The 68,386-nt window shown below is 50.0% G+C and overlaps 5 protein-coding genes and 1 pseudogene across 6 annotated transcripts in view; 1 reads left to right on the top strand and 5 right to left on the bottom strand.

Moving 5' to 3' along the window:
* The window catches only part of LOC103300802 (eukaryotic translation initiation factor 3 subunit C), a 19,138-nt gene extending 12,942 nt beyond the window's left edge, over positions 1-6,196 (bottom strand). The window contains exons 1-9 of the mRNA XM_008157710.3: positions 6,131-6,196; positions 5,854-5,992; positions 4,010-4,075; positions 3,730-3,919; positions 3,234-3,359; positions 2,996-3,050; positions 2,791-2,894; positions 2,317-2,444; positions 1-71 (exon numbers count right to left, since the gene is read on the bottom strand). The exon at positions 1-71 is cut by the window's left edge and continues 89 nt beyond it. Coding sequence (XP_008155932.1) covers positions 1-71; positions 2,317-2,444; positions 2,791-2,894; positions 2,996-3,050; positions 3,234-3,359; positions 3,730-3,919; positions 4,010-4,075; positions 5,854-5,954 — 841 coding nt within the window. The 5' untranslated portion in view covers positions 5,955-5,992; positions 6,131-6,196. The remainder of the gene's footprint in view (positions 72-2,316; positions 2,445-2,790; positions 2,895-2,995; positions 3,051-3,233; positions 3,360-3,729; positions 3,920-4,009; positions 4,076-5,853; positions 5,993-6,130) is intronic.
* Positions 6,197-23,820: 17,624 nt separating this feature from the next.
* LOC103300827 (T-complex protein 1 subunit zeta-like) lies at positions 23,821-25,261 on the bottom strand (annotated as a pseudogene).
* A 257-nt stretch (positions 25,262-25,518) lies between these two features.
* CLN3 (CLN3 lysosomal/endosomal transmembrane protein, battenin) lies at positions 25,519-36,020 on the bottom strand. Of its 2 annotated transcripts, none has more exons than XM_054714522.1 (16): positions 35,814-36,020; positions 35,505-35,625; positions 35,268-35,355; positions 33,349-33,478; positions 32,535-32,606; positions 32,094-32,173; positions 31,898-31,983; positions 31,329-31,401; positions 31,091-31,234; positions 30,031-30,152; positions 29,290-29,336; positions 29,133-29,201; positions 28,984-29,039; positions 28,771-28,864; positions 25,986-26,126; positions 25,519-25,878 (listed from the first exon to the last, which is right to left on the bottom strand). In XM_054714522.1, exons 2-16 carry the CDS (start codon positions 35,548-35,550, stop codon positions 25,759-25,761), a joined length of 1,368 nt encoding a protein of 455 aa, XP_054570497.1. In that variant the 5' UTR covers positions 35,551-35,625; positions 35,814-36,020; the 3' UTR covers positions 25,519-25,758. The 2 variants fall into 2 exon arrangements, with proteins under 2 accessions (XP_054570497.1, XP_054570498.1); XM_054714523.1 differs by having other exon boundaries at positions 33,349-33,445; positions 35,814-36,018.
* A 1,519-nt stretch (positions 36,021-37,539) lies between these two features.
* On the top strand, positions 37,540-42,295 carry APOBR (apolipoprotein B receptor). The gene is made up of 4 exons (XM_008157721.3): positions 37,540-37,618; positions 37,950-40,667; positions 40,751-41,016; positions 41,114-42,295. Exons 1-4 carry the CDS (start codon positions 37,562-37,564, stop codon positions 41,181-41,183), a joined length of 3,111 nt encoding a protein of 1,036 aa, XP_008155943.2. The 5' UTR covers positions 37,540-37,561; the 3' UTR covers positions 41,184-42,295.
* On the bottom strand, positions 42,164-46,390 carry IL27 (interleukin 27). The gene is made up of 5 exons (XM_028134228.2): positions 46,360-46,390; positions 44,326-44,489; positions 44,143-44,241; positions 43,156-43,314; positions 42,164-42,415 (listed from the first exon to the last, which is right to left on the bottom strand). The coding sequence occupies exons 1-5, from the start codon at positions 46,388-46,390 to the stop codon at positions 42,164-42,166; spliced, it is 705 nt and encodes a 234-aa protein (XP_027990029.2).
* Positions 46,391-62,080: 15,690 nt separating this feature from the next.
* NUPR1 (nuclear protein 1, transcriptional regulator) lies at positions 62,081-63,571 on the bottom strand. The gene is made up of 3 exons (XM_054714208.1): positions 63,343-63,571; positions 62,989-63,136; positions 62,081-62,365 (listed from the first exon to the last, which is right to left on the bottom strand). Exons 1-2 carry the CDS (start codon positions 63,455-63,457, stop codon positions 63,000-63,002), a joined length of 252 nt encoding a protein of 83 aa, XP_054570183.1. The 5' UTR covers positions 63,458-63,571; the 3' UTR covers positions 62,081-62,365; positions 62,989-62,999.
* Between the last annotated feature and the right edge of the window lie 4,815 nt (positions 63,572-68,386).

Below are 68,386 nucleotides of genomic sequence, written 5' to 3'. Positions count from 1 at the left end.
CGTGCTTCTTCTTGGCTTTGTCCTCCCGTTTCTTCTCAGCAGCCTTCTTGTCCTCCTCTGTGGCTGGGGCTCTGCCGGGAGACGAAGGAAATGAAAGACCAGTCCCCTTCTTCCTAAGGCTTCTTCCTCCCACGAAGATCCTTTCCTCTGCAGAGTCCTGCATCCAAGCTACACTCTACAAGAATGACCTAAAGTTAACCATAACCACAAGGACCACTAAGCACTGAATCTGCTGGATGACTTTCCAAGGTACGTCACCATTTTACACCAAGAAACTCATATGAAGGGAACAATATGGCCTGGTCTAATAAGGCAGAGGTACCAAGCCCCTGCAGACACAGAAATAAGCCTGTCATGTTGCTCCACTGCTAATCTCTAAGGTTTCCCAGAGAACCCATAAGAAATACAGTTGTTCTCTGATACTAACTGCTCTGTCCACACTGACCTGGGAACAAATCTTAGGCTGATTAGTTGGAGGCTAGTAAAAAGGCTTTCCTAAGTTTTATGAGTCTTTCTAGTATCTTTCTGAACCTGAGGAAGGGATTGTGGGAACTTTGAATTTATAGCTGGTTGGCCAGAAGTACAGGTGCCCAACTTGGGACTTGCAACTGGTGTCTGAGGTGGGCAGTCTTGTGGGACTGAGCCCTTAACTTGTGAGGTCTACACTAATTCTGGGTAGTTAGTGTCAGAACTGGATTGAATGGTTGAACACACCTAGTTGGTGTCCAGAGAGCTGGAGAACTGGGTGGTGTGAGACAGACCCACACACGGTGTTAGCAGTGTTCTGAGTAAAAGGAGATCAGATGTGCAACGCTTCCCAGACTGACCGGTGTTCCCTGAAGAACACAGTGAAAACAGCTTCTCCCCGTGAACACAGACAGCAGGTGATGGGCACGGCTGGGGAAGAGGTCAATGGGGAAAAGGGGAGATATGTAATCCTTTCAACAATAAAGAATAAAAAAAAAAGCTTCTTCCCATGAACACAGACAGCAGGTGATGGGCACGGCTGGGGAAGAGGTCAACGGGGGAAAGGAGAGATATGTAATCCTTTCAACAATAAAGAAAAAAAAAAAAAAGCTTCTCAACAAAATGCCTGTATCTAGCCGAAACCGGTTTGGCTCAGTGGATGGAGTGTCGGACTGCGGACTGAAGGGTCCCGGGTTTGATTCCGGTCAGGGGCATGTACCTTGGTTGTGGGTACATCCCCGGTGGGGGGTGTGCAGGAGGCAGCTGGTAGATGTTTCTCTCTCATCGATGTTTCTAGCTCTCTATCCCTCTCCCTTCCTCTCTGTAAAAAAATCAATAAAATATATTTAAAAAAAAATGCCTGTATCTAGGCCCCTCTAGTGTCAGGGAACTCCCTACTCACTGAAGCAGCATTAATGCCAACTTTTAAAAGCAGAAAAGCAACACAAAAAGCAGCAACAGTTCTGCGTACTAAAAGAGCATTGTTGCCCAGTCAGTGTTGCTCAGTGGTTGAGCCCTGAGGTCTTGGCTTGACTCCCGGTCAGGGCACATGCCAAGGATGCGGGCTCCATCCCCAGTAGAGAAAGTGCAGGAGCACTGATCGATGAGTGGAAGAGTGTTTCTTTCCCTCCCTCTCCCTTCCTTTCTCTAAAATCAATGAAAAATAAATAAATGAGCAGTGTTTACTAGAGCTTGGTATTTGACTCATTTGTAGTACAAAGGGGCAGGTACCACTCTGACTTCAAAGGAGCAAACTGAAACCTGAGGTTAAGTAACTTACCCCAAGTTGTATAGCTACTAAATAAAAGACTAACGGCTGAGACCAGAATCCAAATCAGAATCCTTTCCCAGTAAAATTCGGGAAGGCTTGCTCTATACTAAGTTCTAGGGTATACACTAAGAAGGTCTCTGAAATAAAGATAATAATAGCTACCATCACAAGAGCTCCCATTTCTCTGTATCACCTCTCTACTGCAGCTCTCCTTGAGACGGGGTTAAGTACCATCCCATTTTACAGATGAGGAAACTAGAGACTGAAAATGTTATATAGCTTGTCCAGCATTGCACAACTCATCGGTGCCCAACTGAGATTTACACTCAGTCCACGTGTAGTCAATAATGTCATCGTTAAATATCTGGACTCTGGAGCCTTCAAACCCAATCCTCAGGGCACATTAGCTCTGTGAGCTTAGCCAACTAGTGTACTTGACTCTAGTGTACTTGAGATCCCTTTGTGAAAAGGGAGCAGCTGGCATCTACAACCTGAAAGGACTCCATGGAAGAAGCAACCACCTTCAAGATGAAAGGTGTCCTCCTCTTCCCACTGTAGCGAGGTGCCACTTCTCTTACTTTTTAAGGAATCTTGAGGCCAGCACGGTCTGTTTCCCTTCTTCCTCCTCCGAGTCCGAGTCAGAAGATGTTGAACCTGTGTCCCACTCTTCATCCTCTTCTGAATCTTCTGAGTCCTCATCTTCATCCTTAGAGGAAAAAGCGTCAGCAGGGAGAAGATGGGGAGACTGACGAGTCTCTCTGCTCCCATAACACACGGTTCAGAGGCTTACAGGATCAGAACAAGTGGTTCTTCATGGAATCAGGGTATTAAGAGCTAGATCGGACCACCAGGACCAGGGAGTAGTGACTTGCCCCAGAATCTAGTTTTCCATATTCCAGTGCACTCAGTGCTCTAATCTAAGAGGAAGTCTGTTCTCAAACCAGACTCCACTAAACCAACCCCTCCTAACCCTAGGGTTCTATGAGCCTTTTCTTCTCCTAAGAATGGCCCATGGGAGGCAAAGCAACCCTCATTATAACCCTGGCTCTGACCTCCATCTTTTTGAGGAACTTGCGACTCTCCCCAGAAGGAGCTTCTGATTTCTTCTTCAAGAAAGCCGCAGCACTGACTCCGTCCTCATCCCCATCTGAAGAGCCTGGTGGGAAGAGCAAGGCTGAAGGACAACCAAGAAACCAGGCCAAGGGAACCGCTAACTTTAGACTTCCTAACCATCTGCAATAGGGTCTTCTCTCTCACCTTCTGAATCCTCCTCATTCTTCTCAGCATCTTCATCTGCAGACTGCTCAGGGTTCTTTAGAGAGGGAAATAAATGAGAAAGTAATTAAGGATGCCCACCAACCACCACACCACACTACCTCTCCACCCTAGTCTTGTCATGACTCCTTCTCCAGTCACATCTCCCATTTGCAAGTTTTGTCTCAGTCATGAGGTCACTGTCCCCACAGTTCACAGAGTCTGTGTCTAACACCCCCACCTGCTTATAATTTGTAATATGGGATTCAAAATCTCGGTTATATTTTCGGATCTTCTGGCGCAGAGTGCTCAAGGCCTTGGCGTTGTTCTTGTTCATCTTCTTCTTTCCTTCCTTATCTTCCCACAGCTAAAGGAAAGTAGAGAGAAGAAAGGAATCTGAGACTAAATATTATTTCCTAAATTTCAGGCTTTACCACCATTTTTTAGTCTATCTGCACACCATCCGTACTACTTATTACATGTTATTTTTAAAAGACCCTTTACATATCACCACTAAAAGTCCAAACCACAACCAAAAGATAATGTAAAAATAAATGCAATTAAAATTCTTGGCTAAAAAAGGTCCTTCTCCTTACTTTATCCCCCTAGTCCTTGTGTTCTGGGAAACACTGTGTACAGGGCAAACCACCAAGAGGAGATATGATCCCGGAAGTGGGTTAGAAGCAGGCCCCAGGTCCACAATCCCCTCTGGATCCCCTTACCCACAGGAGTCACACCTCATTAAGATAGTCCTCCAGATCAGCCAGGATGCGGATATAGAACCGGGGGACACCTTCCTTGTCCACAATGCTTTTAGCCTTCCCATATGCCTTTCCCAGGAGCTCAAATTCTTCCAGGCACTTGGTGACATCCCGAATTTTCATGGCATTACGGATGGTCCGGATAAGGTTGGTCAACTCCTCAAACCTGGGTTGAGAGACCAACTGCAAATTGCATACATTCACCATCACCAACCATCCAATTAGCCACTGCTCCAGAGGCTCCCCATGGCCTCACCTCTTGTCCTTGGCACTTCGAACCACTCTCTTGGTATCTTCTTCATCTTCACTCAGCAACAATGGCCTGAAGGAACAGAGACCATTAATCTCCCTTTCTATTTCCAGTCTTTCCAAGTGATCTCCATTTCTTTTCTCAGATGGGGAAGATAGAACTGAGTAACTTAGGCCAGTGGTCAGCAAACTCGTTAGTCAACAGAGCCAAATATCAACAGTACAACGATTGAAATTTCTTTTGAGAGCCGAAAACCGACTTCTGAGCATGGGCCACGAAGTTTCAATTGCACTGTAGGTGCGCGCCCGCACGTGGTATTTTGTGGAAGAGCCACACTCAAGGGGCCAAAGAGCCGCATGTGGCTCGTGAGCCACGGTTTGCCGACCACTGACTTGGGCCATTGGTACCACACTCACCCTACTTGATCCTTCCTCTTTATAGCCTCCTCATATACAACTCAATCTTTTAAGCCTTCTTCAAGTAAGGCCTTTTGTCAAATGTTGTGGAACACACAAAGATCTCCATCCTCTCAAAAGTAAACAAAGGTGCCTGTGTACTATGCCACAAAACTAATTACGTGAAGACAGCCACTTAGAAGTACTGAAAGAAGCTGAGAAAGGGGTACTCTAGCTAGAATGAATGGGCAAGTATTCAGGAAGGTGGTACCTGAACTAGGTCCTAGAAAACAATGTGTCCCAGAGTGTGAGAGGCCGAGGACAAAGAAAGTCTCAGCGGCTTTAACACCTCCACTGCCAGTTATTTTTTTCTTTATTTTTAAAATTGATTTCAGAGGGGAATGGAGAGGGAGACAGAAACACTGATGAGAGAGAATCATTGATCGGCTGCCTCCTGCACGCCCCCCCACTGGGGATCGAGCCCCAACCCAGGCATGTGCCCTAACTGGTAATCGAACTGTGATCTCGTGGTTCATAGGTCGATGCTCAACCGCCAGACCACACAGGGTGGGCAACCCATATTTTTCTTAGGTAATGAGAAAACAGACCACAGACAGCATTCAGCTATCAATATCTCTCTTCTATCTTACTAATTTCCCCCAAATCCCCTCCCCACCACATCATCCTTGTGCCAGACGCTATATCTATTTACCTATTTTTCTTGCTTATTGACTTGAGAGAAACATCGATTTGTTGTTCCACCTATTCATGCATTCATTGGTTCACCTGACCTGGGATCAAATCCGCAACCTTGGTGCATCAGGAGGAGGCTCTAACCAACTGAGCGATCCCACCAGAGCCTTCCAATATATATTTTTAAACAGTAGACAGGCATGTGGCAAAGATGATGATGGTGCCATGGTGTATGACAGAAAGTTGAGAAACAACATTCCACTGTTTCAAAGGCTGAAAAGAATTATTAATTTGCAGGGTGGGGAAGGACGTTTAAGCGGAGGTAAACACCAGGAATAAAACAGGTGTTTTAAGTCCCTGCCCGCAGCGCCACAGCAAGGAGCTTTTTTGGTGGCAAGAATAATTATGGCTTTTGGCGTCCGGTGCCGAACGGAGGAGGGGAGGTTGGGGTTGTACAAAGGCTGTGGACAAGGAGGCCAGTTGGGAAGCGGATGCAACAGGCCGGGCCAACGGGAAACCTCTCAGACATCCCTTGTATCCGGTGGGTTCCCAGTTCACAGCACCCTAAACATGAAGGCTGTCCCTCCAATACTGTTCCGCTCCCTTCAACTATCAACATCCTCAGAACCCGCTTTCGCCGCCTCCCAGAGAACCTCCCCGCTCCCACCTCCTGTCTCCCCCATCCCGCACACGCACGGCCTTCCCACGCCTGCGAACCCGCACTCCCCGAGTGGGCACCACGACGCAAGCCCTCCAACTCACTGTTTGCCGTAGTTGCCCCCGACAGGTTTGGTGACGAGCTCCTCCCCGGACAGGGACGACTCGGACTCGCTGTCCGAACCGGTGGTAAAAAACCGCGACATGGCGACGGCGCTGAGGGCTGCGGCGGGCGCGGCCGGACCTGCGGGAGAGCCGGAGTGAAGAAGCTCCGCGAGAAGGGGCCCGAGCCGCCGCCTCCCGGCCGTCACCCAGCACCGTCCCTTCGCGTACCCCGACCCAGGCCCTCCTTCTGGAAACACGCGGACCAAGAAATACCTACCGGCGGAGCCTGCGAGTCACACCGCGGAACAGCGGAAACGCGGAGAGGAAAGAAGGCGGCATTACGTCACTTCCGGGGCGCCGACCAACTATACCCGACAACTACAACTCCCAGTGGCCTTCGCGCCGCACAGGGGGCGGGGACAGGCCCGATGTGCCCTGGGAAGGAAGTACGGTACCTCTCCGTTCCCCGATCGGCCGGCGCGTGGTCATCCTTTATTACTCACACATTTCGAGCTCACTCCTCACCTGTGGAATCAGAGTCTCAGGGCCAAGAGTTTACTTTTTAAAAGCGTGCACGTTCCCGGCCGGCGTGGCTCAGTGGTTGAGCGTCAGCATAGGAACCAGGAGATCGCTGTTGGATTCCTGGCCTGGGCACAGTAGGGGGCGTGCAGGAGGCATGGATCAATGATTCTCTTTCATCTCTGAGGTTTCTCTCCCCCTCTCCCTTCCTCCCTCTGAAATCAATAAAAAAATATTTTTTAAAAAAGTGCACGTGATGCTGATGAGCTGCTGTGTTTTGAAACTAGAGCAAACTTCGTTGGTCAGACTTTGAATTCAAATACCAGCTTGGTCACTTGTTAATGTTTGAATTTAGGCAAATATCCTAATCTCTCTATGCTTCTGTCTACCCAAGCTGTAAAATGACAATAATGGCACTGACTTCATAGGGTGTTATGAGAATTAAATGACTTACTTAGTATATATGAAGCATTTAGGACAGTGCCTTGTACAAAATAAAAATGTAATAACTAATTCCACAAATACTTGTTTACTGAGCATTTGTTATGAACTAGCCGTGTCTTAGGCACTGGATGCAGTGATGAATAAAATAAAAAGGACCCTAATTTCACAAGGAATTTATATTATAGTGGACTGGTCAATTAACAAGTAAACAGATAATTTCAGATTGTAATAAGCACCATAAAGATATTAAAGTGACTGTTTAGAGTGATTGGTTAGGAAGATTATTTTGATTAGGAAGGTCAGGACCTTTCACAAAAGGTGACAATTCCGCTGAGATCCACATGATAGGAAGTAGGGAGCCATACAGAAGGTCATCTAGGGAAGGTTCTCAGCTCCTAGCCAAGGGGAGCCGCAAGTGTGAAGGCCCTCAAGGAGAAAAGAGCTGGGTCAGGTTCGAGAAATAAAAGAGAAGGCCTGTGTGCTATCAGCAAAGTGAGCAAGACATTAATAGTATAGAAGTAGACAATTCTTGTACAAGAAATCCTTGTAGGCCTGTGGATTTAAATCCAGGTGGGTTGGAGAAACCATCAGCAGGGGTTTTAGCAGCACAGAGACTGTTTTACATTTTTTAAGGTGGTTTCATTCATTCAGCATTTGCTGCGTGTTTGGGCCTGTGGTTAGCATTGGAGGCACACTGCTGCGCTGAAGGAAAAGTGGGAATTAGCAGGTTGAGGGGAAAGAAGGAGGCAACTTTAGGTTGAGAAAACAATATGAACAAAATCCTGGGGACAGGAAAACTCAGGGTATATTCAATGGCTGGTCTATTGGGGCTAGAATATGGCAGGGCCTTTATATACATCCTGGCCTATAAGCCCTGTTCTCATTCCTCCCTCCCTCTTTCTCCTCCCCCGCTTTCTTCCTCTCCTTTCCTCCCTCCCTCTCTCCCTAAAGATGCACTTGATTCTGAAATCAATCTCTTCACCTCCCAAAACAGAAACGAAATACACTGAAATTGCCAAGGGAGCCAGAAGTAAAGGGTAAAGCAGGATGAGTGAGACAAAAATCACCATCACGAAACATGAAGAAATGCAAATTCTTACTAAAGTAAAGCTACTGATTTTAGAGTGGTTTCCCCTTACTCTCAAGACCCTGATCACTTGCAAAGGAAAAATCATATCAAACTCTTTGTTTTTCACTAATCCTTTACTAAGTCATTATGAAAAACTCCAATTTAACGGAAAGGAGGCTTTTTTAGTAAACCTTTTATTAAAATGTAAGTGACAGATCATAAGTACACAGCTTGATGAGTTATAACAAAGCTAGCACACCTGTGTAACCAGTGCCGGTCAGGGCACATACAGGAATCAACCAATAAACGCATTAATAAGTGAAACAACAAAATTGACATCTCTCTCTCTCTCTCTCTCTCTCTCTCTCTCTCTCTCTCTTCTCTCTCTCCCTTCCTCCCTCCCTCCCTCTGAAATCAATCAATAAAAAAAATCTTTACAACAATCCTGTGATGCAGGTATTATTGTCCCAACTTTAGAGAAAAGGATGTTGAAATACTAAGAGGTCCAGTGACTTGCTCACGTTTACATTGCTGGCCTGTTTTCCGACTTGAACATGATCTTCCCGCCATGGAAGTCATTGAGAGCTTTGCTCTTTTAGAGCTAAACCCGAACAATTTTGGAGTTGCCACAACTTGGTCTTGTGAGTAGGATGGATGGGAAAGAGGGCAGCAGAGTAAAGAAAACCTGAGACTGTCTCCCTTTATAAGCATAACCAGCCTGCATAACTGGAGCCGAGCAGAACATGGGTGTTTTTCTTCTGTGTGGTTTTTAGGACAGTGAACACCTTCATTACATGGGCTAAGATGGGGGAGGGGATTCATTTGCCTTTCAGGGCCTGGCTTCCCTCAGCTCCAGCTCCAGTTCCGTGCCCTCCAGCAGAGAGCCATCTGCTGGGCCACACTGGCCTGTTCTCGAGAGAAGCACGCAAGCAGCTTGCCCTGCTGGACCTGCTCCTCGAGAAGACGGCTGATTTGGGCATTCTTTCTGCTTTCATCATACTTTTTTCTGAATTTTCTTTGATCATTTTCAGTTTAAAATCTCTTCCTCCTCAGGGCTTGGCGTGGCCCCCACCCTGCGGCCCAGGGTCAGTGCCTAGTAGGACTCGCCGGCTGTGGTTTGGTGTGCTGTCAATGAGCACCAGGCGGTTCTTTTCGAGGGTCTGGGTGCGCACCAGTTCGCGGTTGGAGGCATGGTAGACCCCATCAATAATCCCTGTGCTGCCGGTACAACACTCGGAGCCCCAGACGTTGTACTTCCTGTTGCCTCCTGCTCCCGGACCGTGTGTGCGCAGCGGGGCAGGCTCAGTGCGGGCAGCAGGGCACCCAGCTCATATTTTCGCTTCTTGTGGTGGGTCTTTCTCTTGCTCTGAGAGATGCCCAGGGCTTGGCGCCGGCTGTGAAAAACAGATCATGGGTGTTTTTATTGACTTATTAAATGTGTTTTTTATTGATTCCAGAGAGAGAGAGAGAGAGAGAGATAGAAACATAAATGATGAGAGAGAATCGTTGATATTGGCTGCCTCCTGCACGCCTCCTACTTGGGATCGAGCCTGCAACCCGGGCACGTGCCCTGACCGGGAACTGTGACCTCCTAGTTCATGTGTCCACGCTCAACCACTGAGCCACACCGGAAGGACAGAACATGGGCGTGTTAAACGGGTGAATTTAGTTAAGGCCTGGAGTTTAATGGGGTCCTTAACGGTCCAGAGCAGGAAGTACACCCTGGAGGAGCTTTGATCAGTCTGGTGTCGCCGGTTCATGTGGGCGTCACATTTCCCTTAGCAGGCTGCTTCTCTGCCAGTGCCTGTAATAATGCAACCAACAAGCAGCACGATGATGGTCATTATGGCATTTAAATAGCAATTCCAAATGCGTAAAGGCATTTGAAACTCATGGCAAACTTCAGGTAGGCAGGCAGAGCAGCTATTACTAACCTCATTTTACAGATGAGAAAACCAGGACTCAGAAAGGGCAGGTGATGGCTGAGCTAGTGTCAGAGTGAGGCCCTGAAAGTAGGTCCTCTAATTTAGAGGCCACAAAAGAGTTTTCTGGAGGCATTGTTTTATTTTCTAATGTTGACCATAGCAGGATTCATCATACTAGTGGAAAAGGAGTGGATTGAGAGGAGGCAGAGAATGGAGCGTGGGGGGAAAAGAAGGGGTAGAATTAGGGCTCCTCTCTGGACTTAAGTCCTAAGTATTCACTCATCTCTAGAGCCACTGAGGTCTCAGCTTTGGAAGACCCAATGCCTCATTTTAAAAACAAATATCTTTTTTAAAAAACAGCAAATATCTTGAAACACTTTATGAAAGTCATAGATAATTTAACTTCTGACTCATACTATTTTATTTTGTGTGTGTTTTATTTTCCCAAATTGCCCCAAGCTCCAGACAGGGATAGTATCTTCTTATACATCTTAGTATCCCCCTCAATGCATTTCACATCGTATATTTTCAATAATGTGTTCTTATTATTATGGAAAGACAACATACATACAGCTAAGTATACCAACTGTTGTTGTTTTTATATATATATATATTTTTTATTGATTTCAGAGAGGAGGGAGAGAGAGAGAGATAGAAACATCAATGATGAGAGAGAATCATTGATTGACTGCCTCCTGCACGCCCCCTACTGGAGGGGATCGAGCCCGCAACCCAGGCATGTGCCCTTGGCTGGAATTGAACCTGGGACCCTTTAGTCCACAGGCCGGCGCTCTATCCACTAAGTCAAACTGGCTAGGGCCCAACTGTTGTTTTAAAAATTATATTTTTAATTGACTTTTTTTTAAAGAGAGAGAGGGAAAGAAATATCAATCAGCTGCCCCTGCACGCCCCCTATCAGGGATTGAGCAACCTGGGCATGTGCTCTGACAGGGAATGGAACCAGTGACCTTTTTGGTGTATGGGACAACACCCAATCAACTGAGCCACACTGGCCAGGGCTGTTTTGCCTGTTCTTGAGCTTCATATAAACTGAATTATAAGGCATGTCTATTTTTTGTGACTGGCTTGTTTCAGAAGCCTATGAGATTCATATGTGTTGTTACATGTACTTGTGGTTGCTTCTTTTCGATTGCTGAATAGTGTTCACTTGTGTGACTATGACGCAATGTGTTAATTCTCCTTTTGATTTGGCTTGCTTTTGGTCTGGAGCTATTCTGAATAAAGTTTCTATCAACATTTTTTATGTTTTTTGTGGACATGAATACTTATCCTCTTGGGTGGGATAGGTGGGCCATAGGGTAAGTATATATTCAGCTTCAATAACTATTGCCATGCTCTAAGTATATTTATAAAGGAGAGAAAGGAATTTTAAAAGTAAAAACATGTACTTAACTATGTAAATGTTGAGACATGATTTCCCTAGAAGATATAGAGAAGTTAGAGATTTGCATCTACTTGAAATGACATAGTTTAGGTTTATGACAAGATAATTATAATATGAAAAAAATGTTAGACTTTTTTCTTTATATTTGACACTAGAGGCCCGGTGCATAAAAATTCATGCACTGTAGGGGCGTCCCTCAGCCCAGCCTGCCCCCTCTCACAGGGGCGGGAGGTGAGCCAGCAATCAGGGGAATGCAACGCCCTCATCACACCTCTGCCGCTGCCACTGCTGACAGCACAAGCCTCTTCCAGCCCTGGTTACCTGAGCCTCGGGCAGCCCTGGGTGGCTGGGCAGCTGCCATCTGAGGCTTGCCTGTGCCTCAGGCCAGCCCTGGGCAGCTGGGCCGCCAACAGCTGAGGCTTGCCTGTGCCTTGGGTTGGCCCTGGGTGGCTGGGCAGCCCAGATCAGAGGCTTGCCTGCACCTCGGGCGTTGGCTGGGCAGCCACCATCCAAGGCTTGCCTGCACCTCAGGCTGGCTCTGGATGGCTGGGGGGCTGAGGGGACTGGGCACTGCCACCTTGTGGCTGTGGGCACCGCCATCTTTGAGGGCGTGACAGTCAATTAGCATATTCCTTCCTTATGGGCTGTGGGTGCCGCCATCTTTGCGACAGCATGAGTGTCAATTAGCATATCCCCTCTTTATTAGATAGGATGTTGACATAGGTATGTATAAATAGGGTGAGGCAAAAGTAGGCTTACAGTTGTTCAAATGGAAAATAATTCAATAATAATACAAGACTAAACTGTTTCATGTACTCACAACTGTAAACCTGCTTTTGCCCCATGCTGTATATATACTTAGCAGTTTTATATACAGTAGTCTCCTCTTTTTAAAAAAAAAAATATTTTATTGATTTTGTACAGAGAGGAAGGGAGAGGGATAGAGAGTTAGAAATATCGATGAGAGAGAAACATTGATCAGCTGCCTCCTGCACACCCCCCACTGGGGATGTGCCTGCAATCAAGGTACATGCCCTTGACTGGAATCGAACCTGAGACCCTTCAGTATGCAGGCTGACGCTCTATCCACTAAGCCAAACCAGTTAGGGCCAGTAGTCTCCTCTTATCCATGGTTTCACTTTCTGTAATTTTAGTTCCTCATGGTCAAACCTGCTCCAAGAATGTTAAATAGAAGATTCTAGAAATAAACAATTCATAGGTTTCAAATTGCACATCATTTCTGGGTAGCATGGTGAAATCTCCATTCCGTGGGGACTTGAGCCCTGCCTTTATGCAGCATCTCCATGCTGCATGTGCTACTGCCCATGAGCCACTTAGCTGTGTCCTAGTTATCAAATCCACTGTCGCAGTGTCACAGTGCTTGTGCTCATGACCCCTATTTTATTTTATTTATTTTTATTTTATTATTATTATTTTAAAATATATTTTATTGATTTTTTTACAGAGAGGAAGGGAGAGGGACAGAGAGTTAGAAACATCGATGAGAGAGAAACATCGATCAGCTGCCTCCTGCACACCCCCCACTGGGGATGTGCCCACAACCAAGGTACATGCCCTTGACCGGAATCGAACCTGGGACCCTTCAGTCCGCAGGCCGACGCTCCATCCACTGAGCCAAACCGGTTTCAGCACGACCCCTATTTTAATTGACCATGGCCCCAAGGTGCAAGAGTAGTGATGCTGGCAACTCAGATATGCCACAGAGAAGCCATCAAGTGCTTCCTTTGAGTGAAAAGGTAAGTATAGTATAATAAGATATTTTGAGAGAGACCACATTCACATAATTTTTATTACAATATATTGTTATAATGTTTTATTTCATTATTTTAAAAAATATATTGTTTTTATTGATTTCAGAGAGGAAGGGGGAGGGAGAGATAGAAACATCAATGATGAAAGAGAATCATTGGTTGGCTACCTGCTGCACACCCCCTACTGGGGATCGAGCCCGCAATGCAGGCATGTGCCCTTGACCGGAATCGAACCCGGGACCCTTTAGTCCACAGGCTGATGTTCTATCCACTAAGCCAAACCGGCTAGGGCTTATTTCATTATTAATCTCTTCCCCCACCTAGGCCGAATTTATAAGTTAAATGTATCATAGGTATGTATGCATAGGGGGGCCTTGGATGTATCTCCTTTGGATAAGGGGGACAACTGATCACTCAGAATTACAACGAACGAGGCAGCTACAATGCAGCTAGAAAACAATGAGGTTTTCTAGGTGTTGCCTTCAGTGAGGGGGTTTTCCATGGAGAGTGAACAGCTCTTGGTTAAGATCCCAACAAATCAAACACAGTTGTCCTTCAGTGTACATCATAGTTGAATTCCTGGAAAATTCAGTATATTTTAAAGCCAAGCAAGATATACTTTGTCAAAAATGAAGTTAGATTCTTGGCCCGTATTGTTAGATGTCTGAGGGGTTGGGGAGGGTACTGAAAAGCCACTCAGGAGTAGGACAGTTATTCTCTATATAGGACAATGCACTTGGCAGGATGGCTTGGCCCTTACCCTCCATTCACAGTGAGATTCAAACACCCGCAGACTTCCAAAATGACCATAGCGGGGCAGTGCCACCCCACGGAGAACCACTCTTTAGACCCCTTCTGTTCAGTACAGTAAATAATAGCCACCTGTGGCTTACTATATTTAACTTAACAAATTAATATTAAATAAAATCAAAAGTTCAATTTCTCAGTTATTTCAAGTGCTTAAAAACCACATGTAGCAAAAGTCCCCACAGAGAAAAGGCCTGATGCAGATGGTTTTACTGGTTAAGTCTACAACCAGTTATAGAAGAATTTACACCAGTTTTTCACCAACTGTTCCAAAAAATAGGGACGGGCATATTCCCCATCGTGTTCTATAAAGCCCATATTACCCTGATACCAAACTAGACAAAAAAACGACACAAGGAAATTACAGACCAACATCTCTGACAAATATAGACACAAAAATCTCCTCAACAAAACACTAGAAAATCTAATACATGGACTATGACCAAGTAGGGTTTATTAGGAATGCAAAGCAGGTTTAAATCTGGAAATGAATTAATGTAATACATCACATCAATAGAATTAAAAACAAAACCCACATGATCATCTCAATAGTTGCAAACAAAACAAAACAAAAACAAACAAAAAACCCCAACAAAACTGACAGCATCCAAAACCCCTTCATGATAAAAACACATAACAAACCTGGATTCAAAGGGAACTTCCTCACTAGGATAAAGGGCATCTACAAAACCCCACAGCTAACATCGTATTTAATGATGAAAGACGGAAAGCTTTTCCCCTAAGATGATAACAAGACAATGTCTGCTCTTGCCACTTCTATTCAATGTTGTGTTGGAAGTTCTAGCCAGGTCAATTAGGCAATAAAGAGAAATAGAAGGCATCCAGATTAGAGAGGTTTTCAGAGGAGAAAATAGTGTATATAGAAAATCCTAAGGATTCTATAAAAGCCTATTTGAATTAATAACAAATTCAGCAAAATTGGAAGGTAAAATATCAGCAGATAAAAATCAATTGTATTTTTTTAAAATATATTTTATTGATTTTTTACAGAGAGGAAGGGAGAGGGATAGAAAGCTAGAAACATCGATGAGAGAGAAACATCGATCAGCTGCCTCCTGCACACCCCCTACCGGGGATGTGCCCGCAACCAAGGTACATGCCCTTGACCGGAATCGAACCTGGGACCTTTCAGTCCGCAGACCAACGCTCTATCCACTGAGCCAAACCGGCTACGGCTCAATTGTATTTTTTTTTTCATTTTTTTTTTTCAATTGTATTTTTATACACGTGTAATGAACAATTCAAAAATGAAATTTAAAAAACAATTGCCAGGCCAGAAAGGATTGGCATGAAATATTCAAAATGATGAAAAGCAAGGAGCTATAACCAAGATTACTCTACCCAGAACAGATATCATTTAGAATCGGAGGACAGATAAAGAGCTTCCCAGACAAGCAAAAGCTAAAGAAGTTCATCACCACCACACCAGTATTACAAAAAATGTTAAAGAGTCTTCTTTAAGAAGAAGAAAAAACTATGAATATAAAAATGTCAATAATTAACAATTACTTTGAATACACTAAATACTCCAATCAAAAGACATAGGTTGGCTGAATGGATAAGAAAACAAGATCCTTACATATGCTGCCTACAATAGACTCATTTCCGATGGAAAGACACACAAACTGCCCAGACAGTGTGGTTTACTGGTTGAGCATCAATCTATGAAACAGGAGGTCAGGGTTTGATTCCTGGTTAGGGCACATGCCTTGGTTGCGGGCTCAGTCCCCAGTGTGGGGCATGAAGGAGGCAGCTGATCAATGATTCTCTGTCATTCTTTTTTTTTATTTTTTATTTTATTTTATTGATTTTTTACAGAGAGGAAGGGAGAGAGATAGAGAGCTAGAAACATTGATGAGAGAGATAGAGAGCTAGAAACATCGATGAGAGAGAAACATCGACCAGCTGCCTCCTGCACGCCCCCTACTGGGGATGTGCCCGCAACCAAGGTACGTGCCCTTGACCGGAATCGAACCTGGGACCTTTCAGTCCGCAGGCCGACGCTCTATCCACTGAGCCAAACCGGTCTCGGCTCTCTGTCATTCTTGATGTTTCTATCCCTCTCTCCCTCTTTCTTCCTCTCTGAAATCAATAACAATATATTTTAAAAAAGAAAGACACACAAACTGAAAGGGATGGAAAAAGATATTTTGTGAAAATGGAAACAAACAAGCAAAAATGCTGGGGTAGCTATACTTATACCAGACAAAATAGACTTTAAAGAAACCAAGAAGTACCCAGCAACTCTACTTCTGGGTATTTATCCGAAGAAACCATTGCAACATTACTTACAACTAGAGGCCCGGTGTACGGATTCATGCATTCATCCTCGGCATGGCCTGCGGGGATCAGGCCCTAGCAGGTGGCCGGGGAGGAGCGAGAGCCTGGGCCTGGTGCCACACCCCTCCCGCTCATCCTGGCCCCACTGTGCCTGCCTACAGCCACTGCCACTCGGTAGTAGGCTCACCAGTCATGAGCCTGGCATGTGGGAGTGCACTGACTACCAGAGGGCAGCTCCTGCGTTGAGCATCTGCCCCCTGGTGGTCAGTGCACGTCATAGGCTTTTATATATATAGATAGCCAACATATGGAAGCAAATTAAGTGTCCATCAATAGGTGAAAGGATAGAGAAGAAGTGGTACATATATACAATGGAATATTACTCAGTCATAAAAGGGAACTGCAACGACACAAGTAAAGTAAGTCAGAGAAAAACAAATACCATATGATTTCACTTTTATGTGGAATCTAAAAACAAAATCACTGAACAAACAAAATAAACAAACTCATAGATGCAGAGAACATTAAAAAATATATATTTTTTATTGATTTCAGGGAGGAAGGGAGAGGGAGATTGAAACACCAATGATAAGAGAGAGTCATTGATTGGCTGCCTCCTGCATATGCCCTCTTGGGGATTGAGCCCACAACTCAAGCATGTGCCCTTGACCGGAATCAAACCTGGGACCCTTCAGTCCGCAGGCTGAGGCTCTATCCACTGAGCCAAACCGGCTAGGGCTGCAGAGAGCATTTTGATGGTTGCCAGATGGGAGGAGGCTGGGGGAATGGATTAAGAAGTACAAATTGGTAATTACAAAATAGTCATGGGGATGTAAAGTACAGCATAGTTCAATAATATTGTAATAACTATATGGTGTCAGATGGGTACTAGATTTATCAGATGATCACTGCATAAGTTTTGTAAATGTCTAATCACTATGTTGTACACCTGAAACTATTATAATATTGTATGTCAACTGTAACTGAAAAATAAAAAAAATTATTAAAAAGGAAAACAATTCCATTTATAAAAGCATGAAAAAAGAATAAAATGCTTAGAAATAAATTTAACAAATAAGGGTAAAATGTGTATCTGAAAACTACAAAGCACTGTTGAAAGAAAATAAAGGAGACCTAGCCCAGCCGGCGTGGTCCAGTGGTTGAGAGTCCACCCATGCACCAAGAGACCACTGGTTTGATTGGCGGTCAGGGCACGTGCCTGGGTTTGGGGCTCGATCCCTCAGTAGGGGACATGCAGGAGGCAGTCGGTTGATGTTTCTCTCATCATCGGTTTTTCTTTTTTTAAATCCTCACCTGAGGATATATATATTTTTTCTATTGATTTTCAGACAGAATGGAAGGGAGAAGGTGGGCGGGGGGGAAGAGAGAATGGAAGGGAGAAGGTGGGCGGGGGGAAGAGAGAATGGAAGGGAGAAGGTGGGCAGGGGGAAGAGAGAATGGAAGGGAGAAGGTGGGCGGGGGGGAAGAGAGAATGGAAGGGAGAAGGTGGGCAGGGGGGGAAGAGAGAGTGGAAGAGAGAAGGTGGGCGGGGGGGAAGAGAGAATGGAAGGGAGAAGGTGGGCGGGGGGAAGAGAGAATGGAAGGGAGAAGGTGGGCAGGGGGAAGAGAGAATGGAAGGGAGAAGGTGGGGGGGGAAAGAGAGAGAGAGAAGAGAGAGAGAGAGAGAGAGAGAGAGAGAGAGAGAGAGAGAAACATCGATATGAGAGACACATCGATTAGTTGCCTCCCCTGATGTGCCAGACTGAAGCCAGGGATTGAATCTGCAACTGAGGTATGTGCTCTTGATGGTAATTCAAACCCAAGCCCCTTCCATCCATGGGCTGATGCTCTAACCACTGAGCAACCAGCCAGCTCATCATCCATGTTTCTATCTCTCTCTCCCTCCCCCTCTCTCTAAAAATCAATAAAAACACTTAAAAAAGTACATCTTAATTTAGACTAGCCACATTTCATGTGCTTATTAGCCACATGTGTCTAGTGGCTACCATTAAAAACACACACAGCCGAAACCGGTTTGGCTCAGTGGATAGAGCGTCGGCCTTCGGACTCAAGGGTCCCAGGTTCGATTCTGGTCAAGGGCATGTACCTTGGTTGCGGGCACATCCCCAGTGGGGGGTGTGCAAGAGGCAGCTGATCGATGTTTCTCTCTCATCGATGTTTCTAACTCTCTATCCCTCTCTCTTCCTCCCTGTGAAAAATCAATAAAATATATTAAAAAAATAAATAAAAACACACACACAGCAAAGACCTAAATAAGTGGAAAGACATTCCATATTCATGGATCAGAGGAGTTAATATTGTTAAGATGGCAATACTCTGTAAACGGATCTACAGATTCAATGCAATCCTTATCAAAATCACAGCTGGCTTCTTCGCAGCAATTGACAAGCTCATCTTAAAATTCATAAAACAATATTGAAAAAGAAGAACAAAGTTGGAGGATTCACTTCCCAATTTCAAAAACTCACTACAAAACTACAGTAATCAAGACAGTGTTTTACTGGCACAGAATCAAACTGAGAGTCTAGAAATGAGCCCCTCCATTTACCGTCAATTGATTTTTTTTCAACAAGATACCAAAACAAAGTAGTAGGGAAAATCTTTTCAACAAATGGTGCTGGGACAACTCGATATCCACATGCAAAGGAATGAAGTTGGACCCTGTGTTGGGGGGCCCAAGACCACACCCAATTTCAATGAATGTGCAGGAAGACTCACATAGTTCAGCAGAGTCATACTTGTGGCTATGATTTACTAGAGTGAAAGAAAGCAAAGCAAAATAAGCAAAGGGCAAAAGAAGGCTCACAGTGTGAATGAAGTCCATGGGAAACCAGACGTGAGCTTGCCAGGGTCCTCTCCCAGTGAGGCCAATAGGGTATACTTAACCCCCCAGCAAGGAGTTGGAACAACATGTGTGAAATGTTGCCAAGTAGGGAAGCTCATTAGAGACTTAGTGTCAGGATTCTTACTGGGGCTGGTCACACGGGCACTCTGCCTAGCAAGTACCAACATTCCAGGCCTTCAGAAGGAAAGCAGGTGTTCTGCATAAACCACATTGTTTGTATAAACAATTTAGGCACAGCAAGCCTCTCTTATCAGTTAAGGGTGGGAAACAGCCTGCAATCTGTTTCCAAACTCCAGCCAAAGGCCATTTTTTGCAAGCAGGCTTTTACAAGGTTAGCTGTTTGAGCCTGTTATGTTAACTCTTTCTGTACAGACTCCTACCTCACACCACATGAAAAACAAACGAACAAACAAACAACACACAAAAACAAAAACAAACAACAACAACAAAACACACACACACACACAAAAACCCCAAAAACTCAAAATGGACCAAAGACTTAACTGTAAGAGCTAACACTATGCAACTCTTAGAGAAGAAAACAGAGGTAATTCTTCATGACCTTGGACTTGGCAACTGTTTCTTAGATATGTCTTCAAAAGCACACGCAACCAAAGGAAAAAATACATAAATTGGACTGCAACAAAATTAAAAATATTTGTGCAGCAAATGACATCATTAAGAAAGTAAAGTGGGAGAAAATACTTGAAAATCACACATTTGATAAGACACTTTATCTAAAAATATAAGAAACTCTTACAACTTGAAAATAAAAAGGCAGCCTGGCTGGTGTGGCTCAGGAGTTGAGCGTTGACCCAAGAACCATGAATCTTGAAGAGGTCGCCAGTTCAATTCCTGGTCAGGCACATGCTCAGGTTTTGGGCCTGATTCCCATGGGGGCGTGCAGAAGGCAGACAATCCAATGTTTCTACCTCTCTATCCCTCTCCCTTCCTCTCTCTCTAAAATAAAATATTTTAAAAAAGAAAATAAAAAGGCAAAGTATCCAATTTAAACAGGGGCAAAGGATTTGAATAGACATTTTTCTCCAAAGCAGATGTACGAATGGCCAACAAGCACGTGAAAAGATGTTCAAAATCATTAGTCCTCAGGGAACTGTGATTCAAAACCACAATGAGACACTACTGTACACCCAGTAGAGGGCTATAATAATAATTAAAAAACTAAAAAAACAAACAAAAAGAGAAATAGCAACTATTGCTGAGGATGTGGAGTATCAGAGCCCTCATACATGCTGGTAGAATGCAAAATGGCATAGCCATGTTGGAAAACAGTCTGGAAGTTCCTCAAAGGATCAAACAGAAACCAAGTGCCAGCAAATCTACTCCTAGGTATTACCCAAGAGAAATGAAAACATTATGTCCACACAAAAAATTGACAAATATTTATAGCAGCTTGTTCATAACAGCCAATAAATGGAAACAACCCAAGTGCCTGACAACTGATGAATAAACAAAATGTTGTATATCCACTCAGTGCAATAAAATTCAACCATAAGCCCTGACCAGTTGGGCTCAGTGGATAGAGTGTTGGCCTGGGGACTGAAGGGTCCCAGGTTTGATTCTGGTCAAGGGCATGTACCTTGGTTGTGGGCACATCCCCAGTAGGGAGTGTGCAGGAGGCAGCTGAATCAATGTTTCTCTCTCATCGATATTTCTCTATCCCTTTCCCTCTGCCTTTCTCTCTGTAAAAAGTCAATAAAATATATTAAAAGAAAAACAACACACCTTAAGTTTTAAAAAAAAATTCAACCATAAGAATGAATAAGGTGATTTCCAACATGGTTGAATCTTGAAAATATTATGCTAAGTGAAAGATGCCAGTCACAAAAGGCCACACATTATGATTCCATTTATAGGAAATGCCCAGAATAGGAAAATCTATAGATAGAAAGTAGACTGGTGGTTTCTTAGGGCTGTGGGGAATGGTAGGGAAGGGGTGGTAGGTAAAGGTTATAGGATTTTTTTTAGGTGATAAAGGTGTTCTAATTTTGACTGGTGATGGTCACACATATCTTGAATTATACTGAAAAGCAATCGTATTGTAGGTGAAGTATCTATAATAATAAAAGCATAATATGCTAATTAGACCAGACAGCTGAATGACCTTCTGGACGACATTCCAGATGAAGCTGGGCTGCGAGGGCTGAGCCCCTTGCACGAATTTCATGCACCGGGCCTCTAGTATCTCAATAATGCTGTTAAAGGAAATTTTTTAAAATAATCAAGATTAAGTATGTTTTTACTCACTTAGCAAAGATTTAAAAATGATTGTCCCCAAGTACCAAAGAGAGTGTGTGACAAGCAACGGTGCATATAAACTGGGATAGCAAACAAAAACCTTTCAAAAACATTGTAGAAAGCCTAAAACAACATCAACAACCTAAAAAAATGCTCATCCCTACAAATTTCAGTTTTGAGAATCTAATCTAAACAAATACTCATATGTGGAAAATGCATAATGCACAAAGGTTTATTTTTTATTATTTTTAAAAATTTATCTTTATTGTTGAAAGTATTACAGATGTCCCCTTCCCCCTTGCCCCCATTGACCCTCTCCATCCTGCTCCTGCCCCCTCCCCAGGCCTTCACCAAACTATTGTCTGTGACAAAGGTTTATTTCTTTATTTTTTAAAAAATATTTTTATTGGTTTCAGAGAGAAAGGGAGAGGGAGAGAGAGATAGAAACATCAATGATGAGAGAGAATCATTGATCGGTTACCTCCTGCACACCTCACACTGGACATGTGCCCTGACTGGGAATCCAACCATGACCTCCTGGTTCATAGGTTGACACTCAACCACTGAGCCACATCATTGATGTTTCTATCTCTCCCTCCCTCTCCCTTCCTTTCTCTAAAAATCAATAAAAAATATTTTTTAAAAATCAATAAAAACACATATTTTTTTAAATTTTAGCAAATAAGGATAAAATATATACCCTGAAAACTACAAAGCATTATTGAAAGAAAATAAAGGAGACCTAGCCTGGCTGGTGTGGCGCAGCTGGTTGAGCATCATCCTGTGCACCAAGAGGTCACTAGTTGGATTCCTGGTCAGGGCACATGCCTGGGTTTAAGGTTCAATCCCCTGCAGGGGTGTGTTTAGTGATGTTTCTCTCTCTCTCTCTCTCTCCCTCTTCTTCTTCTCTCTCTCTCTCAAATCAATATATATATATATATATATATATATATATATATATATTAAAAGTTAGTCACTTTATATAAAAATATTAAGTAAAAGTACTCGTATACATAGATATAGCAAATATGATAGATAGTAACAGTGAAATATGGGAAACATTGCTAAGCCCACATCAGTTACTTAAAATATAACAATCTGTGCATTTTACTGTATATAAATTGTACCTAAAAAAGGACTGTACAACCTAACCAGTAAGCCTCAGTTGTTGAGCATTAACCTATGAACCAGAAGGTTACGATTCAATTCCTGGTCAGGGCACATGCTTGGGTTGCAGGCTTGATCCCCAGTGGGGAGTGTGCAGGAGGCAACCGATCAATTATTCTCTCTCATCATCGATGTTTCTCTCTCTCCCTCTCCCTTCCTCTCGGAAATCAATGAACACATATTTTTAGTAAAGGACTGTACAAAAATATGGACTCTAGTTAATAATGTGCACACCGAAGCAGGCAGAGGGAAGTGTATTCAAGTCAGCCTCTTACCTTTTTTCACATTAAACTCATTTTTTGCACATTCACTATAGGCAACTGCCAAGGCCTCAAAATACAAAGCTTACCTTTGAGGACTGCAAAGATCTATCAACTGTATAAAAACGACTTTGTGGAAACATGTCGGAGAGGATAACTTAAGTGAGAAAAAGATGACACTGGAGGTTTGGGAATGGATATTTCCGAATAAGCCAGGTTCAGAGGTGTGAAAATGTGGTCTACCTGAAGATGCTTCTCATCGGTCCCTGAGTCTCCATGCCTTCAGCCATTTTCCACCTCTGCCTTCTCTATATTTATTTTTGCCACTTTATACTTGCAGCTCTTTCAACTCCCTTGCCTCTAGTTCACCCATCTTTCTACTCACTACTTTCGTGGGGAGCACTTTAGCAAAGCTACTTCAAAAGCATGGAAAGTCCAATAGAAAGATCCAATAGTTTCACACACAGCAATTCAGACTAAGGAAACAGAGATGCGTTCAAAACCTAAATCACGCCGAAACCGGTTTGGCTCAGTGGATAGAGCGTCGGCCTGCGGACTCAAGGGTCCCAGGTTCAATTCTGGTCAAGGGCATGTACCTTGGTTGCGGGCACATCCTCAGTATGGGGTGTGCAAGAGGCAGCTGATCAATGTTTCTCTCTCATCGATGTTTCTAACTCTCTATCCCTCTCTCTTCCTCTCTGTAAAAAATCAATAAAATATATTAAAAAAAAACCCCAAAACCAAAACCTAAATCACTTAAGTGTTATTTATATTAGCATAAATATTTAAACTTAAATGCTTAATAGGGAACTATTCGATAAATTAAAATACATCATTAGGAGACATTATTAAACCATTAAAATTTGTTTTTCAAGGGATATTTAATAAGGTAGATAACATGCATTTTTATATCACAGAAGCTAAAGCAAAACATCCTGTTTTGGGCGAAAATGGTCTGCTTTATGTGTATACACTGAAAGCAATTTAAAATACACAGTAATTATCATTTCAGACTTCAGAATTTGAATAGATGCCAGTGTCTTCTCTTTCTTCCTATGGGAAAAGAAAATTGCTTTGAAAATCATTTGAAGATTGGGCAAAAATTCCACAGCTCTATTTTTAGGCCCACTCTGTGGTCGTCACGATTCAGAATGACGCAAGGAAAGCTTCAATTCAACCTTTCAGAGACGACGCTCCAGCTCGCACGATCTCATCGACGGGAATGTTGGTGGCAATCGCAGTGCAGGCGTGAAGAAGCTGTTTCTGTACACAGACGTTATCCCAGTGCCTACTCTCTGCTACCACGGGCTCACCTGTGCGCAAGGCCACACCCACAGGTGGACCTGATTCTGGATGTTCTGCTTGAACTCCAACTTGTGTTTCCGGAAGATCAAAACCACAATTCTGAGCAAGAACCTTGGGAATAATGAGCAAATGAGCAGCAGCAAATGCTTGAACTCCAAGTTGGGCCCTGCCCTTTACACTGGGTTCACGTTTGACCAGGGCTTCTGCCATTGCCACTTGCACCGCACCAGCGCCTTCAATAGCATTTCCAACGGCCCTCAGGACAGCTCTTACCGCCTCTTTGATTTGAGTGGGTGTGTGCTTATTGGGTCGCATTTCTCAGTAAAGGCGAACTTCTCTTCTCCCCAGGGTTACTCAGACAGGTCCTGCATGTCCCCGTCGAGTTAGGCCATCAAAGGAATTTAGAGCTGCCCCACCACAAGCAAGAGTCAGCCTTTCCATACTTCTCCTTCTAGCTCTGCGCAGCTACTATGCCCTCTTTTGCAAGAGCATCTAAAGAAAACGGGTCAATTCCCTTTTGATGAATAACAACAAATCCTTTATCTGAGCTTCCACAGGATTTCGCTTTTGGTTCTACTATTTGTAAACTCTATCTTCAATGAAGTTTCCTTCAGTTTTTACTGGTTTCTCTCTTCTGCACTCTTGTAAAAAAAAAAAAAAAAAGCCAGAATTCGCTTCCCCCCCCACCCCTTCATATTCTAATGACACATTGCATTTGAGGATGTATGCATCTTCCACTCTCATTCTCATGTCAGGATTCCATGCCCACTGTCCAAAACAAGACCTCTGATGAAGCTTGTATCCATGATCTCAACCATTAAGAGGTCAATAGGTTCATCTTGTTTTTTTTTAAATATATTTTATTGATTTTTTACAGAGAGGAAGAGAGAGGGATAGAGAGCCAGAAACATCGATGAGAGAGAAACATCGATCAGCTGCCTCTTGCACACCCCCTACTGGGGATGTGCCCGCAACCAAGGTACATGCCTTGACGGGAATCGAACCCGGGACCCTTGAGTCCGCAGGCCGACGCTCTATCCACTGAGCCAAACTGGTTTCGGCTCATCTTGTTTTTTTAATGGTCAAAATGGAGTCAACTACAGCCCCTGCTAAGACATCAGCAAGTTCAGCATGAATTTTAGTACATTTTAGCCTTGGGGTGTAGGGTCTTCACAGCTGACCAAGCAGAAGCATAAAAGACCCAGCGTGAAGAGTGCCCAAAGCCAGCTCCCAGCCTCCTACTTTGAAGTGCATTACAAGAATAAGATGGACGGATGGAGAGCTGATGCAGCTACAGCAAAGTGATCATTGTAGAAGCCAGGCAGTGCCCGTATGAGTACTCACTGCACAAATTCTCTCAGCTTCCTTGCATGTTTGAAACTTACATGTCGGAGAAAAATGTGTATAGACTGCCTCACAGCGAGTGAGCGAATTAATAAGCCTGAAAGACTAGGCAGAAATCTGCTGAAATGTTGTCTTTATACTCTCCTGTATATACTCCAAAGTGGGCTGGTATTACTTTTATAATAAACTTTTTTTTTCCCAAGAAGAAAAATGGCACCAGAATCAATCGATAAATACAGGCATTTATTCCGAGGGCATAATGCCAAGAAAGTCCCAGAGATCAGCGTGGAGTGGGAGAAAGCTGCTGCCCCTTGACCAAGGGGAGACGGAACCCGGCGCTTCTCTGAAACCCCGTTGTGCAGGGAAGTCCAGGGGCAGAGCTCATGGCTGGGCCCTGGGCTGTGGGCACGGGGTCTGGCCTGCCCATCTGCCAGTGCGTCCTGTGTCCCAAGAAGCCAAGTGTCAGGAGAGGCGGCAGAGGAAGTCGTGCAGGGGCAGGGCCAGGAGCCCCGACAGGGAGATCCCCAAGGTGTCCGACACACAGGCGGTTGCCATGGCAAACTCCCGGTGCTCGTCACTGGTCTGGGGGAGGGAGGGCAGGGAGCAGGGGTGAGGCTTCTGTTCTCCACACCCCTGCCCTGGCTCTCCCCAGAAAGGCCACCCACAGCCCTCGCCTGACCGGTGCTGACCTCCAGGGCGATGTTGTGGAAGGTGTTCACGTAGGCAGCACCCCCCAGGAGCCCCTCATACAGAATGATCAGGAAGACGAGGTAGATGCTGGGCAGGAAGCTCAGCCAAACGTCCACCAGCAGGAAGACCAGGTTGAAGCACTGTGGGTGCAGGTGGGGGGCAGGGCTGAGCCTGGACTCGCGGCAGGAGAAGGGAGGCTGCCATCCCTCCAGCGGCCCCAGTTCTTGGGGACACTGATGAGGGAGGGCTGGCAGGCTGGGATCCAATCCCAACATCCAGCTGGCCCCCCAGACTCTGGGATCTGGGTCACCCCTTCTCTCTACCCTATCCCAGCACCCCAGACCTCGTGGGTCTCCTCTCTGGCCCCTTTGCTCACGTCATTCCTAATCCCTGGAATGCCATTCCACCTCCCCTCACGTGGGATCCCTTTGCCACTGTCCAAAGCTCAGCCTGGGTCAGGGTCACTTACTCCTGTGACGCATTCCTCCTCCCCAGGGCTCCCTGAGTAGTTTCCCCATAGAGGCTACATTTAGACCAGTGGTTCTCACTGGGGCTTGGTGTGCTGCCCACAGCACGTTTGACAATGTCTGGAGATCTTGGTTGTCATAACTGGGAATGGAGGCTGCTATTGGCATCTAACGGGTGGAGGTCAGAGCGGCCGGACAGCCCACCACAAAGGATGATGGGGCCCAGCGCTGAGGCAGAGACACTCTGGCTTAGCTGTTCCCACCTCATTTAGGAAGCCTCTCTGACCCCACCCAAGGCCCCTCAGGGGATCCCAGTGTCCCATCCTGAGTGCAGGGTTGTCACCATGGTGGTTCACGGTTTGATGCACATGAGGGTCACCCACAGGCCTCGCCCTCAGAGGTCCTAATTCATCCCGTCTGAGCGAGGCTCAGAAATCTGCATTTAAAAGGACACACTCTGGTAATACTAACGTGACCTGTGAAACACTACCAACACTTTCATCTGCAGCGTTAGGCTACACGCTTTCTGTAATGGAATTAAATGCTTATACGCCCCTATTTCTACAAAGCAGCCTTGGTTGAAATTATAACTGAAATCATAAACTCCATGTCAGCAGCATCTAATGAAGAACCCTGAGTTAAGATTTATTAACAGAACAATCTGGGCCTTTGGAGCTACAAAGCCCTCGGCTGGCGGTACTGCTTCCATAAATAAAGGAGAAAGCTAGAGGATATTGGCATGCTGTTGCTATAATGTTCAAGGGTAATCTATACTTATTCTAGATCTTTTTATGGATTTAAGTACATTAAAAAGGGCAAAGGACATTCCTATAGTAATTGAAAGTTTATTTTAATAGTTACCTACGGGGCTGCAGAAACAATACACGCTGATTATGTAAAAGTACTTTTCTTAGCCCGGCCCAAGTGGCTCAGTTGGTTGGAGTGTCGTCCTGTGCACCAAAAGGTTGCAGGGGCAGGTTCGACCCCGGTCCGAGCACATACAGAAGACAACCAATCAGTGTTTCTCTCTCACTCTGATGTTTGTTTCTCTCTCTCTCTGAGCAAGTCCTTGGGTGAGGATTTTAAAAAAAGTACTTTTGTTAGACTGTTGTAAGGAAAGGTGTTTGTTTTCTTAAAGCTATAGATTACTTTTGTCATGGGTAGTTGAACTTGCTCACCAGCCTGGAGATATACAATCTGTTGAGTACAATGTCACTGATCCTATATAATAAAAGGCTAATATGCAAATCGACTAAATGGTGGAACAACCGGTCACCATGACGTGCACTGACCACCAGGGGGCAGATGCTCAACGCAGGAGCTGCCCCCCTGGTGGTCAGTGCGCTCTCACAGGGGGAGTGCCACTCAGCCAAAAGCCGGGCTCATGGCTGGCGAGCGCAGTGGCGGTGGTGGGAGCCTGTCCCGTCTCCACGGCAGTGCTAAGGATGTCCAACTGCTGGCTTAGGCCTGCTCCCCAACTAAGCTATCAGTGGACATCCCCTGAGGGCTCCCAGACTGCGAGGGCGCAGGCCGGGCTGAGGGACCCCCCGAGTGCACAATTTTGTGTACCAGGCCTCTAGTCTACCTAATAAAAGAGTAACATACTAATTGAACATACCTTTGCGACGCCCACCAGCCAATCAGGAGTGTGCAAATTAACCCAACAAAGATGGTGGCTTAATTTGCATACGCAGGCACCAAGTGGCTGGGGGTGGGGTGGGATGCTTGCCTCGTTGCCATGGCGGCGATGACGCAGGCATTCCGCACCACACCCAACCGCTCTGGGCCTCTGGGCAGCGTGGGAAGGTGGAAAGGCGGCTCCAGCCAGAGCGAAGGTGGTGCCGGCAGCCAGGGAAAGGAAGGCCCATTCTGGCACGAATCTTCGTGCGTCACGCTTCTAGTTCTATTATAATTAACCATGCAGAGTAAAAGAACTGCATTTTCTTATTGTTAGAAATGTTATTTGAAGGCCTGTGGCTCTACATGAGGCTTGTGCAAATAATCATGACGTAAGTGATTCTACCTGATTGAGACACAACATAAAGTCTTGTTCTTTCATTCCTCTTCTCATCTCTATTTCTTACAGCTACGCTGAGAAGTAGATGGTGGCCATGCCTGATTTCTAGATGAGGAAACTAGAAATTGGTTTGGAGGCCTGCCCTATGTCACACAGCTACTGAGCACGGGAGCTGGGATTTACATCAGCTTCGCCTGGCTCCAAGGACACACTGGACATGCAGCCCTGCTGGCCTCTGCTCCTGTGCTTGGGGAAGCGGGAGTGAAGGGGGGAATGGGGTGGGGGCTAGGGGCCTCGTACCTGCAGCAGGGCCAGGGCCCATGTGAACTGGATGCGAAAGCAGCGAAGAGAGGAGCGGGAGGCAAAGACGCCGGCCTGGTACAGCATCTGGTACCTGAGACAGGGGCAGGGAGGAGGAAGAAGCCCTCTGGTGCCTACTCACATGGCGGCCCCTCCCTACCTCAGGCCCGCCCGGCAGACAGCCCGTCCTGCCACCCTCCTCACTGCTCTCACCAGCGGTACTGCTGAGCGTGACTCAGGGACGTGTTCCGGAAGAAGAGGAGCTCAAACTGCAGCAAAGACCAGACAGCGGAGATGAGCAGGGACACGTGGGTCCCCACCTCGATCTCTATCCCCACCTGCCTCCCTGTGCCCTCACTCACAAGCCCCTGATTGATGAAGTACTCAGCAAAGTAAACCAGGACCAGCGGGATGATGTAACACTGCAGGCCCTGGAAGAGCCAGAAGACACAACATATGTGGTTGGCTGGGAGACGGGCACTGGCCACCGATGGGGATGGGCCCAGCCTCCGTGCATACCTTGAACACAGTCCACTTCTCCTGGAGGGAGAGGCTTGAGCTGGAGTCTGCGGAGGAGCAGGGAGAGAAGGGCAGGTGAGGTTGGCATAGGGGCTCCGCCAAGGGGTGCTGCTGGGAAAGAATCAACCCACCCACACGGAATTGTGCAGTTACAATGGTTAAACTAGTGAACTTCATGTTATGTGTATTTCACCACGGTTAAAAAAAAAAAAAAAGACAAGACCTCTTCCCGGCTCTTGTACCATTCGATGGCTGTCCATCTCCACCCCAGCCACACTGGCCCCTTCTTTCTGTTTCTTGAACATCCAGGCTCGTTCCCACAGCACTTGCTGCTCCCTCTGCCTGGAACCTGCTCTCCTGGATGTCCACGGGGCTGATGCCTTGTCAATCAAATTTTAGCCCAATGACACCTCCTCAGAGAGTCCTTCACTGACCACCTTGTCTAAGCAGAACTCTCCATTTCCCCCAGTTGTCATTTTCTAGCACATCACTGCTTTGTGTCCTCCCAGCACTTCCCAATATGTGAAAAGCACATTTCTGATTCAGCTGTTTACGAGCCGGCCTCATTTTCTTATCTTACTCACCACCCACCCCTGTGGCTGGAGGGTCTGGCACAGAGTAAGTACCCAATGAGCATTTCCTGACTAGCTGACTGCGACCGGCTCTCACGCATCCCCTTCCCCTTCCCATGGTGCACTGTGGGGAGGAAGGCTAAATCTGAGGACCTCCTGTGTCTCCAACCTGGCTTCCACTCGGGGGCCTCGGGGGCCTCGCTGCTCATCAGGGGCTGCCGAGCCTCCCTCTCTGCCTCTTCTTCCCCTCCAGGGTCCTGGAGCTCGGGCGATGTGAGCAAACAGAAATAGCTAGGAGTAGGTGGGAGGAGAGAAGGCCAAGAGCCTCGGTCAGCGGGAGAGGCACCCCACCCCATCCTGTGCCAGAGAGCCCCAAATGTAGAAAACGCTTTCTTCCCTGGAGCTGAAACTTGTCTCCTTGCTGCTTCGACCGGGCCTGGCTCACACTACGCCAGTCAGCTGTTCGCTTGACATATTATTCTAATGGCTGCTCTAGCTACCGCCTATTATGTGTTCATTCTGTGCTAAGCCAGAACCTCCCAAACTTCAATTCTGTTTTGTCTTCATGCTATTTGTCATATCCACACTGCTCCAGTGTATAATATGCTTTACTTAATGCTTTCCTTCAATTGACTCCCCTTTTCTACATGGCCTTGTCCTAAGCAATAATCTGTGAAATCACAGGTTTGATTGGTTAAAATTTTTTCTAAATACACATAAAATTAATCAAGTCCACCCTCAAGTCACCTTGGGAACCACACATCGCCTTGCAGGGAAGCAAGGAGAATGACCACCATTTGAGATAGGGCAGTGGTCGGCAAACTCATTAGTCAACAGAGCCAAATATCAACAGTACAACGATTGAAATTTCTTTTGAGAGCCAAATTTTTTAAACTTAAACTTCTTCTAACGCCACTTATTCAAAATAGACTCGCCCAGGCCTGTGGTATTTTGTGGAAGAGCCACACTCAAGGGGCCAAAGAGCCGCATGTGGCTTGCGAGCCACAGTTCGCCGACCACTGAGATAGGGGAACACCGCGGGTCAGAGAGGTAAAGCAACTTGTCCCATCCCACACAGCTAAGATTTGGTGGCTCCAGACTCAAATCCAGGCCCGTCAGAGTCTAGAACCTACATCCCTCATAACAAGGCTGAAGGGATCTGAGGATTGGGATCCTGATCGAGTTTTGTCTCCTCAAACCCCTCTCCCTCCCAGCCCCGCACAGCTTACCTGGCCAGCAGCAAGGCGGGGATGCCCAGCATGGACAGCAGGGTGTGCTGGGGGGAGAGGCCAACCTGGGTGAGGCCCAGGTAGGACAATGCCCCCAGCAGCCCTGCTCCCCCAGTACCTGAGGACCACCAGGAGATCACAGCCCTGAGAAGGAGAACACTGGAGCACTAAGAGGGACCAAAGCCAGCAGTGGGACCGCCTCTCCCCGCTCCCCGCTCCCCGCTCCCCGCCTGCTTACCTGGGGTAGAAGGCGGTGAGTGAGAGGAAGGTGACCTCCCCCAGGCCTGATGAGATGCTAGCCAAGACCACACCTGGGGGGAGGACAAGCATGACAGTGGCCATACTTAGCCTTCCCCCTACCCCAGGCCCTGGAGGTGTCTGGCCATGGCCTCCTCCGCATCAGCTCAGAGGGGCTAAAAACAGATCCCTGGATGGGCGGGGGTCCGGATATGAAGTAGAACCAAAGCCTCCTCTGAGTCCCTCTCACAGGGAATGAATGGCACCACCACCCACCGTCGTCTAACCAGGAGCAAAAACTCATCCTGGATGCCTCCTCCACCCGTGACGGAGCCTTGGTTCCTCTGCCCACCTCCATCTCCATCTAATCCATCCATTTCCTCCCCTGTCCGCCACCACCTACCCCTGCAAATTGACCTCATCTCCCGGCCTCTACTTGAGCAGTCCTAGCAGCTTCTGAGGGTTACAATAATAATCTCTTTCCTTTGCGGAGTTGGGGCGACTGCTCCCACAAATGCTCTGTTGCAGTTCCTCTGGGCCCCCCACCTGATAACAAAACCTCATGCTCACCACACAGGCTGGTCACCACCGAGTGGGAAAATGCGACCAGAATGAAGCTTCCGGCTGCACAAACCCCACTGAAGAGGACCCGGGGGCTGAGGGAGAGGGGAGGGAAGGGCAAGGTCAGCTTCGGCTCTCACCGCCTTTGCCCTCCCAGCCTCCTCACAGATCCCAGCCGCCCCTCCTCCGGCCCCCTGCCCCCCACCTGTAGGGCAGCAGATGAAGGCCAAGGGGAGCCAGCAATTTGATGACGAGTGTGGGGAGGATGTCTGCCAGGAGCACCGCCTGGGACAGGAGGACAGAGTGAGACCCCAGACCTTCCCCGGGACAAACCTCTGAACCAAGTGGCCCAGGAGACCTGCGACAGGCTCTGAATTCAGATCTGGGTTCAAGTCCCAGCTCTGCCGCTCCTTAGCTGTGTGTCAAGGCATTCACATTTTCTGACTCCAGTTTCCTCATCTGGAAAATGGGAGATGATTACAGTGCCTAGCTCCCAGTACTGCTACGTGGATGAAACGAGCCAATATTAGCTACACTCAGAAAGGGCTCAGGGAATGGCAGTCTTAATGATCATAATTAGGACAGTCCCAGCTGGATGCTGAGGGGGTGGGGCTGGGGGTCAGGGGGGGACCAGATGGGTACTCACAGCTGTGGAGACAGAGTTGCAGTCAAAGCGAGATGAGTTATTGTGGGGGGTGGGGACTGGGTCTGGGTCTACCTGATGGGAAAGAAGGAAGTGTTTCACCCCGGGAGGCAAGAGGGTAGACAAACAGGGCCTGGCTCTAGTCTCAGCTCTGCTCTGACTTGAAGGATGGCCTTGAGTCAGCACTGGCCTCCCGGACCTCAGTTTCTCTGTGTGCACAATGGGAAGGAGGAGGTTTCCATAGAAGGACCCACTGGCCAAAGATGGCCCTGTAAATAGACTTTACTTGGGTGACACGTTCAGGAGCTTTCATGAAAGAATGGGTTTCCAGAAAATCTGATCTTGAACCAAATTCCTTGTTGGACCTGCACGGTGGCAGCTGCTCCCCTTGGGCGTTGCCCTCGAGATCCTCACAGACAAGAGGTCCTTAACCAGAGGTGACTGTATCCCACAGCGTCTGGAGACACTCCTGGTTGTCACAACTGGAGGGCAGAGGGTGCTATTGGCATCTGGCAAAGAGGCCAGGGATGCTGCTAAAGATCCCACAATGCACAGGACGGGCCCACAACAAAGAATGATCCAGCTCAAATGTTAACAGTGTGCGGGTTAAGAATCTGCCATAGACCATGGTCCTACCCAGCCAACATCTGAGTTTGTACACCTGGCACCAACTGATTCCTAAAGAGCCTTCCTGCTCTGAGATCGGGGAGACTGGGAACTTCAGCCCCTTGCCCCACCCCTTGGCTACCGTTCTATGAGTGTTTCAAGGGTGAGTCCCTCATCTCTTCCCACAGTGTGAAGGTAGAGGGTCACTTACATGGCTTTGGTTTCCAGATGCCCTCTTGTGGCTGAGGATGTCATGAGCAGCACTGAGCATCACCACGTAAGAGAAGTTGTTGCAAAGGCCCAAGAGCCTGGAGTGAGCAGGACAGAGTACCCCCGTCTTACTGAGATATAATTGACATATTAGAACAGATCTTCACCTCCTTTCAGGCCTACAATCTAACCGCAATCCTAGCACCAATCCTCCCCTTTCCTTCAATCAGCTCCCACCTTTTTCTCTATCACCAGACCTCATCTCCATTCAGTGTTAGGGTTTGAAATATGGGCTTTGGGATCACAGACTTGTGTTCACATCTAATCTCCCAGACTTCTCTCAGGAAGAGGAGAGAGTCATCCTTGACGACTGTTCCTCTGAGCTCCCACCAGTTCCTGGGGCAGTTCTCACCCACGGAGCCTCTGTCTCGGATGCGCTGGGGGGTCAGTAGAAAGGTCCTGGGGCTTGAAACCAAAGGACTACGTTCAGGCCCCAAGTCTGCCGCTCCTACGTGAGTGGTCTCGGCCTACTCATGTGTCAAGTGGGGATACAAATTTCTCTTCCACCTGGCGGAGTTCCGGAAGGGTCAAAACCAGATAATACCGAAGTCCTTTATGATCCGTGAAGGATCTTGTTTGCACACATTCATCTCCCAGAGCAGCACTCAGTGATGGGAATGGAACTGGGTCCAGCGCGAGGGAGTTCATGTGCCTTTTCACAAGCCCATGAAGGGGGACTATTGCTCTTCCCATTTCTGCTGAGAACCTGAGACCCAGAGAGGCATGTGACTAGAGTTACATGGGAAGCCACTTCCAACCCAATCTGCCACCCAGGTCCTCGATGTTTAGGTGGGTGCTAGGAGTATTTTTCAGTACTTAAAGTAATTTTAGGAGGTGGATGATCTTTTTAAAAATATATATATTTTATTGATTTTTTTACAGAGAGGAAGGGAGAGGGATAGAGAGTTAGAAACATCGATCAGCTGCCTCCTGCACACTCTATACTGGGGATGTGCCCGAAACCAAGGTACATGCCCTTGACCGGAATCGAACCTGGGACCCGTGAGTCCACAGGCCGACGCTCTATCCACTGAGCCAAACTGGTTAGGGCGATGGATGATCTTTTAAAAAGTTCCCAGCCCTTGTGGCTTAGTGGTTGAGTATTGATCCATAAAACAAGAGATCACAGGTTTGATTCCTGGTCAGGGCTCATGCCTGGGTTGCGGGCTCAATCCCCAGTAAGGGGCATGCAGGAGGCAGTCGATGGATGATGTTTCTCTCTCTCTCTCCCTCTCCCTTCCACTCTCTCCAAAAATCAATTAAAAATATATTTTAAAAAGTATCGATGCACTTATTTAAGTGTGCATTAGGGAAATATTGGCTTTCTATAGAGTAGTGATTTAAAGTTTTCTTTAAAAAAAAATACATATATTGCCCTGGCCGGTTTGCTCAGTGGTTAGATGTCGGCCCACAGAGGGAAGGGTGGCAGGTTCTCCAGGCCCAGTAGGGGTGAGTGCGGGAGGCAACCAAGCCATGTGTCTCTCTCTGCTCCATGCTTTTCTCTCTTTCTCTCCTTTCTCCCTCCCTTCCAATCTCTCTAGAAATCAATGGGAAAAATATCCCCAGATAAGGCTAAAAAAAAAACACCCCAAACGTATATTTATGGATTTAAAGGCTTAATTGGTTGGAATAAAAACAAGTAAATAATCCCATAGGTGGTATGAGGATCTGGCCAAAATGTTAAGGTGGTAAGAAAATGATTAAATTTGGGAAATTTACACATTACCTCAGGCCAAACCAAGTGGTTCAGTAAATATTTGTGGATTCAGCTCCTTTTTCAACTCTTTACTTCCCTCTTCCTCCTGTGGCCTCCCTCTTCCCACCCCATTTTACTTATGTTGAACTCTTCAGGCCACTCACCAGAAGCCCATCGCGTTCTTCCAATGGGCGCCCTGCCGGTCCGGCGGAGGGGGCCGAGGTTCCCGAGGTTCCTGGGCGGTCACCTCTCCTGGGAGGGCGAGAAGAAGGCATGGCCCCCAACCCTCTCCGGGGTATGAGGACCCCACGGGTGTCCTCCCGGGTCGCGCCTGCTCCGGAGCGGTCAGGGGGTCCCGGGCCAGAGGCAGGCACTCCAGGGAGGGGGGCCGCACTCCTCACCCTCGGAATCTGAAAGGCGTCGCCGCGAGCCCGCACAGCCTCCCATGGCATCAGGCTGAGGCTCCCCAGGGGCCCAAAGTCAGCGAACGTTCCGAGTTGGCTCCGATGGGGCGGTGAGGGTCTGTGACAGGTGAGAAGGGTCAACGCCCCGCTGCGGGTCCCAGCTGCGTTTCTCTGCTGCACTCGCGCCCCCCGCAATCCACTACGCCAAGCCGGGGACCCATCTCGCGGTCTCCCCCGCCCCACCACGCCCCACCCGCCGGACTCTGCCCCCGCCCCTCTAAAGCAGGGGGTCCCTGCAGCCTGTACCTTTAAGAGCAGCTGAACATTCCGCACCTGGGAGCGGCAGGTCGGCTGGTCACGTGACAGCACCAGCGGGTTCCCCCATCACGTGCTCGGAGGCCCGCACCACTTCCGGGTTTTCTCTCTATCTTCGCTTTAGGCCTTGCCAGCTTCGGGGTGTGGCGCCGAGAGAGGCCAGGGGAACCCTGGAACCGCTGGCTTAAAACCGGGGCGGGTGGAATCAGCAAGAAGAGCCCTGACGTTAGATTGACGGCGCCCGAAGCCGCGGCGGGTATGGTGCCAACACTAATCATGGCAGGAAGCGGCTTCAGCGCTCGCGGCCCTCATTTGCCAGAAACAAGTATGGCCGCCTGGCTACTCCTTCCAGTCGCGATTGTTTCTGGCTGGGAACAAAGACGGACAGCTTCAGGCCATTCTTATTTCTTTCTGCTGTCCTGACATTGCTTTAGAAACGGAATGTAAAGGTAACACCCACCTAAGATGATTTCATGAATTATTGGCGGTATCCAAGGCGTTCAGAGGTCCCTTTACCAAATTATTCTAGAACCAAAAAATATCACAGTCGTCCAACCCCCGGTTTTACAGATGAGAAAACAACAAAAAAAGAGCAAAGTTCCTGATGATCATACAAAGTTAGATGTAAAGGTGACCGTAGGAGAGCACCAGAGACCGGTGCTGGCTGAGCAGGCTGCTGTGGATTCCTGCCTGCACCCAGGGAGCTGAGACCAGATGATTCTAAGGCCCAAGATTCTGACTCTGTGATCTCATCTCCTTTATCTAACTAGAAATTTAGGAAGTGGGGCTCCGGAAGCGGATTAGAGGAAGAGGTGTAGATCAGTGTCACTTCACATAATCCCAAATAAGGAGTGGATTCTCTCACCTTTCTCCAGGTGGTAAAGAAGCATTCTGCTATTCCTTCATCACCTCCTTCCCCTGCTAGTATCTCCTATGGGCTTCCAATAGCCTGTGCCCAACTGTGTCAGCTCTTTCTCACAACCAGGCCGTCAGACTGCTGTTAGAAATGTGCTCCTTTTGGTCGTCCCAGGTCACTCAACCAATGAAAAATGGGGTTCTACACCCATGCAGGGCTCTAGAAATTCATCAGTGTGTCATACATGGCCTCTGCCCTCAAGGAACTCACAGGAGGGTGGGAGGCAGACACAAATAACCACAGTACAAAACCTAGCCAAGTTTTGTTTCACAAGAATGACTACAGATTAGGGAACAGCACTGAAGCCGCCAATCCAGCCCCTTCTTCCCCTTGGGAAAGCATTAATGACCCTGAAATGAGAAGCCATAGCTCTTACCAGCCCCCTACTCACTCCCACTCCTTGTCCCCAGGCGAAACAGGAACCACAAACCCCAGCTTCCTCTCACAAAGTGGCTGTGGCTTGTGGGGAGACGGAAATGGCTGAGGTGTGAATATAAGACCTGAGTCACTTGAGCTGCAGTTGCCACACGCACCCTCCCCCACCCCCAATTCTGAGGTCTCCTGCTCCCGTTTTTTTCCCTTTCTGGCTTCCTCCTTTGCCCTTTAGCTCCAAACATGCACCTGAGTTCCCTGTGGGGTGCACACATATTTCCCAGCCTGGGCTGGAAGCTGCTGTGGGCATTGCGGAAGGTGGGTAGGGCCTGGGGTAAGGATACGTCAGGGGGAAACAGGGGAAGAGGAAGTGCTTGGGTCCTGGGGAAGACTGGCTTGTCTTGGTGGGTGGGGACGGTCATTGTCAGCTTTCTGGACACACAGAGACAGGATGGATTTCCTCCGGCTGCATCTCCCGGGGCTGCACCAGGCCTTGAGGGGGACACTGGTGAGAGGGGCAAAGAGATGCCAGGGACTTTCACCCTGTTCCCCGGGACCTCGCCTTCCCTCCTCCCTTTGAGTCTCTCAGACTTGAGATTTCTTCCCTACGATAAGGCAGCCTCTAACCCAATCTTTTCTGGATTTCAATCCTCCCACCCCCACAAACCTATCCGCATACCCCCATCTAGGCCCTTTCCTATTCCTTCTGCAGATCCTGTTGTCCTCCTCCCAGACCCAGAACCCCTCCTCCTATTCTGAGTTCCTCTGGCCCAGGGTCCCCGGGAGAGAGATGGACCTTCCCTTAATGCCCTTGTCTCCCCCTCTCCCCATTCTTCTAGGAATCCTTCAGCACCTTTGTCTCCTACCTTTTGGGAGATGAGGTCCCCACTGTAGAGAGGAGGGAGGCATGGGCAGCTGAGGAACTGGGGGAGGTGGCTACAGGAAGGCTAGGAAGAAGTGTAGAGGAGGAAGCCCAGGAGGCCCTGGAGGGTGTGGGAGGCAGCCAAAGCAAGGGGGATGGAGGGCCGAGAGGGCCTGGAGAGGCTAGAAGACACCAGGAGGGAAGCTCAGCTTCAGAACAGACCTGGAGTTGGGGAGAAGGCAGCTCCCATGGGTCTCAAGGAGATAGGCAGGACACTGGGGCGTGGGAGGCAGCCAAGGCGTCCAGGTGCCAGGAGCCAAGTGCCCTCTTGGAGGCCAGAAAGAAATCTGACTCAGGGTCTGAGGCTGGCCAAGACGGGAGCAGCCCAGCCCAGGAGAGTCAGGAGTGCAATGAGCAGGAAGTGAACAGAGAAGAGACACCGAGAACCTGGGAACAGGAGGAGGAGGAGGAAGAGGTCAGGGCAAGAGAGCCAGGGGGGGTCAGAGGGGTGGAGTCAGAGTGGACCGGGCGTAGGGAGCCTGAGGGAAAGGCTGGTGCCCATGGGAAAAGGGCAGCAGGGGATGGCAGGGAGTCAGAACAGGCAGTCAAGGAGGCAGTTGCAGAGGAGATCCAGGGAGCTGGAGCCAAAGAGGCCGGGAGGGAAGAAGAGGTGGTGGCCGTGGAGAGGGATGGCCAAAGCACAGAGGCACAGGGGACTCAGGACCCAGGGGCAGCGTCTGAGGATGAGGCAACCTTGGACAGAGAGGAGGTCAGGACAACCTCAGGAAGGGAGGAGGCCTGGACAATCTCAGGTGGGGAGGCTGGAACAGCCTCAGGTGAGGAGGAGGCTGGGATAGCCTCAGGCACGGAGGCGGCTGACTTCCCAGGAGTCAGGGAGACAGAAAATGGGGCAGCCCCAGGAGATAGGAGCCTAGAATGTACAGGGAGAGTCTGGGCCTTAGAAGAGGCCTCCAGGGGAGCCCAGGAGGAGGAGGTGGGTGAAAATAGAGAGGCTGAGGTGAGCCTGTCCCTGAAACAGACTCAGGCCCTGGGAGCTGAAGGAATGGGAGAAATGGCTGAGGTCCAGACAGCAGGGAAGGAGACCGCGGAAGGCCAGGGGTCAGAGTGGGGGGCAGGGGAGGGCTCGGAGGGTCAGGCAGATCAGGATGGGAAAGAGGCCAAGGGAAGGCAAGACTCAGAGATCAAGGCTGCTCAAGCCAGTCCGGAGGAAGTGGTGCAGGCACAGGAGGCCAAGGAGGAGAACGAGAGCTGCTGGGCCACAGAGGCTGAGCTCTCCCAGGACAAAGGGGCAAACAAGGCTGAAGGTGATGCTGACTTGGAGGCGACCCCAAAGGCCACACCTGAAAAGGAGTTGAGGGAGAAGAGGAGTGAGGAGGGAGCTCAGGGGGGTCGAGAAGAATTTGGGGTAGAGGGTGGTGGCCCAGAGCACAAGGTCACTGAAGTTTGGGATGGTGAGCAGATAGGCGGCCTCCAGACCCCAGTGGGACAACCCGGGGAAGGCCAGCAGGTGAAGGAAGAGCTCTGGAGCACTCCAGGCCAGAGCAAAGAGGAGGCAGAAAGGAGCCTGGAGGCCAGTCCCAGGCACACGGGCTATAGGAGGCCTGGTGCAGAAGCCTGGGAAAGCCGGAGAAAGAGGGATGTGCAGGGAGGGAATACGCAGGAGGAAGTAGGTATGGAAGAGGAGGGGGAGGCTGCGGGAAACCAAGAATCTGCACTGCCATGGGTCCTGGAGGCAGGCGGAGAGTGGAAGGAAGCAGAGGAAGCAGGGAGTGGAGCAGACAGCCCGGAGCTGGGTGGAAGGCACGGGGCAGAGTTAGGGGAAGGCTGGTCCCTGGGTGAGTCAGATGATAGAGAAACCAAGGATGAGGAGGTGGGGGCTGCAGTGCCCTGGGAGGCAGAGGGAATGCCCAGGGGAGGCCGGAGGCTGGAGGAGGCAGCGCCGAGCTCCCGGGACAGTGAGGACACACGGGCCGGTTCCTCGGCTGCTGGGACTGTGGCGCATAAGGCAGCTGCGGATGGAAGGGCTGCTGGGACCGGGGAAGGGCCTGAAGGAGGGACGGGGGAAGCGTGGGATGGGGCATTTGGAAGAGGCTGGGACTCAGAAGGAAGCGAGGAAGCTGGCAGAGGTGCAGAGGTGATCGAGGCTGCAGAGGGAGAGAGCAGAGGCGGGCAGGAACTTGGCCTGGAGGGCTCCGCAGAGGAGGAGGTTACTGGCAGAGGTGGCCAAGTGGAGGCTTTTGAGGCTGGGGAAGGTGAGCCAGGGGGGGAGTGGGCGGAGGCTGGGGAATCGGTAGCGGCAGAAGGAAGCTGTGGGATGGGTGGCTTTACCTCGGGCTCCCAGGCGGTGAGGGCAGAGGGGACCATGGTTATAGTGGAGGCCAAGGGGTTCCCAGAAGGGCAGATGCTGTCAGAAAAAGAGGCTGGGGCATGGGAGGCGAGGCAGCAGAGGCGAGGCAGCGAGGGGCAGCGTGGGGACCACGGCCGTGAGGGAGAGGCACACATGCCCTGTGACATGGAGGGCGTGGAGGGGAGCGGACACCAGAGGGCAGAGGCCAAGGAGCTTGATGCAGAAGACCTGCAGGACGCCCAGGGCCAGGAGGACCAGCCAGCAAACCAGGACCCTGGGCCACGTGAAGAGGCTGCCCAGGGGGATGTGCACGGCAGCTGGAGTGAGGTAAGGCTCCAGGAAGGGTCCAGAGCCAAACAGACCAGAATCCTGAAGCCAGCCCCGTACTACCCAGTGCTCCCTCCCTGCAGGCCCTCCTCCCTGTGTCTCGCCTGGACGTCTCTGTCCCGCGGAGCCGTGTGCTCCTCTCCCGCAGCTCCTCGCAGCGTCGCTCCAGGCCCTCTTTCCGGCGCATCCCCACCCCTGAGCAGCAGCAGGAGCCTGCCAGCCCCCCACCAGAGGAAGAGCTGTCAGCCCCTGAGCAGAGACTTCTCCACCCAGCGGAACCCCCAGAGCCAAGCCTCCCTAGGCCTGAAGGGACCCCGGTGCCAGCTAGGAGAAGGCCCCTGGGACAAGGGTAAGCACTGGGTGAAGTGACTGGGCTGGGCTGGGCTGGGCTGGGCAGGAGGCTCCGGACACTGGAGACCAGCTCCCAGCCTGTCTTCCATCTCCAGGTTTGGCTTTGCACACCCCGGCATGATGCAGGAGCTGCAGGCCAGACTGGGCCGGCCAAAGCCCCAGTGATGGCACCGTGACTCGGGAGCCAGGCCCTGAGCGAGAGGCGGAGGGCTCGGCTGAACCCTGCTCAGCCTGCCTCCCTCGGCCACTTGGATGCACCCTGTCCACCGTCTGGGCCTCAGTTTCTTGCTGTTTCGTCCACGGAGCAGACAGAACCAGACATCTTGGAGAAGCACGAACTTAAGGAATCTGACTCGCCAATGCAGCTGGTGGACTGCCTGCCCCCCGGGGACCACCGCTCACAGCCTGTCCTGACTACCTCCCCAGCCGGTCTTGGCAGCTGTCTGGAGGCCTGAGAGGGGACAGAGACAGTCTCCCACAGCCTTCCCTCTCCGATTACCCCCACTCCCCAAGCCGCTCCCCAAGGCCGTGGAGAGCTGTGGGAGGCAGGCAAACCTCTGGGCTGGAGGGCAGCGGGGAGGAAAGGGGCTGGGAGGGCCTATGGAGCTGCATTTACAATCAAACGTTTGATGTAAGCGGACCAGCCACCTTAAGGTTCCAAAATGGGAGCTCAGCCTCAGAACTCTGCTGGTTACTGTGGCAACCACCAACTGAGCAAGCCAGAGTGGAGAAAGGTGGGCCAGGAACCCCAACATGTAGGAGCAGAGAGGGATCCAGGGTGGCCAGGGGCTGCCGAGTCCATTCTGTGCCCCCTTTGGGTACCAGACACCCCTTCTCTGAAAAGAAGCCGAGGCAGAGAGAGGGTGAGAGTGCTTTATTAGGCACCCAGAATGGCGGCCTAGCCGAGGACAGCCAGCGGGTCCTGAAACAATAAATAAACCATCATTTCCCTGAGCAATAAATAAATATCCATGAAATAAATACCCAGCAAGGACTGGAGGGGCCTTAAGTTATTGGGTAGGGTCTGGGGAGGGAGGGCAGTGGAGTCCTGCCTTGTCTAAGGCAGGGAGCTGGTGGCTGTCCTGTTGGCCCAGACGCGTCGTAAAGTCCTAACCGGTGAGGGAAGGGGCTGAGACATCACTCCATCAGGGCTGGGAGCCGGCCAGTGTTGGGCACCCCAAGGCCTGGCCTGGGTTCTTAGCCTGGGAGAGCAGCAGTAAGTCCCGCACGGCCCGCGACAAGACCAGCTCCAAGGAGTGCAGCAACCGGTAGGCGTAGAGGAGCTGGGGCCAGGACATCCGGGCTGACGTCTGTGCGTGGCCGTGCAGGGCCCCTGGGAGCAGCCCCTTCCCCTCCTCGTCCTCCTCCTCAGGGAGGTTGAATCCTGCAGCCAGCACCTGTGAGGAGAGGCCCACGGTCAGAATATGGTCCAGCTGAGATGCTGAGCGAATCCGTGCCTAGTGGTGCCACATGACCATAAAGTCATGATTTCCCTGGACAGCCCCTACTTCAGATCTTCCATTATGTCATCACCTCATGTATCCTGTCTGGTTCTTTTGCTTCAAGAAAATGGAAGTCACAGAGCGAGCTGGTGCTCACGGAGGGAGCTGGCTTACTCATCCAGGATTGCTCTGGGCACTTGGGGTTCTGGAAATTCCTCTCTTAAGGGTCATATTAGGATCAGAATTGGGCAGAAAGGTGATATAGCTGGTCTTTCTGCTGCTTGCGTTTTCTATTCTCCTTTTAATAAAGGTAAAATTCTTATTTCCCTGTGACATGCTCAGCAGGACCTGATGATGTCAGAGGATGACAGGGAGAAGGGAACCAGCTTTATTGTTGGTCCTGCTGGTGCGGGATGCTGTGCTGGGTGTGTCAGAGCTGTTCTCTTGTTTAAGACCAAGACCCCAAGAGATTCAGGTAGAGCCAGGACCTGGTGCAGCCACACACATACACACACACACACACACACACACACACACACACACACACACACCCTTCACACATACATACTCAGAGGATCTGGAGTATCTCCCTTCAGACTTACCCCACCTGTGGACATAGGGGTATTTTTTAAAAGGGAGCCAATGACACGCAGTTTTGGTCTCTGGGGGTCAAGGAGGGTGGGCGGGTTCTCTACCTGGAAGCGAAGATGCCGCTGCAAATCTCGGAGATCCAGCCTCATGGCCCACAGCTGTATCCTCTCTGAGCTGGTCCAGCTCCCCTGGGTCCCCAGCCCTCCCAATAGGGCTTGAAAGGGGCGAAGTGTTGTGGAGAGGAAGAACAGTCGCTCTGATCCCTGCGGAAGCAGAGGGAAGGGGTCAGAAAAGGTCCACAGGGCAAGAATGACCCACGTCAAACCCAACCTCATGTCTCTCTGGGTCCCATTCCCATCCCAAACTCCATCCGAATATCTGCTCTCATCCTCAACTTCATCTCTGCCACTCCTTCCCTTCACTCACCACCATTCTAGTCTCCACTGTCTCTGATCTCTATCCTGTCTCTTTTCCCAACCTCACTTTCAGTTGCATGCATGAACTCATATCTCACACCAACCCCATCTCCATTATCTTATCACGCTCTATCCGAAAACCCATTTTATTCCTTTCTTCACCATCCCATCCTATCTCCATCTCCTCACTTGTTTTCAGTCTGTCTCCAACCTCTTTCCTATCTTTACTCCCATTCCTATTCCCAATTAGATTTCTCAACCATATTTCTAGACTCATTCACTCTATTCCAACTCCAACTCCATCCCAACTCCATTCCATTCCCATCCTCACCAGTAATCCACACCCCTTCTCATCCCCAACCTTCTTCCTATTTCCAACCTCTCCCATTCTCATCCCTCCTCCATACTAATTTCTATCCCTAATCCCATTCCATTCCCACCCCCACCTCTTTCCATGCCCAGCTTCACTCTCACCCTCTTTTTAACTCCATTTCTTTATTCAGCTTCATCTTTATATCCAATGACATACTCAACCTCATCCAGATTGTATCCTTCAATTTATCCCCAAATCTATCTTCAATTTAATCCCTGATTTCATTTCTATCCACCCAGCCCAGCTTTATTGCCAGCTCACTTTCCTCCCCAGTCCTATCCTCCACAACCTCCCCCACTCACAGAGAGGCTGCACCAGGCCTGGAAGGTCAGGGAAACATTGGGGAGCTGCTGTCCCAGGGGCAGGAGGTCCAGGTTCACTCCTGGCAGGTGAGCTTCAGCCTGTAGGGAAAGGTGTGTTAGTGGGGGCCAGATGGGAGTGAGGATCTGCCCATCCCCAGAGCCAGTTGCATTAGGGAAACTCACAAAGCGGTGTGCCTGGGCCCGAACTTCGGACAGCAGCTTCCTGGCAAGATGCAGGCTGACCTTGAACTCCTCCTCTAGGCTCAGGGGGAGTCTCCCCGGGGGCCTTGGAAATCCCCAGACACCAGCTCGAGCCAGGAGCAAGGAGAGCAGCAAAAGGCCAAGCCCTGGAGAGATGAGGAGAGGGTGGGCAAAATGAGGGGAGAGCTTGAGGAGAACTTGAGAGAAGGGAGAACTCAAGAGAAGGTGCCTTTTCTAAGCCTGTGCTATGGGCCCGAGTATCATCCCACTGACCCCTCAAAACCACTAATGAGATGGAAGCTACTGAAGACACCATATGGCACATCAGAGTGACTGAAAAGCAAGTGCCCTCTCCCCCAGGCAGACACAGCCTTGCACAGCCCCCACTCACTCCCTTGGCCAAGTGTCTTTTCCAGTGAATTAACTGCACAACTCAGTGTGGCAGCCTGGGTGCTATTCTTCCCATTTCGCACATGAGGAAAGTGAGGCTCAGTGAGGTGGGCTTGCCAAGGCACATAGTCAGAGGGTGAGGGAATCAGGACTGCACTCCGGGTCTGTCCAAATGCAGACCCTGTGAGCTTCCCCCAGGGATCTGAGAGCAGGCACCACCTCCCCTGGAGCAGGCACACACTGTTCTGCCAAGGATTCCTCGGGCTTGGCCAGGTGGCTCTGATGGCCCCACCTCGGGCCCCAGGGGGGCTGGCAATGCTGGAGGCTCTATCCCAGGGAGTCAGAGGGCAGACTGATCCAGCTGCTATCAAGGCGAGTGGGTCACTCTGCAGTGAGGAAGGAATAGGGGTGCCGGGAGAGGGAGGAGGCCTGGAATGGGAGGCAGACTGTTTCTCATTTGGATTCTTTCCTTGAGCAAGTCACCTCTTATTTCTGTGCCTCAGGCTCCCCTCTGTAAAATGGGGGAGTCGGACTAGCTGATTTCTGAAAGTGCTTCCTGTCCTGTGTTTCCTGAGCAAAAGGAAGAGGCACAGTGGGGCAGGAGCTCTGGGAAGAGAGCAGCGTTCAGCGGTTTCTCCCTCAGGGAGAGGAAACCTAGCAATCACTGGGTTACACAATTCTCCTCGAAACACAAACCAAAAGAGTCCCTAAGTCTGTTCCTGCTCACCCCCTTCTCCCTACCTCTTCCCTGTCTATTCTTGATCTCTCACCCTGGGCTCTGCTCCTCGAAATGTCCTCTCCATAAAGACCATGGGGAGTTTCTGGGTAGATCCACTTCACCCATGGACTTCCAGAGAGAATGGGCAGTGCCTGGCTCTCTAATTTCCAGGCTCCCTGACTTGGGGGCCACTCTGACCTCCTGGAGACTTTGAGCAGAGTGGGGTTCTTCCCAGGTCTGTGTTGAGGGAGAGGGGTGCCCAGACTGGTGGATATTATGTCATTTCTTACCGACCCTCCACTTCCTGCCTGAGTTCTGGAGCCCCCAGACCCTTCCATTGGCAGACAGTCCTAGGTCTTTGGTCCTGGCCCTTGAAGGTTCTGTCCCCAAACTTTAGTCCTTGGTCCCTTCTCTGACCCTACTATCAGCTCTGGGCCCAGCCTCTGAGTCCTTCAGTCTCCAACTGCAGACTGGACCTCCTCCCAGGCTTCGAACTACAGACCCTTGACCAAGTTAGGCTGCTGACCCCTTGGCCACAGCCCCTGACTCATGGCAACTCTTCCTGCTGTTCTTCCTCTAGCCAGCTCCAATGCTCAGCCAAGCTGTCTGGCCTTTGCTCATTCACTCCAACCCAACTCTTCATTTATCTGCCAGGTCTTGGTTCTGGTCAACCTGCCTGTCCAACTCTCTCCATCCATGCCAACCAAACTGTCTCATCTTCCCTCTATCCAGTCCCGGCTGAACCACCACCTGACTGTTCACCCCCTCTTCCCTGTTCATGCCGGTCTCCTTCCTGTCCTTAGTCTCTGCCAAATAGTAGCCCCTCAGCCCTTCACCCCCATCCACACAGGTCAAGCTCTCCCATCCTCTGCCCAGTTTCAGCCAAGCCTCCCACCCCTCAAACTCACGCCAGCCAAGGTCGCCTGCCTTCTGGCCCATGGCAGGGCCCAGCCTCTTTGGCCAGCCATCTCCGGGCCGGGGGAGTCTTATACTGGGGGCTGGGCCCAGTTTCACTTTCCGTGCTGCTTGTACTTTCAGCTTTGCTTTAACTAACTCTTCCCTCCTCACCACCCCTTGCTAAAATGGGGAAATGTAATTTCCCTTCCCAGAGGGGGTGTGGTGGGGGATGGCGGGAAGCTGGGGTTCAGTCAATCCAAGCTGCTGACCCTGCTGAGCTCCAGGTCCAGTCTTTCCCTCACTTCCCCACTCTCAGGTGAGCCACCTGCTCTATTTGCTGGTAGGTCCCAGAGACTTGAATCCCCTCCTGTTTCTCTGCTCTGTCATTATCGTTCTAGTGCCATCACCAGCCTACTGTCCTTCAAAAGATGAATGGCCAGGTAAGAAGACTATCCATCAGAGGGGACTTGGGGTTTTACTCTCTTCTGGTTTACCAGATGGCTGGGGAAGGGAATACAAGGGAAGTTGGGGCTCATTGGGTAGCTGGGATGGGGCTTTGTGTGGGGCAGAGGGATCTCAGTCTGGGCAGAGTCAGGGCTCAGTCTATAGCCTAGGTCGGGGCTGGATGAGAAGTTTCATTCAGGGCCAAGAGCTCAGTCTTTCGCCAGAGTCAGATCTTGAATTAGAGCTCACTCTATACTTGGGATCAGAACATGGTCTAGGGTTGGACTCAGAGCTTTGTCTGGGACCAGCGTCCTGGCTCTGTGTTTGGGGTCAGAGCTATTAATGGCCGGGGGGCTCTACTGGGGATGAACTAGGGTTGGGCTCAGTCCAGAGAGGGCACAGAGCTCGGTCTGTGGTCAAGGTTCTGACAGCTTGTTACTCAGGTCAGGGCTCCAGCGTGGGCTGGGATAAGAGCTCAGTTGATGAGCAGGTTAGGGCTCAGCCTGTGGCCAGGTTGGGTTGTGTGAGGTCAGGACCAGGCCTCAGCCAGGTTCCAGAATAGTTTCTGCTCTGTAGACAGCTGTCAAGGCTGGGTTGCATCAACCACAGATCTTCCTTCCAGCACAGCCCCGCCCTAAGCCCCGCCCTGGATTTCCCATCTTCAGGGAGAAAATTGGGGTTTCTTGGTCTTCCCCGAGGCCCACTGCTGCCACTTTCCTTTTGGGACCTGCGGGGTTTCCCTATTGGGTCCCTGCTGTGAGACAGAAACCAAGGGGGCTTCCCCTTCCTATACCCTGCCTCCTTAGCTCTGCCTTGGCACTGCCCACCAGGGTAGCCTGGGACCAACTGCCAGGGAAGTACCAGCACCAGCCAGGGGTCAATCCCAGAGGACTGCTGGAGGAGACGGACAAGGAAGAGCAGCTGGCACCTGCCTAGCCCGGACTGGTTTCCCTTGCTATGCCCCCCAGTGGTGGCAGCTCATTCCCCCACATTCCATGCACCCGGCGCTCCCTGCTGGGGGTCCTACACATCCTTAGGCTCCTGGTGAGGACCGGCAGAGGCTCTGGCTGGCTTTCTGCACATCCCCAAGTCTTGCCATCATCCTAGAGACATGCCCACCCACTCACTCCCTGACCATAGCCACACCTGACCTCCCAAATCCTGAACCCCATCTCCTGCTCTCTGGCCCTCCCAACCTTCTCGTAGGGTTCCCCGAGACCTCTGCCCCTTGCTGCTCTCTGCCCTTCTCAGTCTGGCTGCTGTTGGCTCCTCCAGCCTCACCTCTCACTTCCACTCTACTCCTGCTCCAGCCCCTGGAGCTTCATGCCTGAATGCGATGAGCCACCTCATACTTCGTTGCCTTTCCCAGGCTGGTCTCTGCCTAGAATGCCCTCCCTGCCTTATATGCCTTGTCACAGGCTTCCCCCTGAATGGCTTATTCTTCCTGCCGTAAAGCTTGTCGGCAATGGGCATGTAACATTTGCTTATCTTGCTTTCTCTATCCTCACTCATACCCCTCCATCCATACCGGCCTCCTCGTTGCTCCTAGAACATGCCAGGCATGCTCCTGCCTCAGGGCCTTTGCACTTGCTGTTCCGTCTGCCTGAACACCCTTCTTCCAGATATCTGCAAAGCGTACCCTCGCCTTACAATCTCTGCTCAAATGCCACGTTCTCAACTAGGGTCTTTACGAAACACTCTCCTAAAAAAATGCAACCCTGCCCCAGCCCTCCCTATTCCTCTCCTGCATTTTTCCCCGCATAGCATTTTAGATATATAATATTTTTAGATATTTAACATTTTCTCAAGTATTTTTTGTCTGTCACCATATACCAGGACATGGGTTCCAGAAAGGTGGGGATTTTTGCCTGCTTTGTGCCCTGATGTGTCCCCAGTAGCTGACAATAGCAGGTTCATATGAACTCACCCAACAAATCTGTCTTCCGCCACGAGGGCCTCATCGAGGTCCTGCTCAGGCTGGTGATCTGTAAGCTGCCGGTGGAGCAGCAGGTCTGGGGCCAGCCTGCGCCCTGAGGTCTCACTGTCAGCCTTCTCCCACTCTGCCCAAGGCTCGGGGCACCTGGACATGGCCCTGGCTGATGAACTCAGCAGAACCTTGACAAGAAGCCAGAGGCTAGGGAGGGCAGCGCCAGCCGAGGATGGGCCCATCTCTGCCTACCTGGGCCTCAGTTTCCACAATTAGATCTTGGCTGGTGGGCTGAGGCTTGGGCTGGGGCCAGCAGGAAATGGAAGGGATGCGGTGAGGGGTGAGAACTGCGGGAAAGGAAGCCAAGAATCCCCGGTGGACTGCAGTGTGCAGCTAACCCCCTGGGCTTCAGGTGAGTCACAGTCCTGCCCTGGACCTCAGTTTCCTCATTGAAAAGTAATAGCAATTTTCAAACGATGCCACTGTTATTATGTAGAGAATGAAAACCTAGATGATTTTTAAAAAGAGAAAGAACCATACACCCATTTCCTGATTATTTTCCAAGCCCTGACCCAGCTCTGGCCTGTGGAGCGCTCCATGGGGTTGCCTGGGAATCCTGAGCTCAGGAACCAGAAGGCAGAGCTTCAGATGTGACATCAGGATGGAATCAGGAAGGGAAATATCTTATTCAAGGCCACCCAGTGGATCAGTGACAGAATGAAGACTGGAACTCAAGTGGGGAATCCCTGGGCCCTGTAATGTCATCATCGTTGAGGCTTGGAACGAGTCCCTGGGTGAAACCAAGATGGGCTTTGGTGCAGGCGGAAGCTGGGGGGAGGTGAGGTTGGAGCTGGGGCCACACTTCTGAGTCTCCCGAACAGGATATGAGGCCCTGAGTCTAGGCACTGCACTGCCCACCCCCTCCCAGGAGAGCGGGGGGGGAAGGGGTATAGGGGGGGTGGATGAGGCCTGGAGTCCCATGATCACTGGGTCTCTCTCCCATTGGCCACATGCACCCATCCCACCCTGCACCCAGGTCTAGCAGGATTTACTTCTACACCTCCCACCCACCTTTGACCTTGGGAGGGGGATCCTGGCGAGGGGAAAGGTCCCACCTCTCTTTTTCCCATGAGGCCATGGTGGGTACCTGGGAGGGCTGGGAGAAAGAGGGTGGGAGGACTTCCCATGGACAAGATGGTCATCACTGGGTGTTCTCTGTAAACTCCACGGCACACAAGGTGGGAAGGCTGAGCTGTGCAGGCTGTGAGGAGAAGGTGGGAGGCCAGGTTTGTTGAGCGCCAGGAAGGAAGCCCAGCCCTGGGAAGTGTTGGAGCTGTCTGACCCGTGACACCCTGCAGCCTCCCAAGTTTGCCTTCACTCATGGGCTGGGAGGTGGGCCCCATTCTGCAGATGGGGAAACTGAGGCACTGTGGGTTGTGAGCATCTTGCTCAAGAGGGTGTACATGGGAAAGGGCAGAGCAGAGCTGGGACTTTTCTTCCCCGGGCTGGTGTTTTTCCTCTGTCACCCTCCTGCTGGGCGCTCGGCTCTTCCTGGTGCTCAACAAACCTGGCCTCCCACCTTCTCCCCACAGCTTGCGCAGCTCAGCCTTCCCACCTTGCCTTCCTGTGCCCTTCCCAAACCCAGAGGGTCTGCTCCAGACCTCAGGCAAGCGGGATGGACACGTTCACTCTTCCCATGCTTCTGCAGGAAGTGCCCACCTGGATTATGCAAGACAGAATTAGGACGCTATGTTCTTGGCCCGCAGGGCGGCCATCTCTCTGTGAAGAATGGGTGGATATGTGAAACCAGAGAGAGTAGGACAAAGCAGGCAGTTTGCAAGTTACTGGGACACCTGGCGAGCCTCTTTTTGGCCTTCATTTCTTCACCTGGAGAATGGGCATGACAGTACCTTCCTCACAGGGAAAGAGAGAGCACATGGACGTGTGCTCTGGTGATCTGGAAACTGGAAGTGCTAATAATATCGAGAGCTCGAGAAGCAAAGATGGTCAACTGGTCAGAGGGTGAGAGAATGACGAGAGAAGAGCATCGCTTGGGATATAGTTGCCATCTGTCATTTCCACCTGTCCACCATTCCTTTTACACACACACACACACACACACACACACACACACACACACACACACACATATATGATTGATTTCAGAGAGGAAGGGAGAGGGAGAGAGAGATAGAAACATCAATGATAAGAGAGAATCATTGATCAGCTACCTCCTGCACACCCCCTACTGGGGATCGAGCCTGCAACCCAGGCACAGGCCCTTGAGTGGAATTGAACCCGGGACCCTTCAGTCCGCAGGCTGGCGCTCTAGCCACTGAGCCAAACCAGTTAGGGCTTTACATATATTTTCAAAAGCACCTGGATTTTCCTTTGGGGAATTATCCTCTCCTCTCCCAGAGGCTGACACCCCCATGTGGGCACATGACCCAGGCCCGGCCAGCCCCTTGCTGCAGTGAGCAGTTCAAGTTCGGAGACGTGACACACTGAGTCAGTCCTGGGCCTGCTGGCAGGAAAGGCTTTCTCTCTGCAGGGATTGCTAGGCCCGTAGAATGTGAGCCCGAACCTGCCTCAGACGGGAGCCAGTGCAGGGAAAGCAGGGCTGAGAGCTACTGAGGGAGACAAGAACCTTGATTATTATGTATTTTAAGCTCCTGGATCCAGCTTTTCCAGTGGCAATTTATTCTGAAACGTTCAGTTTCCCAAGCCCATCTTCTTTCCTGCTTCAGGCACGTGTCCCTCCCCTGCTTTGATCCACCTTCACGATTGATTTCCAACATAAAAAACCTCAGACTGGATTTTAAAAATCACGATAAAGTCCGATGGTATCATATAGTGGAAAGAAGCCAGTGGCAAGCACATTCCACAGAGAAGGAACAGTGTGAAAACAGTGGATGCTCGGTCCGTAGTTACTGAGCACCAACGCGGCAAACGATGGGATACTGACAACAATGTCCCAGGCACTGTTCTAGGCACCAGAGCTACAGCAGTGAATGAAGCCAACAGGAAGTTCTGCCTTCGTGGAGCTTATACTGGATGGGATAAAATTAAAATTATAACTAAAAAATCTACCCAAATGCTTACATGTGCCAGGCACTTTTCAATAATTGGCTCACTTAATCCTATGTTGTGGATACTATTGCTCGTGTTTATTTTATACAAAAGAGGACCCTGAGGCCCAGAGAGGTTAGGCTTTGTGCTCAATGTTAAGTTAGTAAGTGGCAGCTCTGGGATTTGAACCCAGGATATCTGGTTTTCTTAACCACTATACTACACTGCCTGGGACAGCAGTTAGCATTTACTGAGCCTTCTCTGCATGCCATCACTGTCCTAACAGCTTTACATGCATAAACTCATGTAATCCTTAAAACAACCCATTTTACAGATGAGGAAACTGAGCAGCGCTGCCTCCAGCTCGCGAGCTCCAGGAGAAGGCGGGTAAGTAAAGAGGTCTCTGTACCAAGGCTCCTACAAAGCAGACTGCCTGCAAATCCACTGGTGGTAAAGCGCCAAGGAAGCAAATGGCTACAAAAGCCGCTAGAAAGAGTGCGCCCTCTACTGGAGGGGTGAAGAAACCTCATCGTTACAGGCCTGGTACAGGGCACTTGGTGACTTGAGACGTTATCAGAATTCCGCTGAACTTCTGATTTGAAAACTTCCCTTCCAGCGTCTGGTGCGAGAAGTTGCTCAGGACTTAAAACAGACCTGAGCTTCCAGAGTGCAGCTATTGGCGCTTTGCAGGGTCAAGTGAGGCCTGTCTGGGCGGCATTTGTGAAGACACCAACCTGCTATCCATGCCAAAGGGTAACAATTGCACCCCGACCGGGACCGAACCTGCACCCTGGGCATGTGTCCTGACCAGGAATTGAATTGGCGACCTTTTGGTGCATAGGATGACGCTCAACCAACTGAGCCACACAGGTCAAGGTACACTTACTGGATTTTAAAAAAACAGGTACATTTCTTATTGATAGCAACTAAATGGTGTTTTTTTTAAAATCATAAAATGGACTCTATCCATTCACTATACTTTCTGAGTTGTCCTACGTGTAAGTAGATATTTTTTAAAAATATATTTTATTTATTTCAGAGAGGAAGGGAGAGAGGAGAGAGAGAGAGAGAGAGAGAAACATCAATGGTGAGAGAGAATCATTGATTGGCTGCCTCTTGCACACCCCCCACTGGGATTGAGTCCCGGAACCCAGGCATGTGACCTGACAGGGGAATCGAACCATGACCTCCTGGTTCATAGGTCAATGCTCAACCACACCAATCAGGCAGTACATATTTTTAATGTTGTCTGTTTTCTGGGCTGTTTCTGTAAGTTTGCTATTAAGATATATTAAACTATAAAAAACCCCAACAATAGCAGAACTGAAATTTGAACTAAAACAGTATGACTTGAGAATCCACACTCTTTCTTCCCAATTTTATTGAGATGTAATTGACAAATACAATTATTTTATTTAAAGTATACAATATGATATATGCATACATTACAAAAGCTTTCCCCCATCGAGTTAGACAACACATCCATCACCTCTTAAATCTATTTATTTTTTGTGTGAGAACATTTAAGTTCTACTGACTTAGCAAATTTTGATTATATAATACAATGTAATCAACTATAGTTCCAAGAGTCCACACTCTTTTTTTTTTAAAGTATGTTTTTATTGATTTCAGAGAGGAAGAAAGAGGGAGAGAGAGATTGAAACATCAATGATGAGAATCACTGATTGGCTGCCTCCTTCACGCCCCCTACTAGGGATCAAGCCCACAGTCTGGGCATGTGCTCTCACTGGGAATCGAACTGTGACCTCCTTGTTCATCGTGGCTCAACAACTGAGCCACACCAGCCAGGCAAGAGTCCATACTCTTTTTTTTTTTTTTTAAATCCTAACCTGAGGATATTTTCCCATTGATTTTTAGAGAGTGGAAGAGAGAGGGAAAGACAGAGAGAAATATTGATGTGAGAGAAACACACCAATTGGTTGCCTCATGCATGTGCCCTGACCAGGTCCCGGACAGGGAGGAGCCTGCAACCGAGGTACGTGACCTTGACCGGAATCGAACCTGGGACCCTTCGGTCTGAGGCCGACACTCTATCCACTGAGCCAAACCGGGTAGGGCAAGAGTCCATACTCTTAACTACTAGTCATACCATCTCTAATGAATGAACAAAGGAATGAAGGGGCCAGAAACCAGAAACCAGGCCCATAATGAAGGGGCAGTGCCCTGGCTGGTATGGCTCGTTGGTGATGAGGTGTGGTTCACCGAGAGGTCACTGGTTAGATTCCTAGGCTCGATCCCACGTAGGGATAATGCAGGAGGCAACCAATAGCTGTGCCCAAGCCCTGTATTGATAAAGCCACGGCCCCTCCTGTATTCATTGAGAGTGTGACGGGCCCTAACTTGTCCTGCCTGCCACTCATGGTCCAATATCTTGCCAGGATGGGTATAGTGAGCAGCACAAATCAGAAGAATGCAGGGAACAGCCCTGGCTGGGTAGCTCAGTTGGTTAGAGAGTCCTCCCCATATGCCAAGGTTTCAGGTTTGATCCCCAAGGCAGGGCACATGTTTTTTTCTCTCTCTCTCTCTCTCTCTCTCTCTCTCTCTCTCCAATCAATCAATCAACAAAAAATTTAAAAAAAGAAGAATGCAGGAAACAGAAACACAGTGAGAGGGCAGAGGAGAGAAGAGCAAGTCGGGAGTCTCATGGCCATTCCCTCAACTTCCAGAATTGCCTGCCTGCCCAGGAGTAGGAATATGCATCCCACGCTTTCTCAGTAAATGCCAGGAAGCAAGGAGAGAGGAAGGCAGGGACCTTGGTGCCAGAGCAGGAGCTGGGGCAGAGGTCAGCTGCCCCTCCACCTCCTTGGCCCCCGTCCTGGCTCATACTCACCTTGGTAGGTGACAGATCTGGTGGGTAGACTGGCCCACTCAGCAGGACCCTCTCGCAGAGCTGGTTGGTCAAGACCTCAGTGTCCTCACCGCTGTCTTCACTGGCCCGAGAAACAGAATGCCACTGCCGACCTGGCCCTGCAGGAGGAGGGCAGAGCAGGTCCGGCCAGCTCAGTTAGAAGCAGAAAGCTTACATGGACTCCCCTTTACTTCCTTTCATTCACAGGGAAGCAGACAGCCCTCACATCGGCTGCACTGTGCGCGAGGTGCGGAGGGGCCTGGAGTGTGGGACAGGGCGGTTCCTGTGAGGAATCGGGAAGCTTCCTGTGAGAGTCTCTGACTGGACCTGGCTCAGGGGCTCCAGCTCCAGCGGTGCCAGGACGCAGCTGCAGGCCTCCTAGCAAGTCACTTTCCTTTCAAGCCTCAGCTCCCCTGTCTGTAAAATGGGATGGCGACCCGCTTTGCTTGATGAGCTTGCTGGGACGTCAGACCTGTTGGATGACCAGGGAGGGGAAACTGTAACGTGGAAAGGCAACATTATGCAAATAGGGTCATTCTTCAGAACCAGTGGAATTCTGACAGGTGAAGATGAGAAGAGACATGTCCCCAGAAGAAGGATGGTGTGAAGCAAGGCTATTTCTGACACATTCACTCATGGGTGTTTGTTGTGTGCCTACCGAGTGCCAGGGACCAGCCCTGAGGAAGCGGCAGCGAAAGGCGCTTGGACTAAGTGCAGGTGGTTGAGGTCCTGTGTCAAATGGGCAGCAGGGAGCCCTGCTAGGAAGGTGGTGGCAGAGTGGCTCCGACAGGACAGCGGCAGAGCCCCAGGGGGTGCGTCTCCTCCAGGAACAGGGCAGCAGCTGAGGGGGGGGAGAGGGGAGGGAGGGAGGTGGTGGGAGCATGTAGGCCTCCCTGCCCAGCCCCAAGCCCACCCCAAGCCCGCTCTCTGCCTGTGGCCACTCAGCTCCTCTCCTTGCCTTGGGTTTCTCAGCTGCCCGGGGTCGCCTCCCCTGACCCCAGACAATAAATTAATAAGTAAAATATGCAGTTTGTCAGACAGTACTATGTGCTCTTAAGAAAATAAACAGGCCCTAGCTGATCTGGCTCAGTGGATAGAGCATCGGCCTGTGGACTGAAGGGTCAAGGGCACATGCCTGGGTTGCGGGCTCGATCCCCAGTAGGGGCCTTGCAGGAAGTAGGTGACCAATGATTCTCTCTCATCATTGATGTTTCTATCTCTCCCTCCCTCTCCCTTCCGCTCTGAAATCAATAAAATATATTTAAAAAATAGGACTATCATCCTGAGTCACTCCCTACCTTCCTCTGGCCTTTGCTTCAATGCCACCTTGTCGGGCAGGCTTTCTTGACATTCCTGTTCCCTGTGTGCACCTGTACTGTTTGTCTGCCGCACCAGGATGGGAGCTCACGAGGAAGGAACTAGTTTACCTCTGTACCCACAGCTTTTAGAATGCGCCCTGGCTCAAATATTTGCTGAATGAATAAATGATGATCTCCTCAAACAGTTAAAAAACCAAACCAAACCAAACTCTCCAACCCGGTTCTCCAGAAAAGGGAGACAGGCGAGGGCACACAGAGCGGCGTGAGCGTTCTGGGAAGTGATACAACCGGACTTTCATGTTATAACTCACGTGTTTCGCAAAAGCTGGCAGGCGGGGGTGCTCGGTCAGTCAGGAGGGCTGAACCAGAGGTTGGGGGTCACCTTCTGGTCCCACAACATGAACTGCTTTTGAAATCAGAAAAGCAAGGAAAACCTTGTGTTACGAAGAAAAGGAAGTGCTTGCTTCGGACGGACAGGTGCCTGGTTCTTGGTCTGGCCCCGGGAGCGGCCTCCGTCGTCAAGCCTGGCTGCTTGCACTGGGATTTGGGACTGGAGTTCTCTGCTTCTTTGCCTGCTCCCCCCAGGCACCCCCTGAAGTGCACAGAGCTCTCTAGAAGGTTTGAGCATGGCGGTCAGCACACCCGGTCGACTCCTGGCTCACCCTGTGGCAGTGATGAGCACCTGACCCAGGTCTTTTCTCTCCCGCAGGGCTTGGGAAATAGCCAGTGTGATAATAATTAGGTCAGGCGACTGGCCCGAGGTCACACAGTAAAAGAGCTGGGACTTGCACCCAGAGTCTGAGGCCAAACTCTGTGCTGTTAGTCGCCACTCTGCTGTCTCCTCAGGTTCTTTTTCTGGCTCTGGTACTCTGCTAAGCGCTTGAAAAACACAATTTCCTTGTGTTCTCAAAACCATGCCGGGAGTGGGTGCGCTTTGCCTCTCCCGTTTACAGCTGTGCAAATCGAGAAGCCGGGGAAACGCTAACCTGTCCCGGGTCACAGCCAAGTTTGCAGACTGGATGTGGACATAGGTCTGGGGGACACTGAGGCTGTTTTGGTCACTCTTGCTGCGTAACAAGTCATCCCCAACCGCAGTGCTGTGAAACAGCAATTTTGTTTATGCTCCCAGATTCTGTGCTCGGAAATTACCTTGTCTCTCTGCTCCACGACACCTCAGGCCTCCTCTGGGAAGATGCAATTGCTGGGGGTGACTTGACACCTGGGACGGGAACCCCTGCAGGCTCCCGTCCCTCACATGTCTGAACGCCGAGGATGGTTTTCAGCGGGGACCCCAGCCGAGCTGAGGCCAGCCCGCCAACATGTGTCTCCACCTTGTCTCTCCACGTTTGCGATCTTGGACTTCTGCACAGCGGCGTGTCGGAGGTCCAGGAACCCCAGGGAGAAAGGGGGAGACACACTCTCAGAGAGCACCACCTGTGCCATACTGGATCAGCCACGGCAGCCGGGAAGGTCCTTGCACGTTCAAAAGGAAGGAACACAGTCCCAAGCCCTCAAGGCCACACCGTATGGAGAGCACGTGGGATGGGAACTCCTGCTGGGACTGTCTTTGGTAAATATAATCTGAGACAAAAGCCTGGCGTCCGTGGTCCTAAACTTCACTGCACACTACAATCACGTTTCTTTCTTTTAAAAAAATATTTTTATTAGCCCTAACCGGTTTGGCTCAGTGGATAGAGCGTCGGCCTGCAGACTGAAAGGTCCCAGGTTCGATTCCGGTCAAGGGCATGTACCTTGGTTGCGGGCACAGTCCCCAGTAGGGAGTGTGCAGGAGGCAGCTAATCAATGTTTCTAACTATCCCTCTCCCTTCCTCTCTGTAAAAATTCAATAAAATATTAAAAAAATATATTTTTTACTGATTTCAGAGAGGAAGGGAGAGGGAGAGAGAGATAGAAACACCAATGATGAGAGAGAATCATTGATCGGCTGCCTCCTGCACGCCCCACACTGGGGTTCGAGCCTGCAACCCAGGCATGTGCCCTGACTGGGAATCGAACCGTGACCCTCTGGTTCACAGATCGAAGATCAACCACAGAGCCACGTCGGCCGGGCTAGAGTCACCTTTCAAAGTCTCAATGCCTAAGCTGTACCCCAGACCAACGAAATCGGCAACGCTGGGCGCGGGAGCCAGGCATCAGGATTTTCTTTAACTTCCTCGAGCTAACAATGAGGCGTTCTCCCAGGTTGCAAAGCACCTGGCAGGGTGGCCGGCTCATGGACAACCAGCGCTTCTCCAAGTGTGAAAACCTATGACTCCTCATACACAAGGTCATGGTAGGTCATGCACAGGTGGACTTGAAAGTTATAAAATGATAGTTAGGCGTTTCTCCTTACAGTTATCTTCTAACTGTGACAGTGATTGCTGGTTTCCATCTTTGGTGGTTATGCAGTTTCCTTTTTAAATACATTTGAGTACAGAGGCGAGGAGGTAGCGGTCATGTTTAGAATTCTAAGTAAATAGCGGCAGGGATGGCCGCTGTGGCTGTTACCATGAGTAGCATCATCTTGAAGGACTTCTAGCTGCACGTTGACTTGGGGTGATTCTGAAATTTAAAAACCCGACATCTGAGAGCTGGCCTTGGAGAAAGGAGTGGGCAGGAGGGGGCCAGGGTGCTTGTGAAGCAATACAGAGCCCGGAGTAAGTGTCCTGGTTCTGCAAGGAGCCGGGAATCCTTTGAATGAATCGCGGCAACCTGAGGGGAAGTTTCCGTAAGCTCTGAGGGGGAAGAGCGGTCAGTCATCTCTCTCTTTCTCAGGAGGAACCCAAGAACTTGGGGAAACAGATATTACATGCAACCGGGAGGTGAAAAAGAAAGGGTGTAGGAGAGGGGGTGGAACTGAAGGGAGGCTCTGGAGAGGCAGAGTCAAGAGTGGGTTCTTGTTGCCCTGCCAGCGAGGCTCAGTGGTTGAGTGTTGACTTATGAACCAGGCAGTCATGGTTCGCTCCGGTCAGGGCACAGGCCCGGGTTGCAGGCTCCATCCTCAGTGTAGGGTGTGCAGGAGGCAGCCAATCAATGATTCTCTCTCATCATTGATGTTTCTATCTCTCTGTCTCTCTCCCTTCCTCTCTGAAATCAATAAAACATATATTTAAAAAAAAGAGTGGGACTCTAACCCCAAGATCCTTCCTGACCAAACATTCTGTAATTCCAAGAACTGCCTGGTTCCTGGAATACCCGCTTAAAGGACTCCAGGCATAGGCTGTGCCAGGGAAGGGCATGGCCAGGGAAGGCCAATCAGAGGCCAGGAGCGAGGGGTGGCATGTGAGACCTTCTGGCCAAGTGTCAAAGGACCCAGTGTTCAGGGTGTGGCCACAGCCAGCGAGGGACACAGCACTTCCCAGCTTGTTTTTTCCTTCGACATAGACAGAGGAGAGGGTAGTCTCACCGTCTGGTAGGTTAGAAAACGGAGGTTCAGAGGACGTACTAGTATTGACCAGAAATTAACTAGCTTCTAGGATTCCTCCTTGTCAGTATTCACGTTTCTTCTCAGGCATGTAGTATAAAGGGAAAAGCCTGGAGGTAGAAAATCAGATAGACCTGAGTTCAAAATCCCAGCTTCTGCAGGTTTTGGCTGTGTGACTTTGGGCGAGTTACTTGACTTCTCTGAACGTCAGTTTTCTAGTCTGTAAAATGGGATCCATAGTAGTACACCTATAGGGTTATTGTAAGGATTAAATGACACAATGCCTATAGAACACCTATCACAGAGGAATAGCCCAGTACATGGAAGCTGCTGGCTGTGATTCTTGAAGCTGACCTAGCAGACCTGTGCTGGGCTGAGAGCTCACTGCCTCGTGCTGCTCCTGCCGTCTGCCTCCTGAGTTTAAGAGCTGACAAGTGGCCCTAAGGTCTGGTTCCAATCACACCAGGCTCCCGTTTGTCCCTCCATGCAGGGCCTGCCTTCAGCCAGGCCGCTGTAGTGCAGTAGGCACCCTATAAACATTAATCGAACGAATAAGTGACACGTGGGAAGAGGAGTTTGAGGGGAAATCTCAAGGAGCTGTGTGCCAAATGACGGTGAATTCTGGGCACAGGCTTCATGGTGAGATCCAGAGAAGGGGGCGGGCTGCGGGGGAGGCGAGGAGACAGGCGGTCAGGGCAAGTCAGGGAGGACTGTGAAGACGGGGAGGCATTTGAGCTGAGCCTGGTGGGATGGGTGGGGTTAAAGGCAGCTCAGACAGAAAGGACCAGGAAAACAGAAGCTTGCTCAGGGGTAGGTGGGAGTCAGGTTTCAGAAGGAATCAGGCAGCTCCAGGCAGCAAGTTCCCTGTCCCAGTGACAGCCAGGCAAGCAGGTGACTCCATTTATTTATTTATTTATAAATATATTTTTATTGATTTCAGAGAGGAAGGGAGAGGGAGAGAGAGATAGAAACATCAATGGTGAGAGAGAATCATTGATCAGCTGCCTCCTGCACACCCCCTACTAGGGATCGGGCCCGCAACCCAGGCATGTGCCCTTGACTGGAATCAAACCTGGGACCCTTCAGTCCTCTATCCACTGAGCCAAACCAGCTAGGGCTGCTTATTTTTTAGATGTTTTTTTTTTATTAATTCCAGAGACAGAAAGAGGGAGAGGAAGTTAGAAACATCAGTGATGAGAGGGAATCATTGATTGCCACGCCTCACACTGGGGGTCGAGCCCATAACCAGGGCATGTGTCCTGACCAGGAATCAAACTGTGACCTCTTGGTTCCTGGGTCGACACACAACCACTGAGCAACACTGGCCGGGTTAGATGCCTTTTAATATCTTCAGTCCGACCTCCTGTGTGACATAGACAGGAACAGTTCAGACTGTTCCCAGGCTGGCATCAGGGGAGGCCACGGGATAGATTCCAAAGGCGGAGCTGGCCTTAGTCGGCTGTGCATCTGGGACCGCTCCAACAGGCGCCTCGCTCCTCTGCCCATATTCTTGGGTCCCTAGGAACCACTGGTGCCCAAGTCCTGCGGCCGAGGGCTGGCATGGAGGGGTCGGGGGAGGAGGAAAGGCTCCGCTCAGGGCCAGACCTAGCGGGTTCCTCCGCCCACTTACGTTGAGTCTGTGGAAAATGCTTCTTGCTAGTTTTATCCAGTATTCACTCTCTCCTGCTTTCTTTAATAAATAAAACCCGGCCTCCCCCAGTTTGGCTAACACGTGGCTAAGCAGCTAAATACTAGATTTTCCGGAATTTTCTTGTAGCTGGGTGTGGCCATGTAACTAAGTTCTGAGCAGATGTGATGTGTTCTACTTTTAGGTTATGGCCTTAAAAACGAATTGCTGTGGCCTGCCCTGGCCCTTCCCTGCTTCTTCCCACAGGCTGGCCCTGGAGCAGCCAGCTTTGGTCTCAAAGTGGAAATCATGTTCTGAGGTGGCAGAACCAAGGGCTAAAGGAGCTGGAATCCCTGACACGGGGCGTTGCCATTTTGGTCCAGCAGTGCTTGCCCTGGGAGCTGATCTGTGCCAATGCGATGCCTTTCTACCCATTCTGTCTGAGTCTTCGGCCCAAACTCGTATCTCAATCAACATTTCCGCTCAGCTCCATCACTCCTTTAATTTGCCCCACGTTCTTCTCGAACCTGGTTCCGAGCCGGGTGACACCAGGTAAGAATTCCCTCCCCCCAGCTGACCTCCCATGACCCTGTCCTGGCAGCCCCCCCGAGCAAAGGGACCCCCCTCACAGAGGACCATAAGCATCCTGGGAGCCCTGTGCACTTGGGCCAAGTCCCTTAATGCTTTAAGTCTCGGTTTGTTCCGTTTTGGCACCAGTAAGTAAATTCACTCCAAAAGGAGGTTTTATATGAATACAGCATAATCAGCAAGGTTGTAACTCCGGGCTGGGGAGGGGACTGTGTCATGGGCAGATTAAAAAGAAGCAAAGGATCGTGTTTGCACCCAGAAGAGACCACAGGACCGTCTGTACCAAAGCACACGCCCACCCAAGCCGAACCAGAACCAACACACATTCCCCGCTGCCGGGCCCTGCAAAGTCAGAAACACCCGCTCCCAGGCAGTAACCAAATACAGACCCGAACCAAAGCTCCTGGTCCACGCAGCCGCAGACACAGGGGAGCGGGCACAGCAGAGCCATACAGAGGACAAGACTCACAGCTGCTGCTGCACTTTATTGCCGCTGCCACCCCAGGGAACTCCGGTTTCCTCGGCATCTTTCTTTTTGGGGCACCTCCGTGGCTTTGCCCCTCCACGCCCTGCCTCTTGCTCCCTATCTTGCCCTTGTTCTGCAGGTGCTCCCTTGGGGGCCCCTCAGAGTCTGAGGCAGGTGGGGGAGTCCTGGGAGTGGTGTGGGCGGGTGGGCCCGGGTCCTGCTTACATCGCCAACATTGCCAACATTGCCAACATCGCCGTGTGGGGTGCGTGCTCCGGCCTCATCTGGGGAAGAAAAGCAGTTGGTGCAAGGGACAAAGGCCTGGGTGATTCTGCCATCACTTGCTCCGTGACTCCGGAGAAAGACCCTACCCTCTCTGGGCCTCAGTTTCCCTCTCTGTAAACCAGATTTCCCTCCAGTAGGAAAGGGTCTATACACTGAGTGGCCAGATTATTATGACATCTGAACGCATAATAATCTGGCCACTCAGTGTATATCCTATATAATAAAAGGCTAATATGCAAATTGTCCCCTTGACCAGGAGTTCGACCAGCAGGCAGGCCGGCCACCGCCCATGTCCCCTCCTCCTGGCCAGGCTGGGCGGACACCACCCATGCACGAATTCATGCACCGGGCCTCTAACACACACACACACACACACACACACACACACACACACACACACACACACTGAGTGGCCAGATTGTTATGTGTTCAGAGATCATAATAATCTGGCCACTCAGTGTATGTCCCCCTTTGCACTAGGAAACTCAGAGTCAAATGTATGTCTCATTTTCTTCTGTGTTGAGACACCAGTTCTTTAATCCCTCCTCCCCACCCAACCAGCACCTCCCGTCCTGGCCCTTCGAGGCAGGGGCCTCCGGGCTCTGGGCCCCTGGCGCCTCACCTCCCGCTGTCTCAGGGCCGCGCCCCTCGCTTGTTCCGCTCAGTGTTCTGGAGCTTGGTCACCAGCTTCCTCTCGTGCCCACCAGGGCTGGGGCGGTTGGTGTGGGCAGCGGCTTCTCTCTTGGTGCGACCTTTCCGGCCTCCCACTCCTGGGAACCCAGCAAGAGCCCAGCGTGAGCGGCTGGAGGTAGCTGGCCACAGGGCCGCGGGTGGGGAGGCGGTGGTGGAAGGAGCTCGGGTTGGAGTGGGAGGCTGGGGTTGTCACCACAGAGCTTTGGGGTATAGTCCCTATTCCCTGCCTGAGGAAGGAGGGTCAGAGTGGAGGGGCCAGGAAGGGGACAGGGCCAGGCCTTACCCAGCTGAGAATATGCCAGGCTGTAGAGGTCCGACTCGTCCAGGCTGGGGTCTTCGTCCTGTGGGCCCGGGGGCTGCTGGGCAGAGCTGGCTGCTCCGGGGAAGGTGGCCATCATGGCTGGCTTACCCTCGCTGTCTCTCTCGCCTTCTAAAGCTTACTTTGTGTCTGGTTTCCTGGCACTTCCCAGTTCACTGGATCCGACTTATAAGGCCACGTCTCCTCCTCAGTGGCAGTGGCCCAGCCCGCAGGCCCTGTCTGATGCAATCTGGCCCTTTCCCAGAACGGTGGTAAACACCCGGCATGAGAGGGGAAAAGTCAGTCTCCTGAGTCCCAGCCCATTGCCTTCCCCCTCCCTGGGGCTCGGCCCCCCCCCCCCCGCTCCCCCCCACCCCTGCTGGTGTTTTCCACAGAGGAGATTCCCTGCCCCTCAGGGAGGAGGGGCCTGGCAAGGTCTGGCCATAAATAGTCCTTGGGAACATGGCCAGCAGCGACCTGAGGGCAGCCCACTCCTTCCTGTCCATCTGCTGCCCTCTGCCCGTGCCCCTTCTGGGATTGGGGTCATGGTCACACAGCTGACCCTCACTCCCACCCCAGTTGTGGCTCGGATTCAGGACTGTGTGGCAGCATATGGAGTAAGGAATATGGGGAGAGGATATCAACATACTAGAACTAGGTCAGTGGTTCTCACCCCTATCACTCCTTTTTTCCAAGAAACATCTTGGGAAGCCCCCTGAGTAGCCTGAACTGGGGCCCCCAGGTCACTCCCTTCACCTGAGAGGGAGGCTATCTGAGTGGTTATGGATGCAGATTCTGGAGCTGGATCTCAAGCCCCTGGTTCATTATTCCTGTGTGACCCCAGGCAAGTCACTTTACCTCTCTGTGCCTTGGTTTTTTCCTCTGGAAAATGAGGACAGTAATAATTGAAGCTGCGTAGAGCTGGTGGGAGGAGCATGTGGGAAGGCACTCTCAGCAGTGCCCGGCCCGGGCCGCGCACACCGCAGTGTGTGAGGGTCAGTCACGCCCCTAACAGCTCAGTAGAGCGAGCCCTACTGTCATATACAGGAACCATCAGAGATTAATTCATCATAAAATAATATGTACTGCAAAATATGGATACACCAAAGCAGAAGACACTATGGAGCAAGCAGATGTTTGTAGCAATTTAATATGAATTAAAGGAGGGGGTTCAGATACGAAATGTGTGAGAGTGGAATTTTCCACTCCTGCCTGAAGGATCTGTGTGGGCCGAGTTGTCCCAGAGAGGCCCCACCTTCAGCTGCGGTGCTTCTGCACCAGCTCCCAGCTCCCCAGTTTTTTTTTTTTTTTTTTTTTTTAACTCTGTGAGTTCCAAGGACAGGACATCTCTGCCAGGCCAGGTGCTGGTTCCCCCTCACACTCCCCCTGAGCTGTGAGCCTGATGAAGCGTGATCCTCTCTCTCAGTTACCTGAGCTCCATCCTCCCCAGCCCAGCAATAACCCCGCTGTCCTCTGTTTAACAGGAAGAAGCGCTTCTGCTTGCATTTCTCCGGGGCCTGAGCCAGAATTAAATTTAGCTTTTGTTTCCCAGATCTGGGTGATTTGTGAGTTCTTTAACACCCAGGAAATGAAAGTGAAGACTGGACCACACTCGAATCAAACCAGAGTTGGGCAGATAGCAGATCAGGTGTTAAGAGAAAGAGGAAAATAACCTTAATTTAAACAAAGAACACACCAAGACAAATTCAAGGTGGAGAAAATGCGGAAACAGGTGTTCTTGCGAAGTGGTGGGCTTTTCCGCCCAGTGCCATTCCATCGTCATGGCATCAGGTGGGGGAGGAGGAGGCTCAGGTCGTCACTGTTAGTGTTTTAGCTTCATGAATTTCTAGCAGGACCATCAAGCGTTGTGCAGGATGCTGGGCGATTCTGTGTGCCACTGTTCTATTCTGCCTCCCTTGTGACGACCAAGAAACCGCCCCCCCCCCCATTCTAGAGCTGCCCCCCGGAGGGCGGTCTTTCACTTATTCATCTGTGCCACCAGGACCCCGGCTACTGGTGAGGTGTTGGGCTCACTTCTGAGCTGGCTGCCCTGTAAAGTGAAGACAGACACAGCCCAGTGTGAGCCGCTTCCACAGGGCTTCGTCCAGAGCCCGCACGTGATGCACTGCCCTCTGCCCTGCCCCCTGCTCCCTCCCTGCCCCAGCCCAGTTCTCCCAGGAAGGAAAAGGGAGACTCAGAGTGACTTGCTCAAGGTCAGGCGGCTGGTGAGTGGTGAAGGCCCCTCCCACGGCCCACCTGACCTTCTTCTGGGGCTCCTTCTCAGTCAGCACAGCTGGCCAAACACGGGCAGGTGTGTGTGGAGGCGCCTGCCCAGGATCCCTCCCTCCCGCTCCCCGCTTCCTCCCCTCCCTTCTTCCCATCCCTAACACTTGGTGCCTGCCTTGGACCAGGCCGAGTGCTGAGCAAGCTCTGTGCCCTGGGCGGGAGGGTCTTTGGCAACTTCATGTGCATCGCTGTCCAGAATACCACACATGCCCCTGGTTATCCTTCACCCACCACCTGATTTTACTTTACTTTCTCTGTAGGATTAGTTACCACTAATGGAAATATCTTTTTTAAAAATGTTTATTGATTTTATTTATTTATTTAAAAATATTTTTATTGATTTCAGAGAGGAAGGGGAGGGAGAGGAGAGAGAGAAACATCAATGATGAGAGAGAACCATGTTTACTGATTTTAGAGAGAAACATCGATGTGAGAGAGAGACATTGACCAGTTGCCTCTGGGTGTGTGCCCTGACCGGCGATTGAACCTGCAACCTTTCAGTGTACAGGATGGTGCTGCAACCAACTGAGCCACACTGGCCAGGGCTAGAAATATCTTTTTTATTTGTTTACTTCTTCAGGATTTGTCCCCACTAGGATGCGATGGTTGGTTTGGTTTGGTTAAAGGAGCAGGCATGGCAGGCAGCCTGCCTGAGCCCAGGCGTGGTTCCTCCACTTGTTAGCAGTGCAGCCTTAGACAACTTATCTAGCCTCTCCGTGCCTCCATTTCCTTCTGAAATGGGATGAATAATAGTATCTACCTAGTGGGGTTGTTGTGAAGATTAAAATACCAATTCTCATAAAGGCTTGGCACAGCCCTAGAAGATAGTAAGTACTTAATATATGTTAGCTATTATTATTATTATTATTCATGAGGGAAGGAATCTTATCTATCTTATCATTGTTGTATCACCAATGCCTGGCACACAGTCAGCGCTTAATAAGTAACTAGTCGAGTACATGAAGCTATGCTATGGTCGGCACCGCTCTTTCAGCTTCCAGATGCTCTGCTCTGAGGGAATGGAGACGCTCAATCCTAGGGCTCCTCTCCCCCACCCTCCTCCGGACTGTGAAGTCACTGTGGCGTCCTCCACAGAGCCAGGGAAGAAGGTCTCCCTGGCCTTGATCAGGCAGGTGCTAGGAGAGGGAAGACCAGACCCTGGGGGAGGGCTGGGTAGAGGGAGGGTGGCCAGGAGAGAAGGGACTTTTGGGAACCCATCACCTGTTGTACCAACATTGAGTAAACGGTGGGTGCTCCTACCATGTCGTGAATTGGGTAGCGGGGCAGCACCTGCAGGAAGAGAGCCAGCTGAGAGCCTGGTCAGCAGGTCACACGCTGAACTCACCAGCAGCACAGTGCTTACCAGCATGGGCATTGGTGCTGTGGGGTCTGCGTTTAAGTCCCAGCTTATCTGCAGTGTCTGTTTCAGGCCAGATGAGCCCCAACTCTCAGGTACTCTCAAGCCAAAAGTAACACAGAAATGACCACCTATCATTACAGAGAAAGGGTCCAGGGTTAATTTGTGGCATTTTGGCAAATTGAGCTGCCTATTCCTGCCAATGTGATAATGACTTGTCCTCACATCCACACCTTCGGGTTATGTAAACCCCCAGTCACCCAGGGAAGGAGATCAGCCACCGTTGCAAATAGGCTGTGTGGGATTGGTTAAGTCCCTTAACTTAGACCAGCCTTGTAATAGATTAACTCAGACAGAAAAGTGCTTTGAAAAGTTAAAAGTGCCTTAGCGACATTTCGACATTTCGGAAGTGCTACTAAAATGTAGCTGGTACTCAATACTTGCCAGACCCTGTGCTAGCTCATTCATTTCACAGTAACCTCATGGAGTTTGCCTGATCACCCCCACTTTGCAGAAGGGAAAGCTGTGACACGGAGGACTAAGTAACTTGCCCAAGGTCACACAACCAGCCGGCAGTGGAACCAGCATTTGCAGCCGGTGCTCTTAACTGCTTGTAACACCTCCTTGGTCTATGCTTTGCTTTGTACAGAAGTTATTTTATGTACAGAATTTATTAGAAAGAATGACTTAGGGCCTATGAAGCAGGAGGTCATGGTTCGATTTCCCGTAAGGGCACATGTCCAGGTTTTGGGCTCACTTCCCAGTAGGGGGCATGCAGAAGGCAGTTGATCATTGATTCTCTCTCATCATTGATTCTCTCTCATCATTGATGTTTCTATCTCTCTCCCTCTCTTCCCTTCCTCTCTGAAATAAAAAAAAAATTAAAAAAAGAATGACTTAAGCAAAAATGTCTAGCTAGAAAGTTATTGAATCATGCAATTATTTCCTCCAAGTACTCTTTTTTTTTTTTAAATCCTCACCTGAGATACGTTTCTATTGATTTTTTTAGAGAGAGAGAAAGGGGAAAGAGAGAGAGAAAAACATCGATTGGCTACCTCCCATACATGCCCCAACCAGGGATAGAACATGCAACCTAGGTATGTGCCCCGACTGGGAATCGAACCTGAAACCTTTTTTGGTGTACGGGACGATGCTCCAGCCAACGGAGCCACTCGGCCAGAGCTCCTCCAATACTCTTGATGAAATTATCACATTTCCCTTATTGCCTTGCCGTACAAGAAGCTCAATATGCAATTTGCTGTACTTCTCTTTACTCTTTTTTTTTGCTATTGTTTTTATTTATTTATTTATTTATTTATTTATTTTTATTTATTTATTTTTTAAATTTCTTTATTGATTAAGGTGTCACATATTTGTCCTCATCCC

Source organism: Eptesicus fuscus, chromosome 4 (genome assembly GCF_027574615.1).
Source record: "Eptesicus fuscus isolate TK198812 chromosome 4, DD_ASM_mEF_20220401, whole genome shotgun sequence".
Taxonomy (NCBI): Eukaryota; Metazoa; Chordata; class Mammalia; order Chiroptera; family Vespertilionidae; genus Eptesicus; species Eptesicus fuscus.
This window is presented reverse-complemented; position numbering and strand designations above follow the sequence as displayed.

What these genes read in the sequence shown, in the direction of transcription:
- CLN3 (XM_054714522.1), bottom strand. Translation starts at nt 35,550, where the DNA reads ATGGGAGGCTGTGCGGGCTCGCGGCGACGCCTTTCAGATTCCGAGG. An exon ending in AAGAACGCGATGGGCTTCTG is followed by an intron (nt 33,479 to 35,267) that starts GTGAGTGGCCTG and finishes ATTATATCTCAG; the next exon opens with TAAGACGGGGGTACTCTGTC. An exon ending in CACGCTCAGCAGTACCGCTG is followed by an intron (nt 28,865 to 28,983) that starts GTGAGAGCAGTG and finishes CCCCTGTCTCAG; the next exon opens with GTACCAGATGCTGTACCAGG.
- APOBR (XM_008157721.3), top strand. Translation starts at nt 37,562, where the DNA reads ATGGATTTCCTCCGGCTGCATCTCCCGGGGCTGCACCAGGCCTTGAGG. An exon ending in AGGCCTTGAGGGGGACACTG is followed by an intron (nt 37,619 to 37,949) that starts GTGAGAGGGGCA and finishes CCATTCTTCTAG; the next exon opens with GAATCCTTCAGCACCTTTGT. An exon ending in TGCACGGCAGCTGGAGTGAG is followed by an intron (nt 40,668 to 40,750) that starts GTAAGGCTCCAG and finishes CCCTCCCTGCAG; the next exon opens with GCCCTCCTCCCTGTGTCTCG.
- IL27 (XM_028134228.2), bottom strand. Translation starts at nt 46,390, where the DNA reads ATGGGCCAGAAGGCAGGCGACCTTGGCTGGC. An exon ending in AGGCCTGGTGCAGCCTCTCT is followed by an intron (nt 43,315 to 44,142) that starts GTGAGTGGGGGA and finishes CTGCTTCCGCAG; the next exon opens with GGATCAGAGCGACTGTTCTT. An exon ending in AGCGGCATCTTCGCTTCCAG is followed by an intron (nt 42,416 to 43,155) that starts GTAGAGAACCCG and finishes CTCTCCTCACAG; the next exon opens with GTGCTGGCTGCAGGATTCAA.
- NUPR1 (XM_054714208.1), bottom strand. Translation starts at nt 63,457, where the DNA reads ATGATGGCCACCTTCCCCGGAGCAGCCAGCTCTGCCCAGCAGCCCCCG. An exon ending in CCTGGCATATTCTCAGCTGG is followed by an intron (nt 63,137 to 63,342) that starts GTAAGGCCTGGC and finishes CTGGGTTCCCAG; the next exon opens with GAGTGGGAGGCCGGAAAGGT.